This window comes from Porites lutea, chromosome 14 (genome assembly GCF_958299795.1).
Source record: "Porites lutea chromosome 14, jaPorLute2.1, whole genome shotgun sequence".
NCBI lineage: Eukaryota > Metazoa > Cnidaria > Anthozoa > Scleractinia > Poritidae > Porites > Porites lutea.
Genome location: NC_133214.1, coordinates 2,738,091 through 2,810,179, shown reverse-complemented (window position 1 = coordinate 2,810,179; position 72,089 = coordinate 2,738,091). Strand labels below are relative to the sequence as shown.

At 38.0% G+C, this 72,089-nt stretch overlaps 2 protein-coding genes across 11 annotated transcripts; both read left to right on the top strand.

Annotated features, from left to right (window-relative positions):
- Window positions 1-12,494: 12,494 nt before the first annotated feature.
- Window positions 12,495-13,511, top strand: LOC140925006 (histamine H2 receptor-like). The gene has a single exon (XM_073374969.1). The coding sequence runs from the start codon at window positions 12,495-12,497 to the stop codon at window positions 13,389-13,391; it is 897 nt and encodes a 298-aa protein (XP_073231070.1). The 3' UTR covers window positions 13,392-13,511.
- A 9,704-nt stretch (window positions 13,512-23,215) lies between these two features.
- On the top strand, window positions 23,216-63,428 carry LOC140924341 (serine/threonine-protein kinase MRCK beta-like). 10 transcript variants are annotated; one of them, XM_073374373.1, is made up of 56 exons: window positions 23,217-23,739; window positions 23,821-23,912; window positions 23,988-24,071; window positions 29,431-29,526; window positions 30,541-30,689; window positions 31,399-31,492; window positions 31,669-31,725; window positions 31,901-32,044; window positions 32,192-32,253; window positions 33,192-33,292; window positions 33,660-33,742; window positions 33,821-33,900; window positions 34,485-34,561; window positions 35,333-35,419; window positions 36,050-36,172; window positions 36,579-36,662; window positions 36,840-36,913; window positions 37,436-37,610; window positions 37,715-37,782; window positions 38,676-38,747; window positions 38,923-38,961; window positions 39,341-39,414; window positions 39,550-39,634; window positions 39,734-39,790; window positions 41,035-41,078; window positions 41,320-41,425; window positions 41,968-42,092; window positions 42,652-42,757; window positions 43,956-44,110; window positions 44,679-44,779; window positions 45,121-45,185; window positions 45,929-45,997; window positions 46,374-46,430; window positions 46,832-46,937; window positions 47,796-47,926; window positions 48,049-48,188; window positions 48,290-48,371; window positions 48,484-48,627; window positions 49,336-49,477; window positions 49,569-49,649; window positions 50,050-50,255; window positions 51,322-51,436; window positions 51,779-51,889; window positions 52,647-52,727; window positions 52,957-53,054; window positions 53,296-53,386; window positions 53,856-53,934; window positions 54,027-54,183; window positions 54,576-54,612; window positions 54,954-55,116; window positions 55,266-55,398; window positions 55,777-55,887; window positions 56,806-56,854; window positions 57,412-57,484; window positions 60,738-60,794; window positions 61,535-63,428. In XM_073374373.1, the coding sequence occupies exons 1-55, from the start codon at window positions 23,559-23,561 to the stop codon at window positions 60,772-60,774; spliced, it is 5,433 nt and encodes a 1,810-aa protein (XP_073230474.1). In that variant the 5' UTR covers window positions 23,217-23,558; the 3' UTR covers window positions 60,775-60,794; window positions 61,535-63,428. The 10 variants fall into 10 exon arrangements, 9 of the variants coding, with proteins under 9 accessions (XP_073230479.1, XP_073230476.1, XP_073230474.1 ...); XM_073374372.1 differs by lacking the exons at window positions 60,738-60,794; window positions 61,535-63,428 and adding an exon at window positions 59,254-59,405; XM_073374374.1 differs by lacking the exons at window positions 60,738-60,794; window positions 61,535-63,428 and adding an exon at window positions 58,809-59,405.
- The last annotated feature ends 8,661 nt before the right edge of the window (window positions 63,429-72,089 follow it).

Below are 72,089 nucleotides of genomic sequence, written 5' to 3'. Positions count from 1 at the left end.
TTAACTTTCCAGCTCAAAAGCACTTCAAAAAAAAATTAAATAATGTGTCGACTGATGTTTAGAGGGCCTTATTGTTAAGGCTCCATATATGGGTAGAGTACCAGACCTTTTTAGCGATACGGCGGCCATATTGAATTAATTCGATTTAAGGAGTATTAAAGGATGCCCAGGGGGCATGAGCACACTTCGTTTGTATTTTCGAGCGCTTTTCGGAACATTTTTTCTTAAAGTTTTCTTCGAATAAGATTGTAATGGGCAAAAAGATCCTTGTGCCGTGTTTTGATGATGATGTAATAATCATCGCCTTTTTCCCGAGAAAAATACAGTGAAAGTCTAGATTTCTAATGCTAAACTAGAACTCATATAATACAAGCTCCACTAGACCTGAATGAGGACTAGTGCGAATTGTCACAAAATTGTCTCTTGGCCCTACGCGCTGTTCTCCTTAATCTTCAAAAGCCTGTGTCTTAGCACCTTGTGGGCTAACAAGTTCGATTGTTGACAAAGAAAAGCTGTTAAGTCTAGAAAATTACTATCATGGATTCATAAATCGAGTCAGTACATAAGTAAAATAACAATGTAAAACGTAACCGAGGTTAAGGTGCTTTTTCAAAGGCGGTACAAACATAAGGTTCACTGTCATTGCCTCCATGCGATTTCCTTCATACTGGAATCAGATTCAGGTTTGAACATAAATGAGTCAACACTTAAAAAATACTCTGAAACCTCAAGTTCAACCGTTGTCATTTTCAATCTTGTCATAAATGTTCTATTGATGTTGGCAGCAGTTCTTGGCAACAGCTTAGTTTTAACATCCATCTTCACTTCGTCTTCTCTTCGTTCGAGGCCTTCGATGATTTTGCTGCGTAGTCTTATTGTCATCTCCGATCTCGCAGTTGGGTTGATAGTTTAACCAGACTTCTTAGCCCGGGAGCTTGTATTTAGATTTTAAATATGGCTGTAGCTCTTTGCACTGCCAATGCTAGCTAATGCTTTAATAGGAACTATAGTTTCATTGCAGTGATCTGCTCTTTTATATTTAGTACCGAATTGTTCGTCGCCATCAGTTGCAGGTTTGGATGCAGCACAGAGCTGTCCAAAATTCCAGCACAAGCACAAGAGAGAACGTACACAACATGACGTCAGAAAAGCATATCGCGTTTAACACATTTACATTTTACATTTGTACATGTTTCTGTTACAACTTTTGCGCGTAGCTTGTACCCATCTCCTAGGCAACATTTTTCCCCAAAACTCAGCTAACATTTTTACATTAACCCTTATGTACGCAAATTCCGCCATCAATCGACTTTCGTACTGTTGGCGTCTTCGTGAATTAAGAACTGCAGTTAAGAACGTTCTGGCGAAAATATCTTGTAAAAAAAACAAGGATAAAATGACTTAATGTTTCTCTTGTGTGGGACGGCCTTCATTCACGTCACGTCATATAACTTGAGAGTGCTTTGTATTACATATGTTTTAATATTTTGTAAATAGCAAAATACTTAAAATAGGATTATTTAAGAAGGCGTCAAGGTGGCTTGGAGCCAAGGTTATTCAGCCTCCTTTAAAGGAATTGAACATTGAATCTTGAAAGATTTAAGTAACTTATAAATAGCCAGATCACCGAAAGGCCTCATCCAGGCATATGTAGGCGGAGTATAAATATAGTTATTGGAAAATTTTTAAAACAAGTAAAGATTGAAATAATATTTCGAAACATGAGAAAGGGTGTAGTGACATGACGTAAAACTAATTGACAATTATTATTATTATTTCTAACTTTCACTAAAGATGACTTTCCCAAGATATAAATGTTGTTGTGCGTACATTGCAATTGTTATACAACTCGAACTCATTAAATCCTCAGCCAAATTGTCGCCATATTTGAATGGCCTTTTCACACGCGCGTATTCTTTAGCTTTATTTTTCGAAAAGCCATGTTTTTAAGCACCTTATCCATTATAATTGAGCCAAAAAGTTTGACCATAGACAATGAAAAGCTGTTAAGTCAAGAAAATTACCTTCTTGAATTGCCTACATAGCATAACTAAGTAAAACTTTTAGTGAAGAAAATTCCAAAAATTAGAGCTAAAAATTAAAAAAGAAAACGAAACGAATATTTCGTCCGAATCACTCAGGCTTCATCAGCGTTGTGAGGTTGAAGTGGTCGGGGATTCGTAACGTTTCTGTTATACCTGTCACCTTACAACGCTTATAGAGTCTGAGTGATTCGGCCGAAATATTCGTTTCGTTTCTTTTTTTTTAATATTTTGCCCCGAGCCTTGGAATTTTCTGTACTAAATGTCTTCGCCTGAGCAGGTAAAAAATCCTTTTGGTTACGAAGTAAATCTTCGCACATGTAAAACCTGTAGACGTTCCGCGTACTGAGTGTCAGAGACTTGAAGTTCGCGTTAAACGTAACACATTTGTATTTTACATTTCTTCTTTGTTTCTGTTATATTCCGTGGTCTGTTTGTCAGTCTTTTACCAGAAGCAACATTTTTCCCGAATTCATTTTCAAAATAAGCCTCATCTGTGAAATATCCGTCATCTATCCACCTCTGCACGGCATTCGTCTTTGCGACCCACGAATGGCTTTCGTCAGGAAAAATATCTTGTTTGCAACCAAGAGTTTGTTTCTCTTTCTCGTTTGGGACGGACGAAACGTCTTATCTTGGGAGTCCAATGAAAATACATGAATACCTAAATATGTATTAAACTTCAGTCTGTTTAATGACAAAGCTTTACAGTGCTTTGGAAAGGAGTTTCATTCGCCGTTAGTCGGGAACTGATCTTGAATTTAAAAAAGCTTATCGCCAGTTGAATAAATTTTAGGCTACAAACTGAGCTAAAAAGTTCAAGTGATGTGGCGAAGCAGATGTTAAGTTGCCCCTGCCATGAAAAGAACCTGCAGAAACAATTTTGAAATGAAATCTTACATAGCCGACCGACACCAATAACCGGTTTCCATGAATTCGCCCTTTTTTCCTTCAGATGTTGAGATTCTAATGTCAATTCTCTGATGCAATCGTGAATAAAACTATTAGAAACTTTGCAAATATCAGCTCTAGGAGGCAACTTTTCTAATTTGCAAGCATTAATGAAAATTTAAATTGAAAATTGTAGGGCTGCTATCAATTAAGCCCCTTATATTGCTCGCGTTTAATTTGTTAACAGCAAGACTGGCACTAAAATAAACATTAGTAGAGAACTATGGGGTTTCTGCAATGTCACTGTTACATAATGAAATGTTTCATCAATTGGTTACGTATTAGAATTTGTCGCCAACTTATCATCAAGTTACCCACCAGCAAAATTACGTGTCTACTTGACTTGAATGTCCTGATGGATGACAAATTGTCTAGTGTCTCAAGAGCATATTGGTCAGTAAATCTGCGAATTAATGGCCAGATGTTTCCAAACAGTTCAAAAGACGGCGCCAAAACGTCTCTTCGTAAACAAGGAAAAATTAACTGCTTAATTTATTCCATGAAATTATATCACAAAATATGAAATAACCTCGTAAAAAGTAACCAAAGCGAAATGCTATCATTTGCAAGAAAGATATGAGTAGACTAATGAGAACGCAAGTATGACTTAACCTGCATTAAGGGTTCACTTAATCAACAGTACCTCAGTGAGTGATTTACATTTCATTTTGGAACTCCCCTCAGCTTTGAACATGAATGCAACAATGTTTAAAAACTCCGCTGGATCGTCAAGTTCTACCATCGCCATCGTAAACTGTGTCATAAATGTTCCACTGATGCTGGCGGCGATTTGCGGCAACACGTTAGTGTTAACAGCGATTTTAACTTCCTCTTTCCTCCGCTCGAGTTCTTCAATGATTTTGCTGTGTGGCCTGGCTGTTTCAGATCTCGCAGTTGGCTTGATAGTCCAACCAGTTTTTATTGCGCAGAATTTGGCACCAAATGACTTTATAAATACTTTATATGGAATGATGGCAACCGCTTTGTGTGGTATATCTCTCAACACAATGGTCCTGATAAGCGTAGATCGAGTACTAGCTCTTCAATTTCACATGTCTTACAGTACCGTAGTTACTTCGCCTCGCGTTATAGTCACCATGATTTTAAGTTGGCTTTTCCACTTTCTTTTCTCCTGTAGTACCAGATTCTTCAACTGGAATGTAAAATTTTGTGTGAGCTGCGTTCTCGTCGGCATTTACAGCATCGTTGCCGCAATTGCTTACATTTACATCTATCGCATCGTTCGTCGCCATCAGTTGCAGATTCACATTCAACAACAAGCTATTCAAGGTTCCAACATGGCGGAAGTGAATACTCGCATCATGGTCACAGGAAAGCGAACTATTGTAAACACGTTTATCTTTTACATCTGTACATGTTTTTGTTATCTTCCATGGCTCATTTGTCGATTGTCTACATCACCATGTTTTGACTTAGCAACCTTGGTTTTTGCAAATTCTGCCTTAAACCCTCTGTTGTTTTGCTGGCGTCTTCACGAACTTCGAACAGCAGTTAAAAATCTGTTAATGAAGGCAACATGTCACCAACGAGTAGAAAACTAAATCATTGATATCAAAATGGAAATAAATAGATGCATAATAGTAAAAAATAACTTAGTTCCGGCATATGCATCAGACAGTTTATCATTGTAACACGTGTAAGAATAATCTTGGAAAGGCAGACGATTTTTCTTTAAGTATCATGATGGCAAATATAGTAGAAGGTACACAGGACCTTTTATTTGGTCTTAACTGCATAAGTCCATCAAATCGGCTGAATCAGCTAGCGCTTTTAAAAGACAAATAAGAAAGCTTGACCTGACAGATATCACATCCAGTCAATGTAAAGATTGTTATTTACACTATAGCTTTCCCTCATTAGTTTTGCTAAATATGTTTCGTGATGGAATATAGACTGTGATAGGTAATTGAGCGTAAAATGGAAACGAATGGGAGAGATTTTAATTTATTTATTAGCTTGTATTCTTTGTATTTCTAATATTTATTAATATTCTTATAATTATATCTTGGAGATATCTGAGCTTAAACTGGAGACGGATGGCTTTCAATTTGGATTCGACTTTGCTGACTCCTTTGCAGCCCTTATCTTTGGCAAGTGCCAACTGACATCATTACAGTTGTTCGCCATAATCCACATGTTTTTAAAATTCTTAATTTATTAAGGTCAGGAGCAGCCAAGCAATATCGTTATCATCAGCATACATTCTCAAGTCAATTTAGGAGATCGTTAATTTCTTTCACGTAAAGGTAAAATATATGACGGACCTTCGATGGAGAATCAGAATCACGTTTACAACAGAAGGTTAATGGCTTGATATTCAGATCCTACTATAATAATTAAACCGCAAGTTCAAGTTTTCTGTGAGTCAAATAGACATCTCGGCGCTAGCTGCCTCATTGACCTTAAATTACTCGACCTTTGAGCGTTATTGTTAATTAAAGAGATTCAAAATCACGTTCACAACAAAAGGTGAATATGATATCCAGATTGGCAATTTTTCAAATGAAGAAATGTGTAGACAAAAAGAGTTCAATTTAGTTCTTACGGATGAAACTGCAATGAAACTCGTTTTTAGGGTACGTACGATCATGAGGCCGACCGTAAACGAAATGGGTAAAGGGAAATCTTGGTCACGTCGTCGAACAACAACGACAACCATCTACTGCCGTAAACGTGATGCCAAATCACTCTGTTATTTCAGCTGCGTTATTCTTACTCACACCATCATGTGGGTGGACAACACGTCCGATCAGAAAATAATAAGGGGAAGTTATGTTTTGAAGGATAAGCTCTTATTCCTGTCATAATGTTCTAATATCTAAGTCAATCTTCAAACCTCTTTTGCATATTAAATAGTGAATTGACGTGATAAAAACTCATGATTAAAAATAAAGAAAGTCAAACTCCACTAGTGAACTAGAACTGACAGCCAGCATCGCGTGAACCTGCACCTTGGAATCGATTTCAAGTTTGGAAATGAATGCATCAACATTTAATGACTCTAATAACTACTCTGGAACTTCAAGTTCGAATTCATCTATTGTCATCGTTGACTGTGTCATAAATGTTCCACTGATGTTGGTCGCAATTTTTGGTAACTCCTTAGTGTTAACAGCCATCGTAACTTCTCCTTCTCTTCGTTCGCTGCCTCCCATGATTTTGCTGTCTGGACTGGCTGTTTCAGATCTTACAGTTGGCTTAATAATCCAACCGATTTACATTGCTCGACAACTTTCAGCTCATGACTTTATATTGAAACTGTCACGTATGATGGCCACTGCTTTGTGCAGTGTATCTCTTTGCACAATGGCACTAATAAGTGTGGATCGAGTTCTAGCTCTTCAGTTTCACTTGTCTTACAAAACTGTAGTTACTTCGACTCGTGTAATGTGTACTATTAGTTTGAATTGTCTTCTTCACTTCCTTTTGTCGAGTGTTCTATTCTTCGATAAGAAACTATCTTCTTTTGTTAGCTGTGCTTTAATTGGCATGTACAGTGCAGTTACAACCGTCTGCTACATTCATATCTATCGCATCGTTCGTCGCCATCAGTTACAGATTCGCACAGGGCGACAAGCTGTTAACATGGAAGCGAACACTCACAACATAGTGTCAGCAAAACGCGCTGCTCTAAACACTTTTATATTTTACATTTGTACATGTTTGTGTTACCTTCCGTGGTTTGTTTGTCGTTTGCTTACTGAAGGCAACCTTCCTACCTCATATTCACTTTGCATTTTAACAACCACTTTGATATTTGCAAATTCCGCCTTAAATCCACTTTTGTATTGCTGGCGTCTCCATGAACTTCGCGCAGAAGTTAAGAAACTTATTAAGATATTAATAATAAAGATAACATTTTAACAATCAAGAGGAATGAAGCTTGTGAAATGTTCATTTTTTTTTGGCATTGTCGGGGGCTTAGTTGAATGGATTGCCAAATGGAGTCGAAATGACCTTTGTATTAAAATTTCTTTTAACTTGGTGTATGTAAATTTAGAAAAATGTATTTGTAATTGATCAACTTAAAAAATAATGAAAAAGTGTTTTTTCTTATCTCTGGGCTTAATAAGAAGATCATTAATAATTAATGATGCTATTGTCTTGATAACATTTCATGGGTGTTAAAGAGATTCAAAATCGCGTTCACAGCAAAAGGTACTGGATATCATATCCAGATTGGCAATTTTTCAAATGAAGAAATGTGTAGATAAAAAGAGTCCAATTTAGTTCTTACGGATGAAACCGCCATGAAACCCCTTTTTGGGGTAGGTATGATGAACCGTAATGTTTTAATGTCTTTGTTTTTGTGTTGTGTCAGCGCTCCATTGTAAACTAGCTCTGCTAAACTGAATGCCCCTGGATAAATATTGAATTAAAAAATAATAATAAAAATAAACGAAATGACTGAGGGGATATCTTGGTCCATTGTCAAATAACGACGACAACCGTCTACTGCTGTAAAAGGCGTGATGCCAAATCACTCTGTTATTTCAACAACACAGACAACACGTCCGATCAGAAAATAATAAGGGGAAGTTATTTTCTGAAGCTTGAGCTCTTATTTCTGTCGTAATGTTCTTATTTCTAAGTAAATCTTCAAACTTTTTTTGCATACTAAACAATGAAATAAAGTAATAAAAACTCATGATTAAAAATCAAGAAAGTCAAACTCCACTAGTTAACTGAGAACTCTTAGCCAGCATCGCGTGAGCCTGAAGTAGCGACATATGTGATTACTTGCACCTTGGAATCGATTTCAAGTTTGGAAAGGAATGTATATTAACATTAATTAACAATTAATGAATGAGGCTGAGTATGAAGAATTATGGAGATCGAGGAGGGTGTTATCCATCGAGGCCGTAGGCTCTCTCTTCCGGCAATGGGCCCATTTTCTGCGTGCAAGGTCCAACTCGCTGTTTTTGGCAAGCTACGCATCTTCTGATAACACGTTTGACTTCTCGTCTCCCCTGGGTCAGCCAAATTTTCTGTCTTAAGGTTCACAATATGCTTTCTGGGCCCGCATGTAACATGACCTTGTGTAGGTCTTGTACCATTTGCGACTTCGGGATGTCCGTCAGGCAATATTAGTCGATGCTTGGTCTGTTCAAGTAGATCAGCAAACTGCAGTCGGCCACCAGCTCTTATACGGATGATAGATACGGGTCTAGTTTGAGAAGGCGACTGTTCTTGGGAAGTGTTTGTCTGGACTTGAGGAACTGGTAATCTTCTTTATAGACTTCTCCCTGTACCCATTTATAACACTTAATCTCCGCCTTCTTCACTTCTTCTACTGACAGTTCGCTTTCAGGAGACTTACATTTGGTGTTGAACAACTTGACTGCTCTCAGTACATAAGCGGTTACTCGAATCAACTTTAACCATGTCCCGTAGCGCGACATATCAATTAACGGCTCTCTAACGACAGCTGTACAACCATGAGCAATTTTCCTTTCCTCTTCGAGTATTTCCAGAGGGAACAGTTCCACCTTGGGACTGAACGGGTAAAGGTTTGTCACTCGAAGACTGCCACCGAGGTGCATTCCACCATAAGGTACTGGCAATCATATCACCACAGCTCAACCCACGCGTCAACAAATCGGCAGGAGTTTCCTTACTAGTACAGTACCTCCAACACTCAGGATCCCTCGTGGACTGTATTTCTGCCACTCGATTCGCCACGAATGGTTTCCAACGAGAACTCTGACCTTTCACCCAATGTGGTGCCGCCATGCTATCAGTCCAACACACAAAACTACTCACTTCCTTAGGCAAAGTGTCTACAACAACTTCAACAAACTGGCATTTACGACTGCTGCTAAAAGTTCCAGTCTGAGTAGTGACACTTTCTTGATATGTGCAACTCGCTACTTAAGAATAATTTGAGTCATTTATAACGTTTTTTTAAAATTATCTATCACGGCTATTGAAAATTTAAAGTTTGAAATATATTTTCGTTTTAGTCGAATTCAAACATACAGAATTTTTTACTTCTTACGGAGATTGTTTGCTAAACACCAAACTTTAAGTTCCTAGTGTTGGACTTTCAGTAGCAGGTCTAGAACACACAAAATTCGGCTTTTATCAATTTCAAAGTTTTTTGTTTATTGTTGTCATAGTAATATCGATTTTACTTAAAACTACATTTTCAAAAATTTCAATCCATAGCCAGTTACTGGTGAAAATTTTATAGCCATCGGATAAGGAAAAAATCACTTTTAAGGCTACTGAAAAATATCGGTATGGCCTCTGAAAAAAAGGAGACGAATTTCGTTGAAAGGAAGCATGATAAATTTAAAGAGGCGGTCAGAAAATGAGAAATGCCAGAAATGTGAGCGGTACTAAGGTGAAAATGAGCGGCAGTGAAAAAAAGTGCACAGGAATTCATGCGGTATTTCCATCATGAAACGTCTATAAATTAGGACGTTTAATGTTGTCGTCGAGCAAAACAACGGCAAATGAATGTACAAAAAAGTGTGCTGCAGTGCATGCAAAGGTGCTCTTATTTTGCTAATAGACCTCTTTAGCTTGTAAGTTTTGTTTTCCTCATACAGGTCATGTGATAAATACTCTAGAGCCATTGGTTTCTTTCAGATTTCGTCTAAAAAAAAGGGTGTGTTCCTTTCGGTGAATCCAAAAACGGATTTTAGATCTAAAAACGGATTTCGCGTTCCTTTCGGCAAATCCAAATCCGGATTTTTGATCTGGTGAATCCTTTTTGAAAAAGCATTCATTGGATTTGAAATCCGAGGAATCCAAATCCAGATTAACGGATTAGTGATCTACGCTGTTTCATTCACAGTGGATTCGAAATTAGTCAGATGATCCAGCGGTATTTCCAGTTGAAGTATTCCCATAGAGGCCGTAGAGTTTCCTCGTTACTGTCATTTTCCGCAAAACATCTGAAACCATTAGAAGATTGTTCCTGGTACATTGAAATATCCATTTACTAACCATTTGTCTCTAAAGATTGCTTGAAATCAGAAATAAGTAAAAGTAACAAATGAACTGCTATCTAACTACAAACTCGCTTGTAGACGCGACCGGCATTCGATCGTGCTACATAAAAAAATCCGAGCTATTGAACTGGATCAAACTGGCCGACATTCTTTAGATAATTTTCAATTTTAATGCGCTTCTTTCTTTGTCTGTTTTATATGTTCCATCGTCGCTATTCGAACTGCCGACCACTAAATTCTGCACGGTATAATCGCATAATTTGTCAAACAGTAGAAAACACGTCATTTTTTGAGAGGCGGTCGTGCATATTGCACGCGTTGGCGAAAGGTTACCAAGGTTACAAATCCAATTTCGGATTTCACGTTCCTTTCGACCGAGAAATCTGGGAAATCTAGGATCAAAAATCCGTTTTTGGATTCGCCGAAAGGAACACACCCTAATATTCAAGTGCATATGTACGCATAATTTATGAAAAGACAAAGGGCGAAAACAAAACATTCAAGCTATAGTAAAGAGGTTTAGTAAACCTAATGATTTTTTGCAGTTTTCCTTCTTGTCACTGTTTAGCATTACACGAGTTCATTTTTTTTTTTGAGTAAACTTTAAGTATATATTAACAAGAGTTTCGCTTTTAGCCATTAATCTATTCATTAAATTGAGTGCTACTAGCTTTTCCTAATAGACAGCTATTAAGAGCGACGTTCAGGAAATATCGACCATCGAGTGGCAAGAGTTGACAAATCGATTTCCTTCATTTTTTGCCCATAAAGAGCTTTTAGGTAGATAAGTAATCTGACGTAAGTTGTTCTTGCAAAAAGCCTTTTATGTTCGAGAAAAGTAAGAATGTCAGTTTTCGTGGTCGGAGTCTCAAAATGGCCGTATTTTCAACCCGAAATTTGCTAACATCAACTCTCCTCGCGTTCGCAAATAAAGCCGCAAGGAGAAATTTGGACACTTTCCATCAATAGAACAAATCTTCTTCTTCCACTAGAAGATACCGTGATTCCGCGACTGTCATTTTGACGGCTCGTACGCTATGTCACGTGCAGTCTGGGAGAGTTCAGTGTTTCAAAATGGTCAAAAATTTCACCTTTTGACCCCACTCTTTGATTGAAAAAAGGAACTTTGCAATGGGAAAACCTACAAGCAGTACGAAAAACGAGCATTTAGGCTGTAAATATCTACTTTTGTGCGTTTCGAAATTGGAAGTGTTCACACAATTATACCGCCGGCCCACCATATCCATGAAAATTCGTGAATTTCGATGGTGTCTTACAGAGATTTCCTTCTAACCCAAGCCAATTCCCAGGTATGTTTTAAATGAATGTCTAAATGTGTGATTTAAATAGCATGAAGAGAATTTGGAGTTATACCACATATTAAATATTGCCGTCGAAAATGAGTAACGAACTTGAGTTTTTGTTATCCTGAAAACCTGTCCCTCATTTTTGAATTATTTCAGTACGTCGAGCTTCGCTATTGCCCTGAAAGTATCTTTTAGTGGAAGAAAAATAATTTTTCTGTTCATGGAAAGTGTCCAAATTTCTCCATGCGGCTTCGTTTGCGAACGCGAGGAAAGTTAATGTTCGCGAATTTCAGGTTAAAAACTAGGACAGTCTGAGACTCCGACATCGAAAACCGATCTTCTAATTTTTCTCACATATAAAAGGCTTTTGGCACGAACAATCTAGTTTAGGTTTCATATCTACCTAAAAGCTATCTATAAACAAAAAATGAAAGAAACTGATTTTCCAACTCTTGCCACGAAATTAAGATCTTGGTCTATTTTTATTGACCGTCGCTCTTAATTAAAAATATGTATGCAACCGACAGTGAGGCTATCTGAGCCTGTGATTAAGCAATGTCAGTAAGAGATTTTATATATTAGGATGTGAGTGCATGTTATTGTTGTGGACTTCATCAGAAACTTTTAAACAACTGAAAAGGGAATTAATGTTAACTAATTTTTTTAGCTAAAATTTTCCCACAATTGTTTCGTCAAAATGACAAAATTTGCAGTGCGCGTTTTATTAAGTCTAACTCGCATTTTGTTTCAAACGCCACAAAAAAACTCCCACTCGTTATTTAATTAAGCAGTAAAAGGATTATGTAATTACGAATTGGATCGACTTTTGAGGAAACATATATTATTGTTATGGCTAAGTATAAGCTAAGTTCATAAAATAAAATGCGTAGGATGTAGTTCCAATTAGTACTCCCTTCCTTCCCACACAACGAACTGATATTTTATTCCTGTGTCACCAGCAGCCATCTGCCAGCCGGAAAGCATAAAAGAAAATTAATTGATGGCAAATCACAAAGTAAATTACTTTCTACAAAAAAAACAGTCATTATATTAAGCGCTTAGAACGCATGCGGATAAGCGCTATATAAGTGTTATTATTATTATATTTGCGTAGCTAAAATCACAAATATAACGAAACTCCAACGAGCCATCAAAAACCGATCGTATGTGACTTTAACATTCGCCTTTGAAAAAGTTCAGCCTTTCCTTGGAAAATGAATGAATCAGTTTACAAAAACTACTCTACAACTTCAAGTTCGACCATTGTCGTCGCTAACTGCCTGATAAATATTCCACTTATGTTGGCAGCCATTTTAGGCAATTCGTTGGTGTTAGCAGCGATTTTAACCTCTCCGTCTCTTCGTTCGAGGGCGTCGATGATTTTGCTCGCTGGTTTAGCCGTTTCAGATCTGGCAGTGGGCTTGATTACACAGCCTTTTTATATCGCACAGGAACTTTCATTAAATGGATTAATCGCGAAGCTATCATATACGATGTCCTCGTCTTTAATAGGAATATCCCTCGCTACAATGGCGTTGATAAGCGTTGACCGGGTCTTGGCTCTTCAGTGTCACATGTCTTACTATGCTGTGGTCACAACGCCTCGAGTTATCTTCATCATGGTTTTTATCTGGATTCTTCACTTCTTTGTGTCGTGTATTAGATTACAGCTCAACACGATTCTTAAACACGCCGCCTACGTTCTACTTGGGGTTTATAACGCAGCTTCGATAATTTGCTATATTAATATTTATCGTGTCGTTCGTCGTCATCAGTTACAGATTCGGATTCAAAGACAGGCCGCTCAAAATTCTAACACGGAAATGAATATACGCAATATCGCAACAATGAAATACGCTGCTCTTAACACTTTTGTGTTCTACATATGTGCATGTTTCTGCTACTTCCCAAGAGTCATGTATTTTCTCTCTCGCCGCGATAACTCTGACGCAAACGATTCTAACACGCCCTGGATTTTCACAGCAACTTTGATCTTTGCTAATTCCGCGATAAATCCACTGTTGTATTGTTGGCGCCTTCGTGAGCTTAGAATAGCAGTTAAAAGCACATTAGCAAAGATATCCTGCAGTGAACAACGAGAGAATAACTAATATCAGGCATGCATTAATGACATGGAAGTAATAACAGCTGTTTTTATTTATGTTTATGCGATAATGATTATCTGGTACATTCAAGCTTAAAAACGAAATTGTCGATTAACTTTTTAGCCTAAATAACTTGGTAGAAGTTATAAACTTATTTAATTAATTTATCTATTCAAGTAGTTTCTTTGAATTTATGTTAGTCATTAACACATCCGTGGAATTTACTGTTGGAATAAACTATGTAAATATCTTGTTATGGGCAACTGCGAAACCGACCAAATTAATCATTAATTGAGCAAAAGCCTTTTTCAAGCTGAATCCTGACTAGAAAAACACTTTTGAATCCTTTTAATTTATAAGCTTCTGATAGTTTGTTGCCTTGGGAACATGATGTCCCCAGCGTTTCTTGCACATTAGGGACCCTAAGATCCGACGACGGCGATACCCCCGCTACCAAGCAATAGGGGTTTAATTAGCAAAACAACAATTTTGCACCTGCATCACGCTTTTTTGTACATTTCTTTGCCGTCACTGCACGACTACGACCTGAAAATGCCTAATTTCACAATGTACAGAGGAAGTACACAAGCAACGACGAAATTTCCTCTCTCTTTCTGAACTTGGATATGGTTCTTAGGAATTCAGCTTTAGGAGGGTTCGCCTACATTTGACAAAGTTAGTGACTTGGACTAATCGTGGTGAAGATTGAAAGAACGCGAATTCACTTTTTCAGCGACGTTTTCTCTTCCGTCGCCGTCCTCGGATCTTAAGGTTCCTAATAATCTATTCGGAGAAGACACATACAAATTTTGGGAGCTATTACTGGATTTTCTTGTGCATTTACAAGGAAAGAACGTTTACAATTTTGCACTATTCTGTGCCGTTCAGACTCATTTCTAACGCATACAAAATCGAGTTGTTTTAAACTTTACCTAATCTGGTACTCAAGCAAATAGATTTTCCACATAAATTCCGTAGCTTAAGTACAGTCTACTCCCAATAACTCCAACCTCGCTTAACTCTCGAACCAAAATCGATTTCCGGTTTGGATCTCCTACCTTCATACATTTACTGTAATTTTACCCTCGGCAACTCGATTTCTCTAGAACTCGAACTTCCTGGTAAATCGAAGTAATTTTTGTTTCCCTTTAGATAATGTTTACATAATTTTACCCTCGAAAACTCGAACCATGTTTTAAGCGGAAGAAAAGTCTGAAAAACGAACAAACAAACCAACAACAAAAACATTGACTGCGCATGCAGTGCAAAAGATTGAATTTATTTTAAAGCAATCGTGTATTCTTTGCCATTTGACTTTTTTGTATGTCCAGTTCAAGTACAGTTCAGTTCCTTTTATTTTAAAATGTCATTATATCTATCTCTTGCTTTCCTGGAAGGGGAAGTGCGCTTGATATACTTACATTGCATTTCTTTCCAACCCCAAGGGTTTTATTTTTGACACTTTATTGGGGCAAAAGTGCAATCATGAAAGAATTAACAAGAAGACCTATGATTACAAATAAAATAAAACTGATTAATATAGCTGACAAGAATAATTAAAAAACAATTGCGCATCCCCAAAAGGGCAAGTGCAAACGGGACCCTCGACCCATGAAAGGCTCCGCCCTGTTGTTACTTACAATTACAATTTTTCCGTGTATGAATAAAGATATACATTCATACCTACGTTGCATACATACATGAATTGGAGATGTGTAGATCTGCAAACTTGGATGTTGGTTACAGAAAAGAGCAAAAATAAAAGCACTAAAATAAAACTTATTTGTAAAAAATACCCCACATAGTCCAGCCATATGGTGTAAAAAAATAGCTGAATTGTGCACTTTGGGGTAAAAGCATCAAACTCGGCACAGTGATAGTACTAGTTGCACTAATTATTTTTAGCTATGGACCCCACTCAAATATGCACGGGGGGAGGCACATTGTGCCCTTGGGGGGGAGGGGTCATGGCCTTTTTGTTTTGGTCCGGAGAAGACTCAAAAACGGGAAGAAAGCGGCCTAAAAAACTTTTGCATTCCCATTCTATTCAAAGTAGTGCAAGGTAACCCTATAAAATACCTGTTACTTACTTTTCTGAGAGATTTTCTAAAATTATTTTAAAAGAGTGTGTAAGTGACTCTTGTCACAAGGGAAAGCCACGTAGAGGCAAGTTGAGTTCTGAAGGGCGGAATTAATTTGAGTTAAAGCATTACAATATTATACATGCACTCCCTGACGACATCAAAACACTTCATTAATATTTTTGAGACACCTCCTGATGGAACAAACAAGACTGCACACGGAAGAAACAAAAGGTCAGGCTACTCAAGGAAATTCTGCATGGCGGACAGGAATGGCTGGTCTTTTTGCTCTCTCGTTTGTGAGAGACAGTATGCCGTTTTTCACCCTTGGAAAGATAAGATGTTTCATTTTTACACTTTTATTGAAGTGAATTGCACTTTTTGGGAATTTATTTGCTCAGCCAAACTACCGCAAAAATAAAACATGAGACACTTACAGAGACCTTCAACGACATGCAACGAGGAGTTATTAACCACTTTTATTGCGGGCGACAAGAGTAGCCCGCAGTTTTCATTTTCAGGTTAATTATGCATGCATCGCAGGTATGTAGCCGGCATTCGCTTGGACTTCCACTTATAAGGATGAATGAAATTCACAGAAAGCAATTTGATCACTCGCATCAACTCGCATCTGGATCTTCTCTGGTCACTTAGAATCTGATCACGCGTGTTTGGAACATCTATCAAGTGAAACTTGTGCTAAGCACAGCGTTGGAGTAACAGCGTTTTCATCTTCCATCGTTGTCGCCCTCAGTCCGTAGCCTTTGGTTTTCCTTTGTTTTCAATAATATATTGATCTCTCTCACACTCTATTGTCATCTTTACAATTATCAAAAATAAAAGTGCCGAGTTGAGGAGAAAAGCATATCTAACATCAGACGTCTGATAACAGTTATATAACACTGTTATATGACAGTTATATAACTGTTATATAACATATATATAACTAATTTGTTATATGACAGTTATATAATAACTGTTATATACGTTATATAACAGTTATATATATGTTATATGTAACAGTTATATAACATATCTGTCATATAACTGTTATCAGACGTCTGACATCATATAACTGTTATCAGACGTCTGTTATATAACTGTTATATAACATAGTTATATAAGAGTTATATAACAGCTATATGACAGTTATATAACATATATAACAGTTATATAACTGTTATGTATGTTATATAACAGTTATATATATGTTATATAACAGTTATATAACTGTCATATAAGTGTCTATGTTATATATAACTGTATATGTAACTGTCTATATTATATCACTGTTATATAACAGTTATATGACAGTTATATAACTGTTATATAACATATATATAACTGTTTTATAACATATATAACAGTTATATAACTGTCATATGACAGTTATAACTATAACTGTTATATATGTTATATAACATATATAACTGTTATATAACACTGTTATATGACAGTTATATAATAACTGTTATATACCTTATATAACAGTTATATATATGTTATATATATGTAACAGTTATATAACATATCTGTCATATAACTGTTATCAGACGTCTGTTATATAACTGTTATATAACATAGTTATATAAGAGTTATATAACAGCTATATGACAGTTATATAACATATATAACAGTTATATAACTGTCATATAACAGTTATAACTGTTATGTATGTTATATAACATATATAACTGTTATATAACATATATATAACTGTTATATAACATATATAACTGTTATATAACATATATAACAGTTATATATATGTTATATATATGTAACAGTTATATAACATATCTGTCATATAACTGTTATCAGACGTCTGCTGTCATATAACTGTTATCAGACGTCTGTTATATAACAGTTATATGACAGTTATATAACTGTTATATAACATATATAACAACTATATGACAGTTATATAACATATATGACGGTTATATGACAGTTATATAACAGTTATATGACAGTTATATAACTGTCATATATGTTATATAACAGTTATATAACATATATGACAGCAGACATCCGCTGTCATATAACTGTTATCAGACGTCTGACATCATATAACTGTTATTAGACGTCTGCTGTCATATAACTGTCATCACACGTCTGATGTCTGATTTTATATGTTATGTTATATAACGTCTGATAACAGTTATGTGACATCAGACGGCTGTTGTCATATAACTGTTATCAGACGTCTGATTTTTGTAACTGTTAGCAGACGTCTGACATCATATAACTGTTATCAGACCTCTGATGACAGTTATATTACATAACATATAACATCAGACGTCTGATAACAGTTATATAACATAACATACAAAATCAGACGTCTGATAACAGTTATATGACAGCAGATGTCTGCTGAGACTGGAGCAGTGCTATATTTGCTGTGATGTTTCACAGCAAGTACACAACACAAATCTTTGACACATTTGATAACAGCAATATGTGGATTTAACGCCATATAGAGATATTCTCGAAGTCTTTCTTGCCTTAAGTGAATACCATGCAATTGTTTAGAAGAACGCCACAGAAAGAAACACTGATAGTAACCAAGCCTCACATAAGCCTCACATCTCTCAGTTTTTAAAAAGTATAATTGAGATCATCCTGGACCGATAGAGCTAGTATTGAGACACAGTCAAGCAAAATCATACAGAATCGAGCTGCTCTTTATAGCTTTTTAAACTTTGTGATTCGACGTCGCGAAGATTCATCGTGAGAATCCACTTCAAATTTATGTAAGTCTCCTGGTGCCGATAAAATCCACCATAACCCCAGTTCTTCCTCCTGCAACTGGTTCTTTACATGGCACAGCAATCATAAGGGCTCTCGAGTGATGAAAAGTCTTATAGGATGTTGTACTTTTATTACGCAATCACAAAATGCAATCAGACATCCCCTTTCTTAGGACGAGAAAACCGCCTGGGCCACAAGGCTGCCTTATGGAGAAGCCACTGAACTTTTTACATCCCTTAGGAAACTTTGAAGGGTGTTCAAGACACTATGCCCCGGTGCTTGAGAGATTTGTTATCCTAGTGTCTGGCCACACAAACCGGAGTCAAAGAGTCAATGATGCCAAAAAAGTTCCGGCTATTTGCACAAAAGGGAAGAAACCTCGAGAACTTCTCCACTATATCAGCACACCAAGAGAGTTGCCTTGCAAAGATGATACCCTGGGTGCGAAACGTGACCAAAGCGTAATGCGACGACGGGCTACTGGGCACGGAAAAGCGATGCAATGCACCACAAAGGTCTCTGCGGGAACACTTCCCTTAAACATGTCCCAAAAGAATTACGCGTTGGAGAGAGAGTTGAGTTGGAACACAATGACACGAAAGGAACTCAGAAGAAGACCGAGGAGCTTCTACTGATCTTGACAGAAATGTGACTTCAAATTTGCTGTTAAGATAAATTCGCACTCGCTCTGGGAGGGTTTTACTTATCTCCTTGTCGCATAGAGCGGTAGTTTCGTACCAATAGATTGTATTTGTCAATGAGACGATGGTTTCGAGTGTTCGTTAACACCTTTTAAGATCACCTTGCCGACTAGCTGATAAGAAAAGAAGATGCCATCGTTTACTGAACTGCGAAGTGTGATCCATGATGACTGTGGTTTTCGGTTCTTTACCCCTTTGAGTAACGGGTACCCTGGGTGCGAGGGGCTTTTCATGCGCGGTTCCGGTTTCGGTTGATGACTAAATTCGTGGATCGTGAAAAATGGTTTATAACGCATGTGATACGTGAAATTTGTGAAATTTGTCAAAATTTACACGTGAAACGGGACCGGGACACCCCCCCCCCCCCCCCCCCCCCCCCTGCTCCCCTCTTATGAATGATGTAACGATGATCAGGTGATTAAATAGCCTAAAAAAGTGCCTTAAGTCATCTAGTTTATTTCCGCAGGTTGATTAACTGATAATATAAGAAACGTGCGCTTACTACACCGGGAAAAACCCACCCATCCCCCCCCCCCCAAAGACACCACCACCACCATCTCCACTACCATGGAGATGAAGAATAAGTTCAGAGGAGAAACTAATTGCTAAATGATTTAAAATTATCCCAGAATTCAGGAAAGGTCATTGTATTCTTCCTCACAACATAAACTTATACAAACATGCAAACAGAGATATTCCTATCCCTCCCCCTAAGCTGTGTTGAAACCTTCCCCCCCCCCTACGCCACCTAGAAAGTTGGATTAAATAGACCTTGTTAAACTTCCCTAGGACACCATTCCCTATTGATATAGCAGCTTTCTTTTCAATAACGACAGTTGGGGATTGGAAACTGCAACCACCCCACCCCCCTGAGTACAAAATGTCCCCCCTGACTGGGGTCCATAGCTAATATTGTTCAGCAGCCCAAGTACTATTACCATGCCAAATTTGGTGCTTTTACCCCAGAGTGCACAATTTTTTCACCATATGGCTTGACTAACAAAGGTACAATACTTTGTAGCGTGCGTAAGATGTTAAAATTCCATGCCTTAGAGAGATGCTACCAGGTAGATATCGCGAAAGTGACCAAGAGGAAAAGCGGTAAATTTCTGGTGATTATATATCAACCGCCGGCTAACAAAATAAGAGAACTATTCACATGCCATCTACATTACAATTAAGTAACAGCAATGTCTTGTTTATTTCAATTAAATTTCTCACTGTCGATGCCCATGAAGCAGAAATAAAGGAAATTTATGGAGCGCTTGATGAATCATGAAGGTACTAGGCGATACGCTAAACCCTGTCAGCCACCAGACCAAAGAATCTGTCCATTATGTAAAACTGGATTAGAAGACGAGGAGCATTTTTTGATGAATTGCACAGCTTATAGGGATCCTAGGAGAGAGCTGTTCAATACGCTAAAAAAGGAAACTAATCTTTTTCTTGACTTTATGACTCCAAGCTCTGCTTTTGCAACGTTGATAAGTATGAAGCAAGGAGAGAAAACGCAAAAAATTGTGGCTAAATACGTATGTGATCGCTTCCGCGAAAGAGAAAGACGCGTTAAATATAACCTTGTCTAGTTGTATAAATTCTACAAATGTACGCCTCTGTAATTATTGCACTAAAATCTTTGTTATAGTTGTAAACACATGTGTCTGTAGGCGCTCTGTTGATAATGAAGCAGCTATCCCATCCTATCCTATCCTATCCTATCCTAGGTACTGTACAACGCTCGGGGAGGCGGGAGGGGGGGCGGCACTCAACGAAGTTGATCTCCGCCCCGAGGTCCAACTCCTTACCCTATTATATAAGTTTATATACTATTTTTGACAGATAAGGTATCCCTTTTATTTATCTTCTCTTGAAATTGCTATCCCTTTCATATACCTAGAAAGAACACTTTATCCCTTTTACTACTTTTAAACGCACCGTCGCTTGAATGAATCACTAAATACCAGGAAGGTTTCTTGGCCTTTTCACAGCCCAATGCAAGATTAGTCTGTTAGCCCTTTTTAAAGCCCCTTTACAGACCGAAATGACGGATTTCCCTCCCTCATAGGCCATTATTGGGAGTCCATTATTGAAAGTACAACGTCGCAAAACGGATATATTTGACCCGAGCAGTAAATCCATTAGTAACCCAGGAGACCGTAGATCTATACCGGTTTTCTAATAAAATTATTGTCGCATGCCTTTGGTAACCTGTCAATAAATTCCATCTACATATAATCCATAAGAGTGGGCTTTTAGGGTTAAAGAATAGAACTGGGCCATCTGCGGAGGTCAAGTTTTTGGAAAGAGTGGAAAACTGTGAAAAGGATCGTGGCAGAAGTAGTTTCTGAAGCGACTGAAACCGATCAGGATTTTCTTGGCGCATCTCCACCGTTGTATTAGAACGTAGCAAACTCAAGGCAAATTAATCGTCGATTAAACTGACCTGTTTTGGAACCTCGATAGGCAAGCCGACCTTGACCTTTTCCAGTCGTAAGTACGTTCAATTTTATTTTCGGTATTCATTTTTGTAGTGAAATTTAGCAGAGCCCTAACACGATGGCACCAACTTTGCTGATAAAAACCGCACAAGAGTAAAACCTCGTTTTACCAACACCTAGCCTCCGCGTCACAGTTTTCCTTTTCTTTTTTCTTTAGCCCTTAATACGTACACGACGTTAATACGGATTTCTATGCCCCCCACCCCGTAATATATAGATTTAACCAGAGCCAAAAGCGAAGCTCTCGTTAATATTACTCAAATAAAACGTGAATGCTAAGCGGCGAAACGTAGGTCTAATTGACCAATTCCGATATATTAAACCTGATTCATACTTGGCTGCGAGGCTTGGGGAATAAACAAAAAGAAATCGTCTTGTAGCTCAGCCACGAATAATACATTTCTTATGTTTTATTTTCCCAAGCCTCGGAGCCAAGTATGAATTTTAATATATCGAAAATGGTCTATTAGCAAAAAACAACTTTGCACGTGCAGTACACTTTTTTTGTAAATTTCGTTACCGTTGTTTGCACGACTACAACGTGAAACTTCCAGAAGCTTCCTTGTTACATGTTTTTTGGAGGACTGATGTGGTATGTGTTCCTGTCAACTTTTTTTTTCGCTGCCGCTCATTTTCTCCTTGGTGGCTGCTAGAATTTCTCACTGGTTTTCTAACCGCCGCTATAAAAATTTCACGTTTTTCTTCCAACAAAATCGTCTCCTTCGTTTTTTTTTTTTTTTATCTCTCACTCTAGCTCTTTCTCTGTTATCCACGTTTAATGTAGACATTAAAATTTAGTTGAAAGAAAGAATCGGCTTTGTTCTTGTTGTATTTTTTCTCTCTAAAAGTCCGGGTGGCCATGCGATTTACCTTCGAAACGAGCGGGTCAGCTTGAAATGCGAAATTTCACCCCGGCTTACATGAATGGGTGGACGTACGTACGGACGATTATGTAAGAACCAGAATAAAAACGAAATTTTCTTACCTATAGTGCTCCGCTGATTGGGATAAAGCTCTTATCCCAAATGGACCGGAGCATCTCCCCGGAGACTATGGTCTTGTACCTTCTAGGAATTGAAATTGTTGTTTAAAGAAATTGCGTGAATTGGCAAACATACATCATTGAGGCATGAATTTAACAAAAGTGGAATTGGTATCGTTTACAAATTTTACTGATCTCTTACAGCAATATGTAAGATCAGTTTTTAGAATCATGATAATTGATTTTAGTGTATCCGCTAATCAAGTACCTGTAAATGTAAAACTTCCTTAGCGTTCCAAAAATAGGTGGCGGTGGTGGTGGTAGACAGTTCGAGGGTTGGGGGTGGTGATGTTCGTTAGTGGCTCTTACAAAGCCTGGACTGTATCAACAGGAGCCGACGTTCAGGGTGGAACACGGAGGCGAGTGATCGCCCGAGGGAAGAGAACTTTCCTTTTTCCTTGCACGTTCTCGCTCGGTACTCAATCACTTGCCACGCGAGCAGTCCAGTACTGATTACGTGACGAGTATAATCAAGTGGTAAACACAGGAAGTAAGTTCTTTATTGATGTCCTCACCGGAAGTAACACTTTTGCTACTGAATTTTCTCACGATTCAGTTTCTACTTTATAAATAGTTAAGAAACATGAAATTTCTTGAAGGGTTGTATAATGCTTGCTGAAGATTATTTGCTATGAAAATGCTCTTTCTGCCTTGACTGTATGAATAGAAATTACCCACAGTTCATAAAGCCTTGCGTACCGCGTTCTAATAGCATGACGTCACCGGTATGCAAGGCTTGGCATTCCCATAATGCTTCTGGGGTGGTATCGGCCATATTTCCCCAACTTTTCTCAAACATAGGCATTGTTTTGCGCAAGAATATCGCTAGAAGATTGGTTGAAATACCGGGTTTAGGCAGTTTGTGATATCTTTAAACGACAGGATACTCCAAGCGGATTCTCAGCTTCAGGAAATTGTTTAAACAGAGGATTAGTGGAAGAATTCTCTTGCGGCTTGTGAGCTGTTTTCATTTCAGCATGCCGTAGAAGATTGTGAGAAATATATGCAAACTGTGGATGAAATATTTGTTTCGCTGAATGTGTGCGACCAGTCCACCGAGTTCAAAACCTGCTAATTGCCTGTGAAGGACGATAGAAATCATGGCTACCGAAACAGCCGAAGAACGGCTGAGGCAACTGGAGGTGTTGTTTTCTTGTGGGAGCAGTGAGAAAGGCTCTTACAGCGTAGAGACTCTGCTGGACGTTTTGGTCTTACTTTACGATGAATGCTGCAATTCTACGCTTAGAAGAGACAAGAACGTCAGTGAATTCATTGAAAATGGTAAGATGCTTGTAGCGATCGAGAGATAAGCTCTGGGGTTGGTTCCTTTTTACTAAGACGAATGTCTTGCTTCATTTGCAGTAAAGCCAGTGGCTTCAAAAATAAAACAGCTTCGACTCCGGCGCGAAGACTTTGATCCCCTAACATTAATCGGCAAAGGGGCCTTTGGAGAGGTAATAGCGATAGTGTAATTTGTCAAAAGTGGGTTTCGTCGTTTTTTTTACAAACATGTTCCTGTTTTTGTTCAGGTAACTGTGGTTCGAATGAAAACCAACGATAGAATCTACGCCATGAAGACCCTAAATAAATGGGAAATGTTAAAGCGAGCTGAGGTAAGTTTGATAGCTTGCTAACCAACCAGCTGAAGTAATTCGAGTCATTCATGCCTTCATTGTAGCGTTGTTTAGTCTTTTGGGTCACCGTCGATCTTTTTATTGGCCTCGATATGAGTTGTGGGAATTAAATGGAATGCGTGAATTAATCGCAGGATTGTAGCTATGAGTGGGTCCGAAGATTTTAAGTCCGTCTGAAGAAAGATCGCATTGACAAACTCTTTTCGTTTGCCGAGCGACTTTACAATTGATCAAATGTTGATTTTCCGGTCAACTTTCTCCTTTCGTATCTCCCCTGTAGACGGGAGGTAAAATTGTTTATCCTTTAGACCAAATACGTGAAAGGAACGAATGGTGGTGGTGTGAGAGTGAAATGTACAACTACGAGAAGTGGAATGCGTGTGATCGAATCGAACAAGAGATCGGTCTAATGCAATGCTCACTCTGCACACGTAACGTCAAATGTATTTCAATAGAAGTTTACTCAGTTCGGAATATTTGCAGTGTTTGTTTTGAAAGATATATTAACGATAAAGATCGGCGTTTCATTACTCCTTCAGTTCAGCTGTTTTCAATGAACAGTTTATTTTCTAGCCAGATTAGGTTTCGAAACTTTAAGGGGAGAAAAAAACGTTCTCCTTGTATGGTTTTGCACAACTTGAATTGTATAAATTTTAATTTGCGAGTCATCGGTGTTAGTTTTAAAGACATCGAAGGTGAACGTGAAGAGACCTGTCGATTCGATTATTTGTTATTTTACAGTGTAAGGTACAGTTGTGTCGGAGGCAACATTGATGAGATACATTTATACCGTATGAACCATCAATGCTTAAATACTACTAGCAAATGATTATTATGTGTAACAAAAGGTGTAGTTTACTGGTAAAGAATCAAAGCCATTTCCCCTTTGGCATTAATTAATTTGTAGCACATTTCAATAGGGGTATTAATTTAAATGGCAGCTAAATTTTTTTGGATTTAAAGAGACTGGGGAATCTTCGGGTCCATTTCCGCCTTGTGTTCTTGTCACGTTTCTTAGATATTTCAAAGTTCTTTTTCTTAAAATAATGACAATAATTTTGAGCAAAACGTGTCATGATAATGATGCCACAGGTTTTCAGCTGAGATCAGTCCTAAGGCAATTTCAACGGTAAATGATTTAATACTTGTGATATGAAACATGACAGATTTCATACACCCGAACAATATCAGTGGAAAACACACAGACATCAACATATGCAAGTACTATTAAGCACCTTTTCGTCCATCCACCCAGCATAATGTTAGATCAACCCTCAGCCCAAGAAATATTTAAGATAAAAGTCAAAATTTTCTTTTGTATATGAGTACAATGTATTATTATCAAAGACGCTTCATTTGAATGGTGACACCATGACATTTTGTCTGCAAAGTTATAATAGAGTTATATTATGTGGACTCTATAAGAGCAGTGCTTTCTTTTCAGAAAAAAAACTACTCATTCTCAATGACCAACTTTTACTTCAACAGCTACTGTAATACATGCATCTTTGATAGACTCAAACCCCCACTAATGACCACCTGTCCACAATGGCTGCCTCTCTACAACGGCCACTTTTTATGGTAGACAGTCCATGCGTTGACTCTTGTTTAAACCTCTCTACAGTGGCCACCTCTTTACAACAGCCACTTTCTTCTGCCCCAAGGTGTCAGTTGTGGAGAGGTTCAACTGCAATTAATTTACTATTCAGAAATTAAGTTATCATTTCAACTCCTTTACATCAAGGCTGTGCTCTAAGGAAAATCCAAGGGAGCCCAGTGCTATAAACCTCGAAAATCTAGGGTGCCCAGCATACATGGATGATTTGTACCAAAAAAGTAAGATTTTTAAGTCACCCAAGATCAAAAGTTAGGTACCTGCGGCCACCGGGCTCTGCTAGAGCACAGCCCTGTACGTGTTAGTGAACTCTTTCACTTCCAGAGTAAATGATGGAGTCTTGTGAGGTAGTTCTAACTTTTGAGTTTGTGGAAAAAAATCCAATGATGTGACTATTCAAGTGAAAGCCACTGAGCAGAACTTTCCTGTGGTACTGTTTACTACATGTATGTTGTACAAGGTGGTTCTAACTTTTGAGTCTGTGGATGAAATCCTATGGTGTGACCACTCAAATGAAAGCTACTGAGCAGTACTTTTCTGTTTGTTCTCCAGCTTTAACAAAATAAAGTTTGTCATTTTTGTTGAATGTTGACTTTGACCGCTGTGGGGACTGACAGGATTAGCATACTAAAATTAATGGTCTGTATACTTCTTTAGTAGTCTGACAAGAAAGATAATTTTCCCTGACCTTTGCAGACTTTGCCTAAGGCAAAGGGACCCATGCATGAAAATAGCCTGAAATTGCACTTTTGACTCACTTTAATGATCACCTAAAATTTAAATCAAATTTAATTTCCGGTCTCTTTTGTGAGAGCAAAAGGTGAAAACGTTTCTGGAATGTTCTGTTTATGTCTTCTGCTATAAATATTTAGAACATTTAACTTCTTAGTCATTGAAACATGCATTTAGTTTAAACTATATCATCCAGATTCACTGCTTATTAATCATCAATCAATGCCACATCAGATAATGTTTATTCAACAAACTGTTTTTATATCAAGTTTATTATCACTTACCTAATATCATGTTAGTATAGTATTCCTTGGAATGCGTTCAATTTCTGGTGTTAATTTATTAGATTGGTATAAATATTGTGTAATGTATTTATACTTAGGTCAGGCACATACCAACATTTGGTGGAATAAATCTTTGATGCCATTCAAGAGTAGCACATTGTACATGTGTAAATCTACTAGTAGCCCTCTGTTCTGTTGATTGCCTGTAGACAAGTGTTTTCCTAGCTTATGATAGATTTAAGGGACCAAATTTTCTGCATTCAAAAACTAAATGTTCTATTTTTAGTCAAAGGGAATCAAGCTGTGTTTAAACACTGTTAAAGAAAGTATTGTAATTCTTGGATGAAGTCCTATGGTGTTACCATTCAAATGAAACTTTTTTGGCAAAATTTTAGCACATTGCTATTTTAAATCTTAAAATTTCAAAGAGAAATTTGAACTAAAACATATTGTAATGACATTATCCTTAGTATTTGCCACTGTTTGTTGGTTGTAGAAGTATTTGGAAGCTACATATACATGTAGAAGGTTGCATTGGATTAAAATATCGGAAAATTTCATGTGAAATATCATAAGAATTATCAGACCCTTCTGATTAACATTAAATCACAGATTACTTGTTCTACATGCATGTAAGACAGTTAATGTTTTAACCAGAGAGGAGGGGGATAAATAGGCCAATGGATTGGTGGACTTTGAAAATTTTTTCCCGGATTTTGGATTCAGAGTGAAATTTTAACGGATTTGTGGATCTGGCAATGGCAGTGGATTGCAGATTCATCCATTTTTTGGGCCCCAATTTTAGCCTTAGCATGTTTAAAAACTATTTTGCCAGTATTTCCTATTTAGAGGGAAATTTTATTGGCGGATTTGTTTAATAAATCATAATGGATCGGTGCATTTGCATACCCCTATTCACCCTTCTTAGACAGCATTGACCAACTGTATACAACTCATAGGGAGTCAACAAGAACACTGTCTGAAAAAATTATTGTTGGGGAGTAACGTTAACTCTAGGTACCCATTTTTGGGAGGTGTCCATTTTATAGTGGATTCCTTTGAGAGTGAGTTCAATGAACTTGGTGAAATTTTATGTTGATCAGTGGAAGGACATAAAGTTAACATCCCAATACAGTGGTCTGGGTCTTAGGACTGAACATCATCTGACTGTTGAGGTCCTGTTAGACTAAATTCTGACAAACAATATGGCCTTGGAACTGCAACATAGGACAGCAGAAATGGTGACAAAGGACACAAATATGGGTTGAAACTGCATCAGCGACAGAGAAAAGAGCAGTAGTAATATAATAGTGAAATATGGACAGCAACATGACTTCCTCCCCCATACGCTAAACTTCAGGTTTTAAAATTCAGACTAGGGACATACATAACCACCCAAGAGGACCTCACTGTATACAATGTACTAGCTGAAGTGTGACGATTTTGAACAAAATAAATGTTCTTTAAGCATACATTTGAACTGTTTAGATTCGTTTGATAAGATTACTGCTTTAAAGTATTTTCTTATTATTGAATATGATTTACAGTATGCTCAGGGTTTCAGAAAAGTGAGAGCTAGCCAATGTATGTGAAGCTTTGAGACAATTCTTATAAGCATTCAAATGAAAATCAAGCCAAAGTAGATGGATTGATGATAGAAAACCTGTGGGAGGTTGTCAGATCTTGTTGAATGCTAAGGCTGTTGTATTTTTGGCTAATAATTCACCATACTCATTTTTAGTATCTGGTTTGATTTAATGTTAAGCTTTTGTTTAGCAAATGAAGTGCATCATCTTGCCAGAAAGCTTAACCAACATGTGTAGAGGCATTATATGTAGCTTCAACTTGTCAAGTTGATAAGATCCATTATGTAATCCGTAAATCTGTGATTGATTGAAATTAGACTATACATGTACAGGTTCAGATTTCTATTGTTTACTTTTGATGTGATAAGATATGATTTGTTTTAGCCAATAAGATTATGTGAAAGTAAATGGCTGAAGTCTTTGTTTACTCCTAGTTTAGTGTCAAGTTTCATTGCAATTATATACCACACTGTAATTTAATTTTTCTGTAGTCTACAGTACAAGGGGTCATCTGCCACGGAATAGCAATGTGTTACCATATTACAATAATATTGTAATGGTTGATTGTACTGTATATCATGCTCAAGACAAGCATTTTACAGTGCTGTATGTAATTTTCATCAACAAGTTATTGCCAGCTTTTTAAGCATTTGCCTTTAGAGATGTATTCCACATATAGACTGATCCTGATCGGTGGAAAAATACAACCTTCTACATACAGCTGTATAGCATTACTTTACAAATGTGTGACTGTCAAGTGGGTCATTGTTGTTCATACTACTGAAGTCAAGTACATAGCTCACTGTAATTTTCTCCTTTAGTAATATTTCGTGACCTTGGTTGTAATTTTTTGGTCAGTCTGTATTATTGTCTATGAATATATTAAGTGAGAGAATAAAAGCATGTTGATAGTTTATTCAGTAAGAATGTCTAAAATGGGAGTTTTGAATAATGTCCTGAAAAGAAGAATCAGTTTTCTCACAATATAGTTTTTTCTTAAGCTTCATTTAGAAGTAGTTTCAGCCAATTTTTTCATTATGAAAACTTGTTTGACAATTTGATTAAGGAAAGTGCAGTGAAAAGGAGTTTCCCATCATGAACTTTCAACCTTTTCTTTTCAGACTGCTTGCTTCAAGGAAGAGAGAGATGTCTTGGTGTATGGAGATAAAAAATGGATTACCACATTACATTATGCATTTCAAGATGATGATTATTTGGTGAGAAATGGCATTTTGTTTTTTTCTCTTTAAAGGGGCTACATAGATGTCATTGCCATCTTATTCTTTTTGTTGTTGTTAATTTTGCCAGTTACTCATCTTTCTTTGCTATGGAACATAACCTTTTATAGCAAAGAGATTACTTAGGGCAAACTCACAGCCTCATGTCAAACAAATATGTCTGACAAGGATTACAGTATATAAGCTGGTTACAAACAACAAAAGTGAACTTTGAAAAGCTGCTAGGCTAACTCTCTCTATGTTAACTGCCCTCCTTAAATGAAAGGCACGTGAGTGCCTGAAATATCCAGGGGCTTCCAATGTGGCTAGTAGCGAGGCACCTGTCACACAGATTGAATCCATACAAAGAAAATTAGAAGTTTGGGTGGCGCTGAGTTTGAAGTTTAAACAACCATGACAAAACCTGCTCCACAACTGCTACAAACTGCTGAAAAACCTCAAAAAGATCTTACAGTTGTTACAGTATACTGTACCTTGATCAACCCTTTAAGTCCCAATATCCACATACAAATTCTCCAAACTGGTCTTTATACATTTCCTTAAGGAATAAGTTGAGAGAATTTGGTAGAAGATCCAAGCATTTTCTCTTAGGTGATCATTTTATTAACTCTCATAACCATTTCTCTTGGTGACATATGGATATTGTTAGGAGAATATTGATCTTGGTAAGTCCACATGAGCCTGCAGGTTTGGCTACTGAGCCAAAGAGGCTGCAGCCTTAGCTTGTAGTGGTTAAAGAAAACTTTTTTAAATTGTCATGAAATTAAGTTAATAATATATTGAAATATCTGTATGCGTCATCTGTACATCTACAGCTGCATACACAGGAAGGTCAAAAGCAAAAAGACTGGCTAGAGTAAAATGCGTGGAACAGTTCATTGTTTTCAGCATAATGTGAAGCACTGTAAGCTGAATCCCTGGTGCTGTTAATCCTTAGAGCACCTCAATTCCCAAAGTTGAAGAAATAATATCACATTTGTACTTTGTTTCCAGTATTTTGTTATGGATTACTACAGTGGTGGAGATCTGCTGACTCTGCTCAGCAAATACGAAGATCATTTACCTGAAGAAATGGCCAAATTTTACCTGGCAGAGGTGGTTTTGGCTGTGAATTCTATCCATAAAATGGATTATGTCCATAGGTAGGTCTCCTTGATTAGCCAAGCTATTAAATTTTTGCAACCAGAGGATGTTTGTTTGTATATGTATGCTTTAATTAAATTTAATTTAATTTGAAACTTTTGTGGAGATCAATAAACTTCAACTTATTAACTAAACTTCTTGTTTTCTTTAAATCACGTTTAAAGCTGCTCTCAGTGGCAGCAAATTAAATCTCCATGCTCTGAAGAAATAAATGAAGGTTGTGCATTATTTTTTGCTGTTAATTTATCCTACAGGCCCCGGTTGTTCAAACGTTGGATAGCGCTATCCACCGGATAAATCACTATCCAGCGAATAAGTATTACGGAAATCAATTACGCTATCTGCTGGATAGTGATTTATCCAGTGGATAGCGCTATCCAACATTTGAACAACCAGGGCCAGGAAATTAAGTAATTGTCATAAAGACCAAATCACCCCAGTGTAATTTCTGTCTACTGTTTTGAACTTTGGGTCCCAGTTCATGATCAAAACTTAATGAGAGTGACGGATATCGTTTACTTTTGTCTATCCAAACAGGATCAGCGTAAGTGTCTGGGGAAACTGCTAACCCACCCCTCCCATAATTAACCCAATGTTACCACTAACTTCTCACTTTAGGAAAATGTTGGGTTAGAGGGTTGGGTGGGTGTGTGGATGGCCAGTGTTAAGAACCTTTACTGATCCAAAATGTTCATATTTTTTTTGCAGGGATGTCAAGCCTGACAATGTTCTCCTTGATGTCAGTGGCCATGTTAGGCTGGCAGATTTTGGATCTTGCTCAAAACTTGGCAAGAAAGGAACTGTAAGTAATTCATCCCCTGCATTCTGATACATTCATGTTATACGTGTACATGTAAATATCAAGCTAATATTGCTTCACAAATACCTTGAAGATATAAACCCTTTCTGTTATAAAATATTAGTGAAAAATAATAATGTTTATGGAATTATAGTCTACATGTTTTCTTTCTATTGTAGGTTAGATCATCTGTTGCAGTTGGTACACCTGACTATATTTCTCCTGAAATCCTCCAGGTAAATATATGTAATGTAGAAAAAAAGTTCAGTTAGTGTACATTGAAAGTTGCAGAATGCCATGTGTTCCTGGCTTCTTCGTACAGTGCATATCTTTTTTATGAGCATGGTGGGGTGTGATGTAAGAAAAATTCACAGCTTTCCAGAATCTCAAATTCATTGACTCTTTCTTTAGGCCATGGAAGATGGACGAGGCGAGTATGGTGTTGAATGCGACTGGTGGTCTCTGGGTGTTTGTATGTATGAGATGCTGTTTGGTGAAACCCCTTTTTACGCGGAATCATTGGTTGAAACATACAGCAAAATCATGAGCCATATGGTAAGATGAAATAAATGTTTTAGTTATTGCTTAAGTTTTGATGCCCAAATTTTAATTTATTTTTGTAGAAGTGTTCGTAACAGCCAGATGATTAATCTTTGCCATGCAAAGATTAGTATTAATTTGTTGCATGGTTTTTTTTTTCAGGGTAAATTCAATTTTCCTTCTGATGTAGAAGTTTCAAATGATGCAAAAGATCTGATGCAAAGGTTGGTTTATTAGAATATCAGCATGTAAAAAATTGTTCTTGTAGAAATGCTACCTGTTTAGAGGAACAAAAAGGAAGTGAATATTAACAATGTAATACAGTCTAATCTCCACTAATGGCCACCTCTCCAAAATGGCCACCTCTCTACAACGGCCACTTGTTTTGCCCCAGTGGACAAATAATCCATTCATTGACTCTTGCGTAAACAGCTTGCAGAGAAAGTAGTGTCCGACAGCCCGGGGCTAGTGGATTTTGTTATCGGGCTAGTTAATTCTGTTCTTAACTTGCCCGACGGGCAAGTGATGTTTTTTTGAGGAATTCGAATAACAGAAGAACTGTGAAATCAATTCTGCTCATCAAAAAGCTTTTGGGGCTAGCAGAAATGACGTTTGGGCTAGTAACTGCTAGCTTCAGCTTGCCCTAAGGGCAAGCTGTAAAAATGATTTTCTTTGCACACTGGTAAACCTCTTTATGATGGCCACTTTCTTCTATCCCCAAGGTAGCTATTGTGGAAAGGTTCAACTGTGTTAATGTTACTCTCTAGATAGTATTATTCTTCTCGGATAATGATGATAAACCGTAGTCCCTGTCTCACCACCCTTGCTTATATAAATTCTGTGGGATGTTAAAGAACCCACATGACTGTTTGTAAAGAGTAGGGGACATAGTCCCCGGTGTGTTGGTCTATCTCTCATGGGGGAAGGGACTGTTACAGGCCCGCAGTAATTGGCGTCATGCTGTTGCAGTGACCCTGCCAATAATTGGCGAATCTAGTAAAATAAATTTTTTAAGGAGTACAGTGTTCTAAGTGTGCTAAAAACTTACTGTCATGTAATTGTACTTTATTTTTTCCATCTTAATTCATTTTCATTAGTAGTATAACTGATAAGTATCAGTATAAGTATCATGAAGTGTAAAATCTGTTTTGTTGTGTTGTAGACTTTGTTGCAAAATAGAACAGAGACTGGGACAAAATGGAATTGATGATTTTAGAAATCACCCTTTCTTTGAGGGAATCGACTGGGACAACATCGGGGACAGTAAGTTTTTTGTACTTTTTTTTTTGCTTTATTATTTATTTATTCCTTCCACATTTTAGTAGCTCCATGATTATCATTGTTTACAGTGAAAATTTGTCTGTGTTTATGCTTCTGCAGAAAAACCTTAGTTAAGTTTTGATGGCGGTTTAATGAGATACTCTTTAAAAAGTTTCCATAACACTAAAGCTAGATTCTTGGATGAGCAACACATTATTGCATAATTGCGTTATTACATTATATCCTTTATGTGTACGTGTATATCCAAGGGTATGCTGACCAGTTAAACATTTATTATTTGCTTTGGTAAACACAGTTTTTGTGTCAGATCATGCCTAATTGCTTAATTTTTTTTAATTCCATTTTTCAGCTGTCCCTCCATACATTCCGGAAGTCAGTAGTGCATCTGATACGTCAAATTTTGATGTGGATATCGACGAATCTAGAGCAAATGTATGTACTAAACTTTTTTAAAAAAATGTTATTATTTAAAATGTAGATTTTAAAAGATATGATTATGTTTTTTTACAGGATGCAATGCGGCCATCTTCTGTGTCTCCATTCACTGGCCATCACTTACCATTTATAGGATTTTCATTTACTGAAAATAGGTGTGTTGGTTCAGCCCAGTTACTTGTTTTGTAGTGGTCGTGTAGACAGGGTAACCAGGGTAGCAATTAGCAAAGGTCTAAACTTTCTTGGTTTTTATTTAATACTATTTTTTATTATATAAACACCAATGAAATACCAGGTGAGCTTTCACGCGAAAACTTGGTATCTTCACCTGTGAAAATAACATGTTATCTTCACATATGAAAATATCACCATTGCTATGGCTACATAATAAATCACACCTTTCACACCCAAAAACTATTAAAGTGAAATTGTTTTGTAGTTCATTGGTGTTTATATAATAAATAGAACATTACATGGCCGCTTGTAGATACAATATTTCTCTTCCCGTGTTGAAAAAATATTTCACTCATTTACTGCGCTCACTTGTGAAATATTTTTCAACACTTGAAGAGAAATTTCGTATCTCGGTGCGGGCATGTAATATCCTCTATGAAAAAAAAAATTATGTAAGCGTTGAGTGGGTGACAAATATTTCATAAGGATTTTTTTCACTAAGTCATTTACCTGCTGTACATACAGGTGTACGTATGACTGATATTGTAACCTTTTTTTGCTTCAGTCGACTGTCTGATAAGGCACACTCCGTTGCTAAAGAATCTGGGAACATCACACTGGAGCCTGTGGCATCAAACAATGGTAGAGCTTTGTTCATTCATGAACGTTTACATGTACTTAAGAAAGTAATCATAAGATGGAGTGATTCATAATGGTGATTGAACTGAATACCGTAATTGACCTAAATAGACACCCACTTCCATATAAACGCCTCTTATCTTATAAACGCCCCCTCTACACTATTAAAATTGTACTAGATGCCCCTTTCTAATATTGAACGTCCCCATGAGAATTACTCCTAAATACCAGGAATTAGCAAGAAGGAGCAAAGTCATTCAATTCATTCAGTTGTTTGTTCAATGTCAAGTTTAAAGTAAGGATAGACTAATGATAGCAACACAATAACCCTGAGTGAAGATTCTGACGCCGATGTTGGGAATTGAAAAAGTGATATGGATCTTTAGATGTATCAATAAATTGATGGAGTGAATATTCTGCTATGTTCAAACTCTCTTGATATTTTCTCGGGAAGCATACATGTAATCGTTTTGTTGAGCTTGTTACAGTTATGAGAATAACTGTCTCTATTTTAAACCACTCCTACAGTATCTATTAAATGCCCCTGCTTGGACCCCTAAAATTACATAGATTCCCTGGGCATTTATATGGTCATTATTTCACGGTAGGTGCAATTTGATGTGGAGTATTATTTGTGATTTCAGACCAAATTACTCAACACAACTGATCAGTATGTTAAGTGTCCATGGCCATTGAGGTAGCATTTAATAAGAAACAGTTTCAGCTGGACACATAAAATTATTTAGTCTGTCTTGTAATAATTGGTTTATTTAGTCCCCAGCTCATTGTCTGTTGAAGCGTATGAGAGAAGAATTCAAAGACTCGAGAGGGAAAAATCAGAGCTGGCTCGAAAATTGACAGGTATTGTTGTGGGTGTGTTTATAAAAATGCAAAAATTAAATACATGTATTTGTGATAAAAAATGTGGTTGTTGTCAAGTCCCTGTCGCTGCCTCCTGCCTCTCATGTTTATTTTTGCAAAAGGGTTATGGACTGGTGATCTCCCCTGGTTACCAAAAGTGTGACCCCTGCCTACTTTCATTGGAAACAGAGGAAAAACGAAAGCAAAAGGAATTCTCCGCCTACTGTGACAGAATTAGCTTGGTTGTTAGAGCACTTGACTGTAGAGCAGGAGATTGTGAGTTTGATTCCTGGGCTGGAACAATACTCAGGGTCTTAAAATAACTAAGATATGAGGGTACTTTTCTCTGCCAATGGCTAGACCTTTGCGTGACCCCATCTCAAGTAGGAGCTAAAGTAATACAGTCACTGACACTCAAATAAAGTGCCTTTTTCACTAATTGCATGTACCTGGTAACTTGATACCTTAGTGACAGCCCTGTGTTGTATGAGTGAATGGCCTAGATGAGATACAGCTTTATCTAAGTGTCCTCCATTGTAAACAAAATATTCATTTATTTATAATCTTTAGTTTTATGACTGTTACAGTCACTTAATTTAATTTACTGTTTGTTTAACTTTGCTATTTTAGATTCCACTAAAGCATTACAAGATCAAGCACTGGCTGTTGATGGTCCAAAAGGAGATCAAGTGGATTCTATCGAATTGAAGAGGTTAAAAGATGATATGACATCAATGAAGAAGAAAATCATGGGTAAGTCAGTGTATTTTGAATCCATGAACCATGAGAATATCAGTGACGGTACATGTTTTGCTGCTGGTCATTGGCATAAATTTCTTGTAAAGTCTTTTGATTGGTTGATTCATTCATTCATTTTTGTGGTGAAACACCGTAACCCTTTAAGCCCCAATATCCACATACAAATTCTCCAAACTGATCTCCATACATTTCCTTCATGGACAAGTTGAGAGGATTTGATAAAAGATCAAAGCATTTTCTCTTAGATGATCATTTTGTTAATTCTCATAACCTAATCTCTTGACATCGTATGAATATTGTTAGGAGAAAATTGATGTTGGTCACTATTGGGACTTAAAGGGTTAAAAATGTACAACATACAATATATTTACAATGATATTAATTTGGAATTATTCTTCAGAGTATGAAGCTCAGTCTGCTGATCTAGAAAAGGAACTGCAAGATGCTTTAACGTCAAGAAAAGAACTGGAATCCACCAATGAAGGCAAGTTACACGAGTGTAAATAAGGACACAGCTGTAATTCTTAAATACTATTATTTTTTGGCAAGTAAAAACAAAAGTTGATGGCATCATGCAAAATTACTGCAAAGGAGTAGTTTGTTTTTTGGTTTGATTTGTTGGTTTGTTTTTTGACTCAGTATTCCACTGTTGTTTTTGTAGAAATGAGTGCAAAGATGCGATCTCTAGACAGAGAAGTCAGAGGATTGAGGATGGAAAAAGAAGACATTGAAAGAGTTAGTGTTGATTTCATTTGTTTTGTTTTATTTTTCCCCCTCTCAAAATAATGTATTTGAATGGCCAGCAGTCACTTGCATGTCATTTTTTTCTATTTGTTTGTTTGTTGTTGTTGTTGTTTTTTACAATAATATTGACAGTGCCCATTCATAGTGAATTTTTGTGGAAAATAGCTCACATAAGTAAGGGAGGAAAACTTATTGTGTCATCATAGAGTCCTGAAGTGTGATGCCATAAAAAAAAACTAAATTTGGGAAATTATGGGATTTTTCAGGGGTATTATGAAAAAACAACAACCGAAAGGCCCACTTGCTAAAAATTAGCATTCCAGGGCAAATTGTCTCTGATGACTCCATACTAATCCTTCTAAAGTTGACTCAGTTCATAACATCCATTATAAACAGAGTCAAATTTAGAAGGATTGTATTGAGTCATCAGAGCAAAATTTGACTAGCATCTCCGAGACATTAAATCATGCATTATTATAAACTTCTATTGTTCCTATTTCTTGTTTATTCAAGGTTCTTCAAGAGGCAAATGAAAAAATCACCACACAGCAAAAAGAATTAAAAGAAGCCCACAGTGCAAGAAAACTTGCGATGGCTGAGTTTAGTGAATTAAATGACAAGCTAGCTGACATTCGGTCTGCCAAGACCAAGGTGTCAAGAATGCTGCGAGAAAAAGAAGAAGAAATGGGTATTCTTTCACATTCCCATGCATTCCCGATATTCCCTTTCATTTTGATTTTGATTTTTTGTAATATGCAGTGTTAATAATCATTGTTTAATTCTCTCAAACAGAATCCACGTTACAGAAGCTTGATGGCTTGAGGCAGGAAGTGCGAAATGTTGATAGAAAGAAAAGAGAAGTGAGTTTCTTTTGCTGTTGGCCATGGCCAAACTAAATAATAGTACAAGCACAGTAGCATCTGTGGTCCTGATTGACAGTACAATATTCTGATTACTCATAATTCTGTTTGAAGAGATGTGCTATTATTTGCTTATTTACATGCTGAGGTTTCAATAAAAATTGAATTAGTGAGTAGGTTTCAATAGGGTAACCGACCATATCAACAAGGGGCCATTAGTCCCCTTTTTTTCTAGGGGGAGGGTGTCTGGGGGCATGCGTCCCCAGAAAATTTTGAAATTTCAAAGCCCTAAAATGTGAGTTTCAGCATTCTAGGGACCAAATTGAGGACAAAAGTTTTTCATTCAAGAAAATTTAGCTTTCATTTAACTTTCGATTTATCAGTTACACAATAAATTCCTAGAAGCAATGGACAAAAACTGAAAACTAAATTACATACTTTTGCACATAAACAAATTCTGTGTAAAACTAAAAAATTGACTGTAGTATAGCGTTAACATGACTAATAATGCATAATGTAAAACCAGTGGGTTGTAATGTCCGTGGCGCCCCAACAGTCATTGACTATGGGATAGGTGCAGGTGCAAAACCAGTGGGCCATTGTGAAAGCACATCATAAGAACATTTTCATTCAGATTTTTTTATATATTTTTTGTTTACAACGTTATTCAAACTAGATGCTTCTTTTTTCCCAGAAAAAAGTAGCCGACTTCTTTGAGCCAAAAAGCTGACGAAACCATATGTGCTTTTTGATACCCCTGTACATGCAATGTACAGTTCACATTTTATCACCGTGCAGGGGGCCATAGCTCATAACTTTTTATTAACATTCTAACAACACTTTCATGTGCATCAGGTGAAGTCAATTTTTTGTTTTTTCTCTTTAATGTTTAGATTGCTTCACAAGTGGAGGAAATGTCTGCAGAAGCAAACAAGGAAAGAAAGCTTAGAGCTAGAAGTGACCAGGTACATCAGACCTCCTTTGTCTTGTGTTTGAAAATAAAAGATATTCTTGGAATGAGAGAAAAAATGTTTGCTATGGAAGGAAGTACTATCAGTCTACAATAGATATTTTGTTTGTTGTTTAGGCAATTATTTCCTACTTCTCTGCTTAATGCTGTTGGCTATTTTTTCTTCTTAGTATGCAAAGCAACTTGAAGAAGAAATTGAGTACCTGAAGGTAATGTCAGAACTTTAAAACAACTTCTAACATAAACTTTTCAGTTGATCTCAAGATATCAAAAGTATTAAAGGCAATTACAGGAAGATCCCAAATGTCATTTCCATGAGCTTCAAGTTGTCTTTCCTTTCCATGTCTCTGAGTAGTTCTGTATAACTGAGCGCTGATGAAGAGTCTGGAGTATAATGAGCTGCACTTCAGCCTTAGGTTTGCTGGCCAGACGATCTGATGAATATTTTGATGTGCTGACCTTTTACATTGTACCTCTTTGCTGCTTGCAAGTAACCCCCACCACCACCACTATGACTTAAATGGCATTAGTAAACTTAAACATTGAAAGTAGTTTTCAATTTATTTTTGTTTTTGTTTATTGACTCAGGCTAAACAGAGAAGTTTAGGGAGACCATTTCCTAGTGATACAACAGCAGAAGACCAACAACAAGAAATTTCCAGGTGAGTTATTAATTTTACGTTGCTTTTATTTACATATTAAAGTAGATGTACACAGTAAAAGTGCTTCAGCTGCTTGCGTAAGTTAGAATTGCAGATTCAAAACACATTCTTGACTCTAACTGCATTTGTTTGCAGGCTTAAAGGTGAAATTGAAAAACTAAAGTTAGAGCATGAGGAATCTACAACACAAGAACAACAGAAGCACTCAAATGAAGTCAAGGTGAGTTGTTAAAAAAAATGATCATTACTGTTTTATGTTTATAATTTATTGCTCGTTAAGTGTGGTATTATATATTAAATACATCATCTCCTGTTACAGGAACTTACTGAAAAGCTTCTTGATGTTGAGTCAGGCAGGATGTCCTTGAAAAATGAGGTAATTATTTTGTTCATTACATTTCATGGTTGTGTAGATACACTGTACCATAAATACTAATACATGTAGTTGTTTATTTTTTAATGATCAATGGCATGCCTAGTTGCTCCGGTCAGAGTTTTGCAGTAGTTAAGTAACCCTTGTAGAATCAGACAATAATATGTAGAATCTAAGCAAATGCTATGTCACAAATCTATGTAAAACCTATGTTAACCCTTTAAGCCCCAATATCCACCTACAAATTCTCCAAACTGATCTCCATACATTTCCTTCATGAATGAGTTGAGAGAATTTGATAAAAGATCAAAGCATTTTCTCTTTAGTGATCATTTTGTTAATTCTCATAACCTAATCTCTTGACATTGTATGAATATTGTTAGGAGAAAATTGATGTTGGTCACTATTGGGACTTAAAGGGTTAATGAGTCATACATTGCTTCAACCAGATCCTATGTTGTTTCTATGCCAGTACTATTTTTTTTGTATTGAAAATGCTATGTTTTCGCTAGTCAAACGAACCTACTTAAAAGCTATGCAGTTTTTAAAAGTAAGAATAAAGGAAGGAATTCATGACATAGTTTCAACATAGCCTATACATACAATTACTTAGCTTTTGGGAAAAGATTTTAGACCTCAAAGTCAACCTTGTAGAAAAATCACTATATGAGTGACATAGGAAAAAATATGTGTATGTAAAAGCTATGTAGCCTTTATGTCATGATAAAACTAAATTAAAATGTCACACAGGAAAAACATAGGCTGCAAATATGTGTCATTCACATAGCATAGAATATACATAGCACTATGTAAAAGCTAAGAATGTTGTTGGAAATAAAAGTGAACATTGAGTTGCTATGTAAAAGCTATTTTACTTTGATGCTCAGTGAATACATAGGATGCAAATTGAAAGGAAAAGCAGAACTTTCTATTGCATAGTAAATACATAGCTATGTCTAGACTATGAAAAGATTTTGAATAGTATTTGCATAGGTATTAAAAAGCTATGTACTTTTCAAATAGCCTAAACATAGTTTCAAGATAGATTTTTCATACTTTGGACTATGTTATGAGTGAACATAATGTAGCTGAAACATAGTCCAACATAGTAAATCAATAGCATGAGCATAGATTTTGCATATGTCTTGATCTGCAATGGTAAGGAGATATTAAAAAAGCTCCTGAAAAGTTGATGAAAAAGCACGAAGAGAATTTTCTGGGTTGCTTATGTCCAATTTATTTTACAGGTAGCAGCATTAACAGCAAGAGTGAATGAAGCAAGAATGGACAGGTAAACATCTCTCAAATATGATTAATATAACACTTTGTCAACAGAGAAAAAAGAAGGAAAAATAAAAACAAAACAGAAATAACACACTGAGGAAAGTGTTGCTGAAAATTTTATTAGTATCATCATGTTACAGTCTTATCCAGATATCTTAAGTTAGATCTGCAATTCTTGTCATAGAAATGACGTAACTTAATTTTTCACGTCATTCTCTATCTTGGAATAATAATTTTTTTGGTTATAGCCATCGAGAACACCAAGAAACAGTTGAAGAACTGAAGAGGAAGAGTGAGCGAAAAATATCTCTTCTTGAAGAAGAAAATAAGAAACTCCAAGCTGACAATGATAAGGTAAGTACCCTGGCAAAGCTGTTGATTTCGCTGACCTGTGTGTGGTTTATTCGCTAGATGAAAAAATGGTTTTGCACAAATTTGCTCCTTGCAAATATGTCACAAAAATGTAAAATATTGGGCAAAGGTGGTAAATGCCAGGTTTGTATACCAAAAAACATGGGTTGTAAATATGATTAAGAGGCAAGTGTGGCTTTTACCATGTTTGCCCCAGATTTACCTCTCAGTTGTCATAAATTTGCAGCATAATTTATTTGCTGAGAGCAAATTAGTGTAAATTCATTTTTTCTTCCAGCAATTGATTCCTTGGAAGTAATTTTTATTGAACAGATTAATGTCTTAAGCATTGTTAGTTCATCAGTAGCTCTTAGAGAGTACAGTTGTAATAAACCAATAGTTAGTTCCATAAATTAGTATTATAAAGAATGATTAGAACACTGTGGTGGAGAAAAAATCATTACAATCCCATATCAATATTCTGTACTGGCTATATTGGCCATTTTTCATTCGGCAGTTACTGAAATGTGATTATTGATCTGCAGATGACAGAGAGTTTAGATCGAACCATTGCTTCTCATCGAAAACTTGAGGAAGATATGAGGGACAGCAATGAAAAGAAAGATGCTGTAGCTCATTGGGAAGCACAAATTGCTGAAATTATCCAATGGTATGGTTTCTGTAGTCTAAATTGATTTGGATTATTAATTTTATGGTACTTTTAAGCCTCCATGCTGATCTTGATCACAGGAGGAAAAAGGAGGGTAAAGTCTAGTGGTGAGAAGGTTCATTTGCCTCTAATGTTGCCGTGGATTTGAATCCTAGAGGCAGCTTGATTTTGTTACAAATGGTTATGTTGAGTCCTGGGACTCATCTTGTGAAAAATCATGAGACCCAGAATGCAATATGCTTTAAATTATTCTGGTATAAGGTTTTTGTCCACTGAAAATTAAAATTACTCAATTTCCTGATGGATTCCATCTTAATCATTAAAACCCTCATATCAAAATTGAGATTCTCATTTACTGTCCCTATACTTTTTCAATAGAAGTAGTAGGGAGAATTTGTTGACATATCAATGAGAATCATCTTCCCTGATCTTGACCTCAATTCTCATGACCACTGTGTTTTCTAAAGCATTGATATTATAAGGAGAAATTTCATGCTGATCACTCTTAGGTCTTAAAGGGTTAATCATTACAACCTGTATTTTTAAATATTTTAATTAGGGTGAGTGATGAAAAGGAAGCAAGAGGGTATCTCCAGGCTTTAGCAAGTAAGATGACTGAGGAATTAGAAGGACTCAAGTCTTCTGGATATGCAACAATACCAAGGGTGGGTAGAAGTGTAACTAATATACCGTAAAATTCCGAAAATAAGTCCCTTTGCTTATATTTTTCAAAGGCCCTTATTGAGGGGCTTATTTTTGGAGGGGCTTATATTCGGAGGGGCTTATCTACGGAAGGAAATTTGTGTTTCAAAACCAATTGGGCTACTGTAAAATTCCGAAAATAAGCCCCTCCATGTATAAGCCCCTCAAACTCGTAACGCAAAAAAACCTCCGTTAAATCACCCCTCCAAATATAAGCCCCCGGGGGGCTTGTACTTGGAAATTGCCCTCAAATACAAAGTAGAACAAAGCAAAAACTGTAAATTTCCTTCCAACTATAAGGCTAGCCCAATCGATTTTGAAACGCAAATATCCCTCCATAGATAAGCCCCTCCGAATATACGCCCCTCCAAAAATAAGCCCCTCAAAAAGGGTCTTTGAAATATGTAAGCCCCGGGGCTTATTTTCGGAATTTTACGGTAGCTTATCGTTGGAAGTAAATTTACCGTTTTTGCTTTGTTTTACTTAGTATTTAAGGGCAATTTTCCAAGTACAAGTCCCGGTGGGGCTTATATTTGGAGGGGCGATTTAACGGAGGGTTTTTTGCATTACCGCTTTGGAGGGCTTATATTTGGAGGGGCTTATTTTCGGAAGTTTATGGTATCAAACATGAGATACCGTGTTTCATCACCAGATGAAACACTGAGAAGAGAGTTGAAAATACGACATGCAGCAGAGTATTTTTGCAGAACTTTTAGGTGTTTCATCTGGTGATTAAACAGTCTGTCAAATGCTCAATATTACTTCTCAAACAAAGCGATTTTTGAAGGAGAAATTAAGGATGCAAAAATGAGAAGTTTTTTATCTGATTTCTAAACACTCATCAAACATTTGTATTTTTTTCAATTATTAATGAATTATTAATGAGTTTTTGAATGATAAGTCACCTTTGGGATTACTGCTTAGTGTATGGGTGGGGCCAGGAGTACAGACCAGTCTAAAAGGCAGTGATAGAAACTAATACATAAAGAAATACTTTGACAGGTGAGATGTGCATCTCACAAACTCACTTGTTATTTAATAGATAATGATGTTAATTTTTAACATTTTCCTTGCATGATCAGTGATCGTGTGAGAATAATGTGTGATGTTTGTTCTTGATCGTCAATACTTACTGGGCTAATGTTAATGTTCATTTCATAGGGTGAGAAGAATCAGTGGCAGATGAGAAGATCACAGAAGATGGATAAACAGGAAATTTTGCAACTTCAGGCCAATCTGCAGGCTGAAATCCAAGCGAAACAACTCATGGCTGAGGAGATGAACAAGATCAAAGCTGCAAATGTGGCAAATGAGAGGTAAAAACAAGCATTACTGTTAGACTTTTCATATCAAATTGCATTGTTTCAAAACTCAAGGAAAATAATAAACTTTGAAATGTAAAATGCTGAGAAGTTAAGTAGCCTGTGAAAATAATGGCGGAGAGGTTTAATTTTAATTGTGTAGTCACACTATAGGATTTCTTTCACAGACTCAAAAGGTAGAGATGCCTTGTAGAGCATAATAACAGTACCATAGGAAAGAACTACTCAGTAGCTTTCATTTGAACGGTAACACCAAAGGATTTCATCCTGAGACTCAAAAGGTAGAACTGCCTTGTACAGCATACATTGTAATAAACATTACCACAGGAAAGAACTGCTCAAAAGCTTTAATTTGAATGGTCACACAATAGGATTTCATCCTCAGACTCAACAATTAGAACAACCTTAAACAACATAATTGACCGTACTACTGGAAAGTACTGCTCAATAGCTTTCATTTGAATGGTCAAACCCGTAGGATTTCATCTTCAGAAGAATCGTGTACAAGGATGTGAACGCTACCTTTTTATCTTTCCTAATGTTTTTATCATTTTCATTTCAGAAAACTTGGTGAATCAGAAGCACAGTGTGAAACTTTACGGGAAGAAGTCAAGCAACTCAAGGCAGAAATTGAACAGTGGAGACTTGGCGGCAAGACAACAAGTATGTTTAGGATATACATGCATTTTGTATACTTTCGAGCATAATAAACTTGAATCACTGTTGAATCGCCAAAAAGGCTTTTGACACAGATAACAGCTCTTCCAACAAGAAACCTCTGACAGTGCCTCTAAGAATTTTGATTCACCTTGTGCGTGTGGAAGATTATTTAGAATAAATGTTTAAATTTTAGGCTATGGGAATAAATATTTCATTATTTTATGTTATTCTGTGACTGATGAGTGTGGGAAATTTACCAGTTATTCCCTTCAGACATTGTAGGGTGTAATCCAGTTGGATGGTACTTTTGTATCAGATGATATAGTTACAATTTTGTATTCCAGCTGGATTCCCATTCCTGTACGTGAAGGAACCCTCAAGAGATTCACGATTGGAGGGGCTTGCTGAGGTATGAAACTACATGTAGTTGGTCCAAAAGTTTCTTCCTTTAAACTTTGCAGGGATGGCATTTTTTAGCATTTTTGTTAGCAACCTTTTCACACTCTGCATAGAAATCGTGAACGATCTCTTGATTAAATTTATTTATCACCCTTAAGCCAAAGAAGAGGTAGAAGTGATCGAAGCTTCTTAAGCTCACATACCAATTTTCTGGGTGTAAATTAAAAATGTACCTGTTTTAATGTGTTTTATTGGCTTCTTTACTATTCTCTCTTACACAATCTGACAGTTTAAACAACACAGTCTGTTCTAGCATGGGAAGACAGCCGCATCTCATTCTTCCCTGTTGGTGGGACATTTACTAGATAGACCTATGAAATGACAGGGAGCATTAACCCTTAAGCCCCAATATCCACATGCAAATTCCCCCAACTGATCTCTATACATTTCCTTTAAGAATACGTTGAGAGAATTAGATAAAAGATCAAAGCATTTTGTCTTTGGTGGTCATTTTATTAATTCTCATAACTTTATCTATGGACAGTGTATGGATATTGTTAGGAGAAAATTGATGTTGGTCACTATTGGCACTTAAAGGGTTAAGAGGCGACTGTACTTGCAGGCAAAGCCTCTTCCGAATTGATTTGAACTGAAATGACAACACCAAGTGTATTATACAAGATTCTGTCTACAAGTTGTATTAAAGATGTTGTGCTCTATCGCTTACACAGTATCTTTTCTTCCATGCTACAGGAAACAGAGAGTCAGCTTCGTGATGATGGAAGACCCATTGCTACTGTGGCTCCTTCAACGTCTCCTGATGTGAGTAACTCCCTGAAACATTGCGTAATCATCCAAAAAGGGGCAAGGGTGTTGGAAATGTGTAGACTGGACACACTGTATGACCACCTAATTCCTTTTTCCCGCTAGAATAGAAGAGCTAGTAAAATCATTATGTCCATTGAAATGCAAGATTTACAGTAGAACTGTGCTAAATCGAACTTTGAAGGGAAACAAAAAACAGTTTGAGTTAGCAGAGAACTTGAGTTATCGGGGTAACTTTCAGTGAAATTTTGAGCAAGGGAAAGAAAACTTAGTACGAGTTAGCAGGGAAGTTGAGTTATTCGCATTCGAGTTATTAAGGTTCTACCGTGGCACCTGTGCTGCAGTTTTGAATAGTTTTATTTTTTTCTTTCAGTCTTTTTCAGTCAGGTCATCTTCCATCTCATCAACTTCATCCATGGCTCCCCCACAGGTGAATAATGTGAAAATTTAAAAATTGTAGTAAAAGTCATTTACTTTTGCCGTTTTATTTCATATCTCACTTTAGTAAAATCCAACTAGTGGTCTATTATCAATGCTGCATTCTGATTGGTTGAGCTACTACTAGGCTATATGTTATAGCCCACTAGTGGCGAAAAGCGCAGGCTTTTTGGCAGCAAAAAAGGATTAAAGTCTAGCTTTAACTAGCTAAAATTTTTTTATTCTCGTTATTTTTGACCAACTAGTTGGATTTTACTGAAACAATTATTCCTCTCTCCCTCATGGCCTCTGAGTCAAGCCCATTCAGGCTTAATAATAATTATTGGTTTCGTTTTTTAACTAAATCCTTTTCGTACCTGTACTGACAGAGGCAATGCTCCCTTTATCCAACAGCCTCGTGTGCACAAGTTCTCTGTTAGGACATTTACTACACCAACAAAATGCAACCAATGTACATCGCTCATGGTTGGTTTGGTTAGGCAAGGCTCTATATGTGAAGGTAAGGAAAAAACCTGTATTTTGGAGTGTTAGTAGACATAGAGGATATCACATGGCCGCGCGGAGATACGTATACTTCTCGTGTTGAAAAAATATTTCACTCGTTCACTGCGCTCACTCATGAAATAATTTTCAACACTCAAAGAGAAATTTCGTATCTCCAAGCGGCCATGTAATGTTCTATTTATTATATAAACACCAATGAAATACCAAACCATTTCACTTTAATAGTTTTTTGGTGTGAAAGGCGCAATTTATCATGTAGCCATAGCAATGGTGATATTTTCACGTGTGAAGATAACATGTTATTTTCACATTTGATTATGTCAAGTTTTCGCGTGAAAGCTCACCTGGTATTTCATTGGTGTTTATAATAATTATAATAATATCAAATTAAAATATCTTGCGAGATAGAAGTTGAATAAAATTGAACATTTGGAGCTTATAGCAGTTAAGTGTGACGATGTCTAGTGAAGGCTGCTCGCGGGGTGGCCATGACTACCTCCTTCCTCATGCAACAGCACAACCTTGTAGGAAACAGATGACAAGCTCATCTATTGATAATGAGTTTAATTCGTCATTTAAGTTGGTGTCTGAGTTCAAAGAGTATTTATCTTGGGGCTTTAGGACAGTGGGCCATGGGATATGTCCCTTATTCTCTTACTCTTTTTATTAATATTTAGGTTTTCAGTAGAGGTTTAATGGTCGTTGTGTGGTCATTGCGTCATTAATTAATATAGCACTTCTGCCGCAGTTTTGAGTAATTAAATATTGAGGTTTTCAGCGAAGGTTTTAATGGCCATTGTGTGCTCATTGCTTCATTAATTTAACCATCTTTGTTTTGTTCTGTTTTTTCCAGTCTGTCAATATGCATGCCATGTGTCATGCACTGATCAAGCGCCGCCCATCTGTCCTGTGCCACCCAGTAGAAGACCACTTGGGATTGATCCTGACAGTGGAATTGGAACCGCCATGGAGGGAATTGTTAAGGTGAATAAAACTTATTGTCACAGTTTCTAATAGCACTTCCACAGAACATTAAATTTTGTACTTTTTTCTTTATTTTTCTCAATAGTTACCGAAGCAAATTTTATTCTCTCAAATTTCTTTAGATTCCCAAACCTGGTGGTATCAAGAAGGGTTGGCTTCGACAATTCGCTGTCATCTGTGATTTCAAATTATTTCTCTTTGATGTCACTGGTGACAAACCTCCACAAATTTCTCAATCAGCAACGCAAGTTATTGATATGAGGTAGGGGTCAGCTTGTCTGCTGGTGTATTTTTTAGATAAATAATGTTTGCATAAGTTACACAAATCACCAGGTCAAAACCTGTTTTTTTTTTTTTACATAGAGATGAGGAGTTTTCAGTTAGTGGTGTGCTTGCGGCAGATGTTATACATGCGAATAGAAAAGAGTTACGTTGCATTTTTAGGGTAAGTTTTTTAGTTTTACCCCTCTGCAAACTTTCCTTTGCACCTGTAATAGCGCAACAAAGATTGATCCACCTATTACAATACAGTGAAGAATGCTTTTTTTGTGCCGCAGGTCACAGCATCTCAGATGAACCCACCTGGAGAATCACTAACACAGCTAATACTAACAGACAGTGAGAATGACCGTGTCAGATGGGTGAGCGCTCTGCAAGAGCTACACAAAGTTCTTAAGAAGAACCAAGAATTATCTAAGATGGTAAGTTGGGGCATACAGTAATTCAGCTTAATAAACAATAAAACCGCAGTACTGTAGTTTGCTAAGTACTTTTCATTCCTATTAGGGACTTGTCAGAAATTAGCGGGGACGGGGGGGGGGAGGGGTGAGAGGGTGGGTGGGAATTTTAAATTTGGGTTCGGAAATGAGGTGACCCATGCGTGCAATGGGAGTGAAATTTGCTAACCCTCCCCTTGACCGTGACCTAAAATATCATGACCCTCCCCCTCTTGTATAAATGATAAAATCTAGTTCTTGCATACACAAGGGTGAGTCAGTATTATGAAAGCTCAAAATGTATTTCTACACATTTTAGATGACAGCATTAAGAGTCCGACTCTGATTCTGACAGCTGATCACTCAACTCTCCTATTTCTCCCAAGTTTTTTTTTACAAATAAAGAACTTCTTTTTTCTTCTGTGGGTGAACCTCTACATCATCACGGACACATATTTGCATGACCCTCCCCCTTTTAATGGCCCATTTTTCATGACCCCTCCCTTTTCTACAGTCTCAAAAAGTTGTGATCCTCCCTCTCTTTCAACCCCCCTGCTAATTTCTGACAAGTCCCTTACTTCCAGATACTTGGATCAACCTTATACAGCATAAGAAATAGTACTACAGAAATGCTCTGCCCTACGGCGTTTTGTCAATATTTTCTCTCAATCATTTTCAATATTTTGTTTGCAGCAAGTTTACCAAGCAAAAGAGGTCATTCCTTCAGAATCGAATCCTCAGATAAAACAAGCTCTTTGTGCAACGATTATTGACACGGACAGAGTGTGTCTAGGAACTGAGGACGGATTGTTCTGCATTGAACTCATGAAAGAAAGTAAGCTTACACTCTTTCTAGCTTAAAACTTATCAAGACTGCTGTGTTGAATTTGATGGGGTTAATTTTATTTGATCATTATCCTTTTTAGATGTTACGCGCATAGGGGATAACAAGAAAGTGTCACAAATAGAAATGTTACCAGATGAACAACTACTTGTCCTTATATCAGGTAAGGTGCACAAGCAAGTAAGGCGTTGGCACTCATTTTTCTTAACATTGTATGACAAGCGGGTTATGTAGTTGACAGATGTCCTTAAATCTTCTACGCTGGTGGATAACACTACCTTGCATTCAAAGCAGAAAGGCGTAAAAGCCCTCGCAAAGTGGAATCAATTTTAACCATCTTGGCCAAAATTGATTTATTTTGCCATCAGTGAGTAACTTAACCAGTTCAGCCTTAAGGAGTTTTATTTCAGCACCTAAATTCTCTCTGTTTCTTTATCATGCTGCTTATATTAAAGTATCCACTTATGGAGATTGGTCTGACATAATTAGAAAGTTTGTGTTCTTCAGCTTTTTTTTCTAGTAGAGTTGCTCTTATGCACACTTCTCCTACTTTCAAATTTCAGGGAGAAATCGCCAAATAAGACTATATCCATTGTCAGCTGTTGACGGCCATGACACAGAACCTATAAAAATTCCCGAAGCTAAAAACTGTCTAATGTTTGCCACTGGCTCTCACGACAACAGTGCGAGCTGTTTGTGTGTAGCGTTGAAGCGTCAAATAATTGTCTACGAATTCAACCGGTCAAAGCAGAGACATCTTAAATTCAAGGTAACTTTTTTTTCCACATTTTTCTTTTAATATCAGTACTCAAAGACAGGTACTTGAATTTGTGGCTGCACAATTTGGGTATATGGGATCATTCAAATGAAACCTAGCTTGTGCAGCGTGGCATTACTTTCTCAGTATTCTAATTCTTTATTAGTACAGGTAATAGCATGATTTGTAGTGATATTTGGCATCAATACCACGAGTGATATTTCAAAATTGTTATACGTAATTTCACAAGCCGTTAGGCATGTGAAATTTGAGACAATTTTGAAATATCACGAGTGGTATTTATGCCAAGTATCACCTACAAATCATGCTATTAATTGTTTATACTACTTACCCGTAGAAGGTTTGTAATTTTCACATGTAGGTATTTCAAATTAAGCTGAAATTCCACTGCTCTAAGCCAATCAAATTGCAGAAATTTCTCATGTAGTAGTATAAGTACAGGTAATAGCATGATTTGTAGTGATATTTGGCATCAATACCACGAGTGATATTTCAAAATTATTATACGTAATTTCACGAGCCGTTAGGCGAGTGAAATTTGAGACAATTCTGAAATATCACGAGTGGTGTTTATGCCAAATATCACCTACAAATCATGCTATTAATTGTTTGTACTACTACCCGCAGAAGGTCTGTAATTTTCACATGTAGGTGTTTCAAATTAAGCTGAAATACCACTGCTCTAAGCCAATGAAATTGGAGAAATTTCTCATGTAGTAGTATAATGTCCACAATTCTTTGATCCTCTGCCCCTTGTATTCGATAGATAGACAATAGACTATCAAATACCCATAAGTTTTTTTTTTTTCACTTCTTGTACCCTAATGAAAGTTTGTTATAATCGTACAGTCTCTATGATAGAAAGGTAGATTTCGATTACATTTTCTATATTACCCATCTATCGCTTAGTTTCCCTTCTGCTCTAGTTGTCATTGAAAGGAATACCTCCCCCCCTCCCCACCCTAGGGTACTTACCTTAGGTTCAAGGAAAAAAATCAGGACATGTAATGTGAAGTTTTTACTGGATTTGACACAAACGTTCGCTATTTTTGCCTAGGAAATGCCTGTGACCTTCAATGTTCAGTGGCTCGGTGTCTCTTTTGGCAAACTCCTTGTAGGATCTGGATCTGTTTTCTATATTTTCAGTCTGACTGGAGAAGGAAGACCTCAGAGTAAGCTTTTACTGATTGTAATGTTTAGTCTCTTTCAGCATATCGAATAATAACGGTTAGGGTGGTAGAGTATATTGATCAAAACAAAGAACTTCGCGTGTGGATATAACATTTATCCATTCGTAGGGTTAGGCTCTCGGTAGAACTACGAATGACGTGCGTTCATTCTGTGGGGATTTCTAACACCTAGTTTTAAGCTTAAGATTGATATTTTCAAAAATAAAACCTGTCGTTTTGCAATAGCCCCTTAGGGAGTGTATAACCTCAACTGCACTGCTGTTTGTACAATTTCAGTGTTCTTTCATTGCTTCAGAGTTAACCGTATTTACTCTCTTTGTTAAGAACTGGTGAATTCAGATGACCCTACTCTCAATTTCATCACCAACAATTCACTGGACGCTCTACTTGCCGTGGAAATCGAACCTCAAAAAGAGTTTCTATTATGTTTCAATTGTAAGTTCAAGTTGTTGTTGCTGTTCACTTCAATCTGTCTTTAGGTAGCCATTCTAAGTAAGTTATCATGTTAGTAGTATAGTGGACACCGAAAAGGCCACTTCCGAGTTCCAAAAACCCTCATTTTCAAAATGAGGCTAGGTGCAAAACCTTTCTTGTGAAAAAGAGTTTTATTTGCATGAGAATGAAAAATGATTTCCATATCAAAGGCTGAGCACCAACCTTGTTTTGAAACAGAGGCCTTGGGGAACTCGGAAATGGCCTCTCCATTTTAGAAACGAGAAGGGGACTGGAACAGTTCTAGAAGTAATATACTTTCATCGCCAGATGAAACACTGAGAAGAGAGTTGAAAATACAACGCGCAGCGGAGTATTTTTGACGAACTTCGAGGTGTTTCATCTGGTGATGAAACACTGTGTGGAATGCTCTATATTACTTCTCAAACAAAATGATTGTAGTAGGAGAAATTAAATGAGCAGTTTTTTAATCTGATTTCCAAACACTCATAAATCATCAATTTCCTTTGTATTTTCTTTATGAATTATTAATAAGTTTGAGAAGTCTTTGCGAAGGTTAACCTTGTTTCTAACTTGGCGAAATGTACCTCTAAAGGAAGATCCTCATTCGATTGCCGGTGACTAGAAATAAACGTGAATAACGTTATATGCTTTTCTTTTGGTCCATGAAAAAAAGGATAATTCCCTACGTGCTGTATTTCTTTCAAGTTTATGCTACTGTGATTTGTATTGTTTTTAGTACTTGGTATCTTTGTCGAGGCCAGTGGATATCGCTCGAGACGTTATGAATTAATGTGGCCTTCCCCACCTACGAATATTGGTAAGCATTTTTTGTTGTTTTGCTCGTTGTTTTTGTGTATCTTCTCAGGCAATACAGTTTAAAAATTCAAACGGTTGTTACTATCAGTATAGTGATCTTGTCGTGAAAAAAATGCTTGTTAGAGTACTTAATGAGGGTGGTTGAATTTATCGTACTTTGCTCTATTTTGCCTTAGGAGTGTAGTTCCGATTACAAGATTTACTTAAATGAAATTTCTTGTTATTTGCAGCTTATTCTCATCCCTATGTGATATCCTTCAGTGAGAGAGCTATTGATGTGTTCGATTCTGGCTCTGCGGAATGGCTTCAGACTATCCCCCTTAAAAAGGTACATGAATGTAAAAGTTCTTCAAACAAACTGAATGGAACGTTACTTATGGAGTGTTATTGTAATAAACCTTTAGAAGTATAGCTCTTATTAAACGAACCGGAAGAGTAGACCTCCCGTGAGCTCAGAATATACTTTATACCCATTGTGAATATTTGAAACAATGATGCGCGTTGGCTGTGTAACAACATAAACTGTAATAAATATAATCCTTTTATGTTCTTTTTTCTCTTTATTTCAGTGCCATGCCTTGATCAGCGATGGCTCTCTTGCTTTGTGTACGGCCTTGGAACAGTTCAATTTAGTTTACCTTAAAAATAAATTATACGAAGGTAAGTTACCTTATTGGTCACCTCTCAAATGGACAGCGACTGGCTGTTGCTGTGGTGGGTTGGGATGGGATGATTACGTGAAGTCAGTTGTGCAGATGTAACTGCCTCCTAAGGGTGCGGATTTTTTACCGCTATGGCCCCTCCCCTCTCCCCACCCTGATCAAGGACGTTTGGTCGAGGTCAGACATTATCCACCCGAACTTCAACATTGTTTTTGTTTGGGGGTTGGGGAGGGGAGTGTTTATACTTGCCAGTGCTTTCAAGAGCTTTATCTTGAAACTAGACATGGTAACGTCCATTTTTTTAAACATTTTTGTTCATGACTGTAGGTAGAGCTGACAGCACTTGTAAGGGTCTCCGAAACTATTGTGATCACCCATATTTACTCGTGAAAACTCGCACACTATACACGTTCTTCAACGCGAGAGAGGATGATTATTAATCCCGAAATGATTCTGTTTTCTCGTAGAGGAAGAGTTGATTATTCCTGATCCAAACAAAGGAAAGAAGGCAATTGCTGCCATGTTAAGATTGAAAAGCAAAAGAAGGTTTGCAAGCTTTTTTGTTTTCGTGTTGATTTGTTCCGTTCTTAATTTAACTGCCACTCATGCTAACTGTTGCCTTTATATTCCGTCAACAGTAGTACCTACCGGTTCGGTTTCAAGACAAAGGAAGGTGGCCTGGCAGACTTGGACGCAGATATTCGCTCTAAGCTCATCTCGGGTCCAACTAACTTCAACCATATCTCACATATGGGGCCTGGTGATGGATTTCAGATCATCAAAGACTTGCCAACGGTAGGTTGGGTTTAGATTCATTGACAAATCTCCTGTTCTCTTAGTCTGTCCATTTTGAAAAGTAATCCTGCCGTTTATTTTTATTTGGTTTAGCGTCACCGCACCTTGTGATTGGATGAGAGATCTCGGGTCGTTTTCTCATCTAATCAGGGGTAAAACCAAAAGCAATCGTAACCTTCTCGGCTTGTAACGCTTGGCGCCTGTTACATCTACTGAGTAATATTAATGTTTCACCCGGTTGAAGGCTTTTGTTATCGTTGGTCAGAGCAATTGTGGGCCCGCAGAAATTGACTTACCAATGCTGCGGTCACCCTACGATAGTTGGCTGTGTCAATGAAATAAGGCAAAATATATTTGGTGTTACAATGCTTACCTTCTTTGAATCTTTTTAGGCACAGCAGCATGGCCCTGAAGATGAACCACCACCAGGTAAGACAGCTCTGTCACAATTTGCCACTGAAGATACGAGAAGGGAACTGGATCGAGTTAGCTTTCGCAAAGACTTCTGGGACTGTTACGTAATCGGCCTATAGCTGACCGGCGCGTCCCTAGTAACGATCCCAGAAACCATTGCGGGACGCATTTCGGCTCCAGCTCCCTTCTCGTTTTGTAAGTGTCGAATGGACTGAATGGAAATTGTCGTAAACAGACGCAGATTTGTCAGTAAATCTATACCTTGTATAGAATACCTTTAATAAATAATTCATAGTTGATTGGGATCCTCCTGTTTGTCGATGTTTTGACTGCACATGTTGTGTTTTGTTTTCTAGCCGTTGTACCACGAAATACTTCAGTGGGTCCAAGATCCAAGAGAGCAGTGACTGCTAACCCTTATCTCATGAGTCGACCAAACCTGGCCGCCAAGGGACTGAAACCTGGTGTAGGCCCAGGACTACTCAATGGCCGATCAGGTTCCACGAATGTCGTAAACAGGTATTTGGTGTCATTGTTGTTCTAATTTTGTAGACTGCAGTCACTTTAACTGCTGCAATACCAATCAATGAGCTTCCCGCTTTTGATAAACGCTCTCAAAATGTTCGAAACGTTCAAGGAACGCCTCTAACTTGTTATATCATTCATAGATCCGACGAGTCTTCGCCTCCAGCTAATAGATCACGTTCTACGTCAACACGGTCAGCAGACGATCTCTCAAACGACGCGCATGTGACAAATGGGTCCAATCGACTCTCCGCTGACCTCGATAACTATGCTCAGGTAGGTGAGATGTTTGCGCTCTAAAAGCAGAAAGTGCCGTCTTGATGTTTGTCATGCATTTGATTCGTGACACAGTCTTTACTTAAACGCGAGGAACGCATACCTAACTCTTCCTTAAACATCCTCCGACTTTGTAATGTTGGATTTGCGTTCTACTTCAAGACTTTCCGTGGTTACACTCTTGTTGGACCTATTTAGAGTTCAAACTATTTTTCTTCTCTGCATACGCTGCGTCTTGAAAGTATTATGTTTATAGCTTATCTCGACCTTTTCACTGCTTAGCTCTTTCTTTCCATACAACTGAAACACAAACTCTACTGACGAGCATTAGTGGGAACTTGCAGCTGATTAGATTTTACCGCTGTTTTTTTCGTTTAGTACTTTCATACCATGAGACCAAAAAGTGTTGCAGACGAACGGAGACAGTTGGCTCTAGCTCTTGAATTGAGCAAACGTGAAATAGCAGCTGGCGGGCGCAGAAGTTCACGGGTCGGCACTCGTATTTTGTATCTTTGCTTTGTGTTTACTTGTGGCCTTCAAGCTGAGGCAGCAATCCTGACGACAAGCCCGAAGTTGTTCCGAAGATTGTCCGATTTTACTCGAGTGTGGTCGAAAAGTAACCGAACGTCGCGTTTTGTTTTTATCACTGTGTTAAATACTCCAGCGCGTTAACGAGCTCGCTTTATTTGGAGATACGCCAACGAATCTGATGTTCTTACGTGGTTAATCACGTTAAGAGTCCATTCCTTTAATTTTCTTAGCTACCAACAAATAATTTATAAAACCTAACTTACGCCTTTAGTGCCTAATCAAGTGACCGGCCATGCATTATGTTGTCAAATTTCAAAACTTTGCTTATCCATTGTGCCTTTGTTTTGAGGCATTCTGGGATTGCGTTAACACCGTTTTTTGGTTCGTTTTTCAAACCGCTTTTTTAACTTTCTATTTTGCAGGAAATGCTGTTCGTGTAGCTAACCCTATAACAGACGATTAATCCACTCTTTTTGAAAAGGCTTTACCAGCGTAGCTGCATTCTCAACATACTTATCTTTGCTTACACGCAGTAATTACATAACAATGTTAACCGAATTGCTAACCTCGCTTCTCTGCGCTGTGCAGTCTTCGGGCTGTTTTCATTGATCACTATTGGTTTGCTGTCTCAGTTTGAGTTTAATAAACTATTTTCTTCTTTTTGCACGTATATTTAGAACACTTCTTGCACTCATTTCCCCAAAGCACTTTTTTTTGTAACGGTCTTGCATGTAAGGCTAATGTGGGCACTTATGTCATGTTTTAGTTAGGCAAAAAAGCTTTTACTAAAACTTGTATTTACAATAGAGATTGGAGGACTCAGAAGATAATGTGTAGTTTGTTACCAGCTAATAAATATTTCGTCTTCGTTCGCAGGATCTGTTAAATCTTCCTGAAGGAGAATCTTCACCGAGACATTCTTCAGGTTAGTTGGTTGCAAAACGTACAGCTTGAAACAAACCAAACGACAATAAGAACGCTTAGTAGCTTTTATGTGAGATAAGGTAGCTGTAGCGTTTTCTTTATAGACCCTTAGCATAAGTACCTGAAATTTCAGCTTAAAGGGGCTGTGTCACGGCAGTCCAGTTCATTTTGTTTAATTTTGCCAATTACTCGCCCTCAATCGGTATGGAACTTAAAGTAAGCAAAGAAATTACATGTAAATGACAAAATCAGAGATCCGAGACAAACAATTATGTCTCCTGAGCATTATTTTTGTAGTTACAAGCAGCAGCGATCAACTTTGAAAAACTGTTACGCTGAACAGTTTTCAAAAACCCTAATTTCAATCCGTTTCAATCTTCTTCAGTTTTGCCCATCTCTGGCATCTGTTGTTTCTGTTATGTTATTTTAACCTTCCTTTTAAGTTTTAAGCGGTTATTTTTATGTTTCTCTTAATTTAACGGGCATTTTGTAATTTCCTAATTTGGCTGAATTTCGTGACACAGCTCCTTTAACGCCGTTGCCGTGTATCTATCGTAGGGTCTGGATCCAGCTCTGGTCTGAGTGTATCGCCATTGGGAAGCCAAGAAGAGGGCGTGACGTCACCTGATTGGTAGGTACCAGGCCTTCGATTACTTTTTTCCTTGAGCATCACTATAATTTCTTAGCTGATTTGTCAGCGGCTAAAATGATGGTAAAGGAGGGGAGGTAAATATAGGGGAAAAGCGGATGCCGTATTTTCCCTCCTAATTTACCCCTGCTCTCCTTCCCCCAACCTCATTCCCCGCCTCCCCCCCCCCCCCCCCCCCCTTCGCTCCCCAGTCTCGCTCGCACTCGTCTACTATACTCGGTGGTTGGTAACCTCTCAGTTGCCGGTCGTTTTCTGTACAGCCTGAAGTCTCGTTGCCCGTATCTGGCTCATTCCGTTCAAGACTGATACAAGGACGCTTAATTAAAGCACTTTTTGCAAGCGCATTGCACCTTTTTCGTTTTAAAAGGATCGATCTCTGCGGCTGAAAAATGTTTGACAAAAGTTCGAGAAACTACGGTTATTAGTAGTAAAAGATAATTAACTGCAATTAGACAAGATTTTTGATTCGAGTGAAACGCTCAAGTGCTGCAGTGTAAACAGAGATTGAACATGGATGTTCACATTCCCTGTTGAAGTTCGCTCTGTCATTCAGGAGGAAACCTTTATATGTTAGTATTTTCATGTTCCATGGTTTTCACTTTCATGACGAGTCGGTGAGGGAGGGAGTCGATAGTTCACGTTATGGTTTGTTGCCTTAAAAAGTAACCCTTATTCGAACATCGAGAATTTACTTTGATTTTAATTAAGGCTAAATTCTTTCACATGAAGTAATTAAAAGAGCTTTAATAAATATGCACCTAAAATCTTAAAATCAATGTAAATATTAAAGCTTAGTCATTAAGTTTGCACTTAGCTCGTTAGTCTTGCAGTGATATAATCTTTTTTGTTTCTCTTTTTTTTGTAATCCCAACAATTTGTTCTGTTGAATAGTGTCTTAAGTAAACCTACAGTTTTCATACAGCTGTTTTTAAATATAACTGACATTTCGGGAGCTGATTAAGTGTAAAGACTTGTATCAAAGCGGATTCAACCCTGTTAGTTTAATCGTGTCGAATTCTGTCATTATAATTGTTATAAAAAATTCTTTCAAACAGATCAGTGTTAGAGAACTAACCGTAAACGATCTTTCATTAACAAGCCGAAATTAAATGCACCTAAGTTTGTACAAAATATAACATTTCATAGCTGGTCTGACTAGGTAAAAAAGAATTGGTTTGGAGGTTTCAACCTCGTTTCTAGGGTTTCCTACTCGTCCCTGCAGCGAGAGACGAGGGGGACAGGAAACGAATAGCTGAGAACATTGGGAACGAAGTTGCTAAGCATTTTTTCTGATTTCCCCCAACAGAATGGAAGATGCTTTGCCGCTTGGCGGACTCCAATGGCTGAATAATATTATTAATCGAATTAATTTTTATTTTGTAAATGCTTTTCTACTCTGCCTCAAGGCTAATGAAGAAATAAACGCTTAAAACTTAACTTTTTCTTATTAAACGGATAAGCATCGAAGGTGAAAAAATTATTTTTAGTTGACAGACAGCTATAGTTTTTGAAGGTTGTTAAACTTGAAACGAGAAGAAAGCTTAAGCTACGAGGGTTGAATTTAGGACTAATTTGAATTTACTCTATATTTCATATTATCGTAGGTGATGCAATTTTTTCATATTTTTGAAGCATTTTGTTCAGAGGAGACTTTGGGTTGTGTCATAATCATTTTTGCGCAAACAGCGGTTTCGGTGTATATCTTCATATGATGTAGATGTTTCTGTTTTTCTTTTTCATTGTCGGTTTAGGTCTATATTCCAACGCCAAGCCGTTTGGCGGGATTTGGGCTCCGTGCACTAATTACGTAAGGCTAGTTGGTTTGTTCTTATTGGCTGATACTTACAAAATCAGAGAATTGTTGAATTGTAAAAAGGACTGAAAAAATAAAACGTTTACAGTATTTGAGAGCGTTTCTTGTTTGTGTGTTTGTAAACAGAAAAATAGTCTTCACTTCTAATACTCCTTAGTGAAGATTATCCGTTTGCTTGGTCTCATTTTCCCCGTTTTTTTTTTCGTTCGTTCGTTGTTTTTATTTATTTTTATTTATTAATGGCGCTTGTGCATATGATGTTACCACCCGATTTCTGTGAGGAATTGAGAACGTTTGTAAGACATTGCCTTGTTCTCGCGCCTGCGATGTCGATTCCGTTTAGCCAGTTCTGGCTATTCGTAGTGGATAGATTCAGCAGAGTCGAGAGTCGAAACAAAGACAATCATCCCCCACCCCCACCTCCACCCGCACCCCGGCCCCAACCCCCTTGATTCTTGTGATTCCCTTTCCGTATGGAGAAGTTACTTGCTTTTGACTGGTAGTGGTGAAATAATCACTTGTTCAAGTTGTGGCCGACGTTGTGGCCCTTGTTTAGAGCGGTTTTCATTTGAGTGTCGAAAAGTAATTGGTTTTGCACTTTCTACACGATGCGATTGGCTTAAAAGATTCGCGCCACCTTTTCATCCAATCAGAAGTAAAACCAAAGCCAATTGTGACGCGCTCGCATGCATTTTCCCGCGCTTTGCGTCAGCCACATGTAATTACTTCGAGTTTTGATTGGTTCAATGTCTTGTCTGTGTCCTATGTGATTGGCCAGAGTAATTACTTTGGTTTTGGTTTAACGACACTCAAACGAAAACCACTCTATTAGACTATATAATTATAGTTTAATACCTTAAGATACACCGTTTCTGTCTACGGTTACGGGCAGGCTACCATGTTCGCCACGTAGTTATACAAAAGACAACCATTATTTCCCAGATGATGTAATGGCATTACCTTTCTACCCGGTAGCCTAGCCGTTTCTAGGGATTAAGAAGCAATCTCCTCGCATTTACGGGTAAGCGTACGGGTAATTTACCCGTACACGAAAACGGAGTATTTTTAAGGTCTCTTGTGTGTACGTTTAAGGGTACTTAAGAGATTCTCTTGTTTTACATTATCCGGGCGTTGCCTAGTCCCTATACTTCGTCTTCCTAGTCCTTCTGGGTCAATGCATTTTTGTGGAGCATCCTTTCGAACGGAAAAAACTCGCTCGGACCTCCTGACCCGAAACGCATATACTGCGCTCAGTAATAAGGCCCAGGAAGTGCGGGCGTTGTGTTTGCTTTAACTTAACCTCAAAACTCAGAATTTTAAGCTGTCTAGTTTGAATTGTCTTTCCTAACGTATCATTTTGCCTCAAGGGAGGAAGTTAGTGGGGATGGGCTAGTTGGTAGTTTGATACTAACATCCTTGCAGTGTTCAATTAAATTTTTCAGACACTACAAGATTCTGAGGAGATGAATATCCACCCAGGTAATTGATAAGTTCAGTTGTTGTTTTAATTTTAAGTTGAGAGTGTTTTAGGCGAAACTTAAGGAAAGCTGTTAATTCTGTTCAATATTGTTTGGAAATTTTACCAAATGTTGCTTTAAGTATTCCATTCATTGTAAATGGACTCTTCTTAGGAAATAATGTTGCTAGTTAACTTGGAATAATACGTGAAATAAATCAAATATGTAAATTATTGATGAAGATAAGGCCCTAAGCCTGTTTTCTGGGCATTGCCAGTATACTTTGTGTTGTTGTTGTTGTTGTTGTTGTTGTTGTTATTATTATTATTATTATTATTATTATTATAAGAAAAAAAACTGTCAGCCTCTAAAATTCAAAAGTTTCTTTCAACTGTTTAAAAAATAATAATAATAAAATAAAATATAGACAATTAATAAAGCATATTATTATAATTGTTATTATTATTATTATTATTATTATTATTATTATTATTATTATTATTATTATTATTATTATTATTATTATTACCATTATTATGCCTTATCGTAAGATGTGCGAGAAATTTACAGTCTTTTCTTTTAGGAAAAAAACCACAACCGGTGATCATTAGGATTATGAGAAAAATTAATAGCTCACAATCATAAAATTTATACCAGCTGGAGCAGATCCAAGTACACTGCCGAGCTTTTCTGTGATTAAAGTATAGACAGGAAATACTTTTCAAAAAAGGCGTTGATACATCTACTTCTACTCTTTTATAGGATTTGTTGCAGGGATAATTATAAAGCATCGCTTCAGTTCAAAAAATTGGTTTACGATTCCCTTTGACAGAAGTGATCAAATTCTCATATTGTATGTAAATGTTATTTACCAACTGGTCAGCTGATTTACTGTGGTCTGGAACCATGGCATCATGTGATGATCACCTGCTCTTCACTTGTAATCAACCGGCAGGGCTGGTTTATGGTTTGATCTTGAGAACTATTGTTGATTCTTTTATATAGTAGAAAAATCTAATAGAGTCATGAAGTAGGGATAGAATTTTAGGGGATAATGGCGCCTGCAGGGAGAATACTATTGATAGCGAGTTTCATTGTTTCGAATTTTTTCTCTTTTTTACATTCTTGTTCGTGAGACAGGGAGTGTCTTGAGATGGAGAAAATGTATAGAGTAATTACTCAAATGTCATATATAAACTTCCCCATACTTGGTATTAGTATTTACCAAATCAGTGACTAGCAATTTTCGCGCGTTTTGATTGGCTCCCGTAACTCGGAATATCCTTGGCTATTCACTGTACTGTTTTGCGACTGGAGCCAAGGTGGCGTCTCGTTTGAAGACATTTTCGGAAGACGAAATTTTTGCGATGGATGAAGCAGTAGTACAAACAAATACTAGTAAAGCGACGAATTTTAGCTTGTTAGTGTTTACTGGTGGGTAGAAAATTATTTTCATGCTGAATTTGCAACAAAATCGTAAAAATGCACTTGACGATATCCCCGAAATTTTTGTAAATTGTAAACAAAGTTCCTACTAAGTGACGTTTTTAATTTACAAAAAAATTACTTTTTTCATTTTTATCCATCTGATTTGGTAAATACTAAAACGACTATCCCCACCAGGGTCAGTGAACAGCGCTAGATCCTCGACGCTTCGCGTATAGATCCACCATTATTCACCTCCCCTTCGGGGGATAGTTGTGTAATATTCCCTTGTTTTCTATGCCCTACTGTCGCAGATTTGTTTTCAAAAATGCAACATTTTCACTCGCTGGATACTGTGATTCAAATATTAAGCTAATTGAAGAAATGCAAAGCCCATTGTCTTCTTAGCATTTTATTGAAAAAGGTTGACGTATAAAGTAAATTTTTCCTTCACAAAACTTATTATAACAGGTCAACTTAGTACGATAATAATGGTGATTTGTTAGTGTCTTTATATATTTTACAGTGTACAGAATTTAACTACTGTATAATCCTCCATGAATACCTCTTTGAGATAAGGAAGAAAGCATTTATAGCTAAGATTGCTGATATCAGCTTGGAAGGAAACATACGATCTAATAAGAAACCCCTTAGATTACGTTTGGATTTTTGGCGGTCGAAAAATTTAAGCCACAGGACACCCAAGGTTCTAATCTTGGTTGCGAAGTATAAAGATTTGTGTGAGAGTTTAAAACCGCTGGTTTAAAAACGATAAATAACATGACTGAGTAACTTCCATTAACCTGATCGTTTACCTGATAAAGTTTTGTTTGAATTTAGTTTCTTGTCTACCTTGAAAATCTGCCGCCACATGTCAGTCACTTTATACAATGCAAATACTAGAGGTACATGGTTGTCCAGAAACGACCCGCAAACAACATATTTTGCACCAAAGAGGACTTTTCAAGGTGTTTGGGTTTCCTGTGGCTTGAACCCGCATACAGTCTCCTATTTTTTCCGCTTTTACGCGTGAAACGTGGAAATAGATGTCTTGCACACAGGCTAAAAACCCTCTGTTCTGGCCATGATTGAATCCATTGTAACCTAGCCTAGTTCCGATTTTACTCGTGTATATTAGTAGATTGATTATAAGTTTGGACAATAGCGTTTTTATTAACGAAGCTTTAATTACGAATTCTAAACAAAATAAATTAAACCGCTTACAGAAAAATATGCGGTGTTGGTTGACTCTGTTTACGCCTTATTTGTTCGATGCTTTTTGATGTGGGAAGGCGTCTTCAACCTCACCCGCGTACCTCTTTTAGAACATAGAAAGTGCAGCATGCCTGGTCGAACTAAGTGATTGAACTGTCAAAGGCCAAATAACGTTTTTCGCGTTGAGGAAATCATGGTGGCTCTCGTTTAAACATGAAATCTGGAACCTTCAATTTCTGGAGCCTTCCGACAATTCCAATTAATTCATTCATTTCACCACAAGAGACTATAAAGGGGACAGAGAACCCATCCCCCATATACACCCTATTCCATAGGTAATTCGTCTCGAGTTATTTTAAGAATCGGGATAAAGTTACCTCGCGCGAGGCGTGGATGTTTCGTGGAGGTTTCGCATGACCAAACGCCGTGCAAAACATGTCGGGCGAGAGGCAATGAAAGCGTAAAAAGATCGAGAGCATTCCTGAATATTGAAGCGAAATGAGTCGGCGCTCACCTGGGAAAAAGGAATCGCTGGACTCTTTGACAACCCTTGAAATCTGTTTAACTCGAAGTTGTCGTAACCTCAGTGCTTTAATAAAATGAGAAATTTCGCCGGTCTATTGAAACCGGTCGTTTGTACAATTTAGGGAGTTTAAGATCCAACGACGCGGACGACAACTAGAACGTCAAAAAAACAATAGGTTTAATTAGCAAAAAACAACTTCGCACGTGCAACACACTTTTTTTGTTCATTTCTTTCCCGTTTTTGCACGACTACGACGTGAAAATGCCTAATTTCGCGTTTTATGGAGGACGTAAATAAGCAACGACGAAATTTTATTTCTCTTTCTGAGCTTGAATATGGTCCCTTGAAATTCAGCTTTAGGAGGGTTCGCCTACAATTGACAAAGTAAGTGGGTAGGAATAATCACTATAAAGACTGAAAAAAATAAACATCAAACCAGAAATTGCTCTCTTCAAACTGTAAATTATAAATGATCCTGAGAGAATATTCAGTGTGTTAAGGATTTCCCTGCTCTACTGTTAGCTCTATACAAGAGAGGAAGGGCCATTCTTTTTTAATTTCGGTTTCGCTAACACAGCTTTCGCGGAAATCTCGCTGTAGTCGTTTTCGTCGACAAAAGGAATAGCAAAATCGCTCCCCGCGTCTTCCCCCATTTTGTTCTGCGTCATTTCGTGAAGGATGCGTGGCTCTCAGCGTGGGTCATCCACGCGGAACACATTCGCGCTATGTGATTGGCTGTTGTCTAATCCCCCTTGAGATCTGTGGTGTTAAAAATAACTCGAGACGAATTACCTATGGAACAGGGTGTATATGGGGGATGGCCTCTCTGTCCCCTTTATAGTCTCTTGTTTCACCACCCCCACCATCCACCACTCTGACCACTCTTCGTACCGTCCACTACTTTGACCACACGCCTCTTGAAATCAGCTGGCTACAAACAAAAATCTGTAATCAAAGAAAGACTATCGTCAACTCGTGGGTACGTTGTTTAGAAAATAATCAATTAGTTATCACCTCTGGTTTTCCCACAGTAAATTTTAGGAAATGGTAGAAATTCAGATTATAAATATGCTATCCTTGTTCTGGAAACACAATACTATTCACTACGCCGTTGAGGATGATCGCATGATGTGGTGAAAAGTCTCAAATTTAATGCCTTTTTCATGGAACTTCCGCCGGCAAACGATCGAGTTATACTTAACCGATTGAAAAAACGACTCGAAGCAATCGGATGAAATTAAGGTTAATTAAAACCAGGCTACTGACGGTAAAAAACAATGTAAACGCATTTCATGGCAATGAAAGAACTTATGCGATACAAAGCCGACACAACTCCTCCGGGAAGCAAAACATAAGCTTATGCTTTCTTATCTCGATTTCCGCTGTCATTTTAAAGCTAATGCTCAAAATCACCTCCATTTCCCCCCGTGATCTTGGGGAGTCCTTAAGAGGAAGAATAAGAATAAGAAGTGCCTTTATTTACCATTCATTCATATGTTAGATTACACGCCTAAATCAACCACAAATTACTCCAAACTTCTAACTCTTTTAATACGTGTCGGTGGCGCTTTCCGCCATCTTGCGATTACATCATCTTGGCTAGAGCCAGTCCTTTTCGATATTATTCTAACTAGTTCCAGTTCTCTACATTCTCCCCCTCTGGAAAAAGATGTTGTCCTCAACATGAACGGATAGACCATAGTCTCTTGTGGGTTATCTCGTGTAACAGTTCCTCGTATTCTTGTATCTCATTATTGGGTCAACAAAGTTATCCTGGTTGATCAGGCCAGAATGTTCGCTTAAGTTGCCCAAATGTTACGCGCCTATATCGATTGTTTGCCCGTACAAAGAACATGTAGAGATCGAGAAAAAAAAAAATCTCCTAATAAAACAAGGTTGTACCTCTTAAAACGAACGACATGTGAGTTATACTATACTAAACATTTATCCGTCTTATCTAAAACGAACGTAATTTCAATTGGTCCAAATCAGTTCCTTTCTCTTCAAGTTAATGCCACCAGGCTTGCTGGTAACGCCACGCAGGCACAGGATACATCGGCTGAACGTGTACTGGGAAAGGTACAAAATAACTGAAGGGCTGAAAGACAGGTTGTTGCACCACCCATGATACCGGGACAGGCTGCCATAACTGGTGTGGATATGATGCTGTGATGCCGCGAATTCCTGTTGTGGAACTGGGTTGAAAGGAGGGTTGTCCCATTGCATCATAGGTCATCCTGAGGGGTGGTCTGCTTACGCGCTGTGACTGTCTTAGAGGTACACCATCTACAGCTTCATCATCGAACGCACCACTTGGTTGCTCTGTGTCTTCAGCCTCTCCCTCTGAGCCTGGACCATCAACTTGACAAGGGTAAGTGTCGTGTTCATCTAACTCTGGAACAATTTGGCAATTGTCTTCAGTATGATTCCTCGTAGACTCGTAAAATTCTTGAAGTTGACCAGGTGTTAACCCAGGGATGTTCTCATCAGTGGTTCTGGTTGTGTTCTCTTGTAGCTCCTGCTGTCTTCGGGTTGTCCTGGGCATCGTGCGACGACTCTTGGATGGCTTAGGTGGTATCTCAACAGGTAGAAAGGAACATGGTAGCAGCAGGTTGCGATGCAGAACTCTTGTCCTTCCATTACCAGTCTCTGGTTTTACCTCGTAAACTGGCATATCCTCCCTCCTTTGAGTAACAATGTGGATTTCTTGCTCCCAATAAGAGCGTAACTTTCCTGGGCCACCACGCTCCGTCATGTTTCGCACAAGAACACGGTCTCCTTCACGTAGCGTGGTATGTCTAACTTTCTTGTCATACTGTTGTTTCCCCATGTCTGCACTTTTCTTTGCATGAGCGGAGGCTAGTTCGTAAGCTTCTTTCATGGCTCTTCGCCAATTTTTAACATACTCAGGGTATGTAGAATATCCCTCTGGAGGTTTCAAGCCAAACATTAGGTCGATGGGTAGCCTTGGCGTCCTACCGAATAGTAGATAGAAAGGTGAGAATCCAGTAGAGTCGTGGCGAGTGCAATTGTATGCATGGACTACTTTATTGAGATGGTCACGCCAACGGGATTTCTGTTTCTCTGGCAGGGCTCTCAGCATTGATAGAAGTGTTCGGTTGAACCTTTCAACCTGCCCATTCCCTTGTGGATGGTAGGGGGTTGTCCGCGAATGTTTGATCCCACTCAGTTTCTCAAGGTTGTAGAAGAGTTTGTTTTCGAACTCTCCGCCCTGGTCATGATGAATGGTTCCTGGAAACCCAAATCTCATGATAAAGTCATTATACAGTTTGTTGGCAGCGGTCTTCGCAGACTTATCCCGGGTGGCGTATGCTTGGGCAAATCTGGTGTAGTGATCCATGATTACCAATATGTACTGGTATCCACCCGAGCTTGGTTCGAGATGAACATAGTCCATGGAGACGAGTTGGAAAGGTGCTGTGGAGAGGATAGGCTGAAGTGGTGCGTGGACATGAGTTGCGGGTTTACGTTGCTTCAGGCAACGACACACTTTTGTGACATAATGGGTGATGTCTGCTCTCATAAACGGCCAATAGAAGCGTTCTCTAGCTAGTTCCACTACTCTGTCGGCACCCAAGTGCCCCATGTTTTCGTGTAGCTCTTCATACACCCTTTTGTGGTATTTCTTGGGTAAAACCATTTTGTCTCCACACCCAGTTTTCCGATAAAGGATTCCATCTTCAGCAATAAACAGTTTATTCCATTCGTGTAAGAGTTGTCGGGCAATAGCTGTCTCTTGCTGCCTTTCCTGATAGGTGGGACGCCTTCCAATTTGAATAAACTGTAAAACACGAGCAATTGATGGATCTTCTTGCTGAGCTGCGACAAGTTCATCACGTGGCAGAGTTGGAATGTCTACACGCTCTTCCTTTAACATGTCGTGTACTGCGGTGAGAGATGACAACCAGGCGGTCTGGGGGGTGTTAGTTACATGGACTGAAGATGTGACAGCATCCAGAACATCCTGATTAACTACTTCCGAACAGCTTTTCATATAGCCCTCAAAACTGATTGGCATACGAGACAAGGTGTCAGCATCTGCGTTGGCTTTTCCTGGTCGATACCTGATCTCAAAATGGAAGTCGGCTAATTCATTAACCCACCGTAAACCAGTGGCGTTCAGTTTCGCTGATGTTAGGATGTATGTCAAGGGGTTGTTATCAGTGAAAACAGTAAACTTTGGCGAGTAGTAAAGGTAGTCACGGAAGTGTTCAGTCACTGCCCATTTTAGAGCAAGAAACTCAAGTTTTCCTGCGTGAAGGTGGTACTTTTTCTCAGCTGGTGACAGCGCTCGTGAAGCATAAGCAATAACTCGCATGACCCCATCCTGGTTTTGGTACAACACTGCCCCAAGACCGTCTTTACTTGCGTCGGTGTGGAGAGTAAATGCTTTTGAGAAATCTGGATAAGCCATAATGGGTGGATTACTGAGGTGTCCCACTAACTTCTCGAGGGCTAGTTGCTGTTCTCTTCCCCAAACGATTGGCGTCTTTGAGGGCTGTTGTCCATCCTGTCCTGTGCTGGTAAGCAAGTCATAGATCGGTTTCGCAATTTTAGCAAAGTTTTTAATGTACCTTCGGTAGTAACTTAGTATTCCTGCAAGCTGTCTTACTTCACCAACAGTTTTGGGTGTTACTTCCTTTAACTTCTCGATAGCTTGTACACACCCTGGATCCATCTGGTAACCATCACCTGACACAACTCTTCCTAAAAACTTGACCTCGCGTTTGAACAAACTACACTTGCGCGGCTTCAACTTGACTCCATGTGCTCGTAACTTTCGCAATACTGTTCTCAGATGCTCGATGTGTTCTGCAAATGTCCTACTAAATACTATGATGTCATCGAGGTACGGTATAGCCACTTTGTCCCTTAGTTCACCCAAACAACGTTCCATAAACCGTTGGAAATTCGCAGGTGCGTTCATCAATCCAAATGGGATCCTTACCCATTCATATAGCCCCCACGGTGTAATGAATGCTGTCGCTGCTCTACTGTCCCTGTTTACGAACCCCTGATGATACGCCTTACCCTGGTCAAGTACACTGAACCACTTATTTCCGCCAAGACCATCCAAGGTCTCTTGGACTCTAGGAATGGGATGTCTGTCAGCAATAGTCTTGCGATTTAGTTCTCGATAGTCAATGCATAGCCTTAGAGACCCATCCTTCTTGCGAACACAGACAACTGGAGAGGAGTATGGGGACTTGGATTCAGTGATGAAATTCTGGTTCAGAAGGTCTTCAATGTACTGTTTCACCTCCGGATACAGTGGTCGAGGAATTGACGTGTACTTCTTTTGCACTGGCTGGTTATTATGCAGATTAATCTCCATTTCCAGATCAGGGATGCAGCCAATATCTTCTTCATTGGATGAGAATGACTCGTACTCTTCCCTCAGCATCATTTCAGCTGCAGTCCGCTGGTCATGATCCAAATCACCGAGATCAACTGCCGGAAGTGGGTTTTCATTTTCTTTGTTTTGCTGCTCAGCAGGGGTGGTGGGTCCCTGAGGTTTAGGTTTCTCAAAATATTGCTGGTCATTCTGGGTTCTACATTCACTCAGTCTAACATCTGCTGTTGTCACTGATTTGACTGCCTGAAGGACTCCTAACGGGGTGCGACTCTTAAGCAGAATATCATGGTCTGTCCCATTGTGTACAGCAATCTGTACCTTAGATGACTTTCCTGGTTTGACATTTAACAAAGTTCCATTAACTTCTAAACCCTCTGGTAACTGTGCCAATTCATTTGGCTCAAACAGTACTGGTGTTAGCTTGTTTACTGGTCCTGTAGTTGCACGGCAGCCAACAGTTATCATGCTATCCCTTGGTATCACCACATCTCTCCTTCCCGTCCTCACTTTACAAATGGCATCTGAACTTGAACTCTGAATGAAATTTACCAAGGCATCTACTTTTGTCTTATCTGTTCCAGGGAAACTCTTGTAAATTGTTGGGTTTGGATTCTGGTCCTGACTTACTAACTCTTCAATGACATTGTATCCCAAAATGGGACAGTCCAACTTTTCTGATGTCACTAGAAAAGGCACTAACAGTTCCTCTTGATTGCTATCACTACCAGGAGGAGTTAGCATAACTCTGGCTTCCACCCACCCAATGTAGGGTATTTGAGACCCATTCACTGCTGTTAGGCTAAGGCTTGTCTCCAAGAGTTCTGACAACTGTCTAATGGCTACTTGTCCTAAGCATCTTTGGACAGAGTCGACTGATATTATTGAAACCTGGGCACCAGTGTCCCATAACATTTCACATTCATAGTCATTGAGCAAGCACTTCACCATACACTTCTTGCCAACAAGGCCAATAACTTTAGCATGCTCACTTGGAGTTAAATGACTGACACAGGCTGGGTCTACAAACTCTTTTGACTTACTTGTACTCGCCTCAGAAAGATGACTTATTGCTTGGCACAACACCTTGTGTTCAGCCCAGTGTCCCTTTTGACATCGCGTGGTGCAATACCATACACTCTGACACTGACTACATCTTTTAAGTTGTCCATGCTCTACTCCGGTTTTACAACAGTGGCTACATTGGTGAGACTTTGGTGGGTTTACGACTGCTTCCTGTCTCGCGGGAGCAGTCGATTCCTGTTTAACTGCTTCCTGCATCCCCTTGCCAGATGAGATTCGCTCCCACACTTAAAACAGTGATTGCAATATTCCTTTCTGTTCTCGAGGCAGCTTGAACACAAAGGTGGTCTTCTTCTCTCTGGCCACTTGCCTGGAGGTACACTTTGATTGCTGTTCTTCCTGACCTCGCTTTTCAATGCCTCGACTTCTGACTTGATTGCACTTATAGCTGTTAGAAGATCATTCTGAGGGCTGTTCTTCTTGCCTCCTTCCTTTTCTTTAGGTGGGCCATCAGATACCGCAGACACTGATAATGGTGGTTGTTTGGTCTTGGTATTATTCTTAAGCTTCTTGTCCCTTTCCTTTTCTGCTGACGTAGCCATGCTCATCTGTTGCATCAACACTTCATCTGTCACATTTGAGTCCTTCAGGAATGGGCGAATCTTAGCACGAATACTTTCATCCTGTAAACCAGTTTCTACTGACCGAAGAAACAGACGTTGTATGTGTCCAGAGTCATACTGTAGGGATATTTCACCTTCTTCTTCACCACATGCAAACAGGATTTGTTGCCTCAGATCAAGAGCATTCATCAAAAATGCCTGGGGTGACTCCTTTGGGCTCTGACATAGGGATGCCAGTGTTTGATAGAGTTCTGATGTATTCTTTGCACCATAGTGGCTACGGAGAATTTTCTTTAACCGATCCAATGTCAAATCTTCGTAAGTTTCGAGGTAACTCCTAAGTACCATGCCAGGTGTAATTGAGCGAATAACACCATCAACAATTTCACTCTCGCCATAACCTTGGGCCAACCCCATTTGAATTTGACGCATAAGGGAAGAAAAACTAATTTTGTCTTTCTGCTCGGGTTCCCCGATTTGACCACTGATCTTAAACTGTCTACGTAACGCGCTAGTCGCTAGTAGTTTTTGAACAGGATCTTCCTTCGCTACGGGAGGAGATTTTGAATCACTTAGAACTGGCTTACCATCTTCTTCATCGTTCTTGATGCCATGGGGTTTCTCTGTCAGCATTTCTTTTACGTCCTTGAGGTACGGCACGACTTCGGCTTCCTTCAGTTTTTCAATTTCATCATCGAGCCGTAGAGCAACACGTTTCGCCACAAACAATTTTGTTTTTCCCTCATATTCAACTTTGAAGAACTTGGCCATTCGCTCGAGTGAGCTCCAGTCCGCGGCATAGATGCTAGACTGTAATTCCAATTGAAGATCTTCTGCCATCATCGGCAAGGCCTCAGTTCCGATGTTTCCGATTGACAATGGCGGGCAGTGGAAGCACGTGGTCAAAGCGATGAGAGACACAAATATGCTCAAAAACATACCAAAATCGATCGCCAGAAACGTTCCATCCAGTGTTTCATCTTCGTCGGGTTACAAGTCCTGGCGGGGTCGCCAATTTTGTTAGATTACACGCCTAAATCAACCACAAATTACTCCAAACTTCTAACTCTTTTAATACGTGTCGGTGGCGCTTTCCGCCATCTTGCGATTACATCATCTTGGCTAGAGCCA

Coding starts and splice junctions, on each gene's coding strand:
- LOC140924341 (XM_073374372.1), top strand. CDS start 23,559: ATGGCTACCGAAACAGCCGAAGAACGGCTGAGGCAACTGGAGGTGTTG. Junction 29,527..30,540: donor TTCAAGATGATGATTATTTG/GTGAGAAATGGC, acceptor CTTTGTTTCCAG/TATTTTGTTATGGATTACTA. Junction 45,998..46,373: donor CTCCTTCAACGTCTCCTGAT/GTGAGTAACTCC, acceptor TTTTTCTTTCAG/TCTTTTTCAGTCAGGTCATC.
- LOC140925006 (XM_073374969.1), top strand. CDS start 12,495: ATGAATGAATCAGTTTACAAAAACTACTCTACAACTTCAAGTTCGACC.